The 72,089-nt window shown below is 35.7% G+C and overlaps 2 protein-coding genes across 4 annotated transcripts; one reads left to right on the top strand and one right to left on the bottom strand.

The window, feature by feature from the left end:
• Positions 1-47,845: 47,845 nt before the first annotated feature.
• Positions 47,846-57,178, top strand: LOC141676541 (auxin-responsive protein IAA14-like). Of its 3 annotated transcripts, XM_074482212.1 has the most exons (6): positions 47,857-48,417; positions 48,530-48,768; positions 48,850-48,912; positions 49,016-49,151; positions 56,721-56,782; positions 56,879-57,178. In XM_074482212.1, exons 1-6 carry the CDS (start codon positions 48,206-48,208, stop codon positions 56,914-56,916), a joined length of 750 nt encoding a protein of 249 aa, XP_074338313.1. In that variant the 5' UTR covers positions 47,857-48,205; the 3' UTR covers positions 56,917-57,178. The 3 variants fall into 3 exon arrangements, with proteins under 3 accessions (XP_074338315.1, XP_074338313.1, XP_074338314.1); XM_074482214.1 differs by lacking the exons at positions 56,721-56,782; positions 56,879-57,178 and adding an exon at positions 49,300-49,782 and having other exon boundaries at positions 47,846-48,417; XM_074482213.1 differs by lacking the exon at positions 48,850-48,912 and having other exon boundaries at positions 47,867-48,417; positions 56,879-57,176.
• Positions 53,879-54,684, bottom strand: LOC141676542 (uncharacterized). The gene is made up of 2 exons (XM_074482215.1): positions 54,198-54,684; positions 53,879-54,079 (listed from the first exon to the last, which is right to left on the bottom strand). Exons 1-2 carry the CDS (start codon positions 54,665-54,667, stop codon positions 54,067-54,069), a joined length of 483 nt encoding a protein of 160 aa, XP_074338316.1. The 5' UTR covers positions 54,668-54,684; the 3' UTR covers positions 53,879-54,066.
• Positions 57,179-72,089: the final 14,911 nt, after the last annotated feature.

Genomic DNA, 72,089 nt, shown 5'->3' with positions numbered 1-72,089 from the left:
TGATGTCATAAAATAATATAAAGTTTGATATTCATTACAAGATATATTATTATAATTAAAAGTGCCATATAATATTTAGCAAAAAAAAAGTGCTATATAATACAAGTGATCTAAAATTTAAGATTTAAGTGTTATTTCATAGACTACAACTCAATTAAGTAATTAAGTTGAGCTTAATCCTAAAAATGGTTTAGCTGTGAGGCTGAGAGACACTTAAGGAAAACGTTTTAACACTTCAGCAGAGTGGGTGTTTGCAGATTCCTTTTAGTGCAGCCGTTAAGGACCATTTACATACTTTAGGATTATAAAATCCAACACAAAGGTAATTTATAAATAAATATACACCGACTATTTATCAATAGATGATAATGAATATATTAGAGGCACTTTCATGCGGTGTGATTTAGGTTGTAGAAACTGCTATAAGTTTGAACTTTAGATAGCTAGTATAAGCGTGTGATTAATTATTGTGATAATAATAATATTTAAATCTGTATCTATGTAAAATATTGAAGAAAAAGAAGAAACTAACGGTCTATTTACATTAGAGAGATAAAGATTACATTATGTTGTCTGTGACAATGAAAGTAAAGTAATAATAATGTATCAACTATCACAGAATGAGGTATATATACATACAAACTCTCTAACTAACTAAATTGTAACAATATTCTACAGGAGTGCATAGTGTAACATCCCCTCAAGTTGGATGTTGGAAAGAAATTGCAAACATCTAACTTGAGAGAAACATCTAAGAAGACAACAATATGCAACCAGGAGACAGACTTCAGAGGCAGCAACAAAGCATTTGCTTGACACCAAGGATGAAAGCAAACAGAACATGTTCACGAGTATGACCATCCTTAAAATTACCGGCCTCAAAACCACCAATGATGGAGTCGATAATAAGAACAACACAATCAGACTGAGATGTTCCAATAATCATATTCTAATCCTGATAAAGTCACAATATCTGGGGGCATCAATGACAGTGTAGTAGTACTTGTTGGTTTCGAACTTCCACAAGGCAATATCAATGGTAATGCCACGTTCTCTCATTTGAAAAAGGTGGCAAACGTAAGGAACACTTCAGCACGAGGTAACATTTAAGTCAATACGGCGTGATAAAAACCCAACAAGGGGCACAAACTCGCTCAGGAGCAACCAACCCACAAAGGGGCACATGCCAAAAAAGGGGCATAAACTCACCAAAGGGTAACAAACCCACAAAGGGGCACAAGTCATAAAGGGCATAAACTCCGTAAGGAGTAACAAACCCACAAAAGGGCACAATCCATAAAGGGCATAAACTCACTCAGGAGTGACAAATCCACAAATGGGCAAATAGAGGATATTATTTAGCAAAACCCAGACTCTGTTGTCATGGTGCTACTAAATAGATACATTTCTTCAACTGCTGATAACTGCTGTAACCATGGTCATATTAATGTACCTCAGATTAAACAGATTAAACATGCTTTGTGACTAGCATTCCAACAAATATTACAATTACATGCAACCACACCTTGATTAATATCCACGTTAATGATTCTGGAAAGAACAAACTTGTTCACTAGTATCATACTACATGACGATAGAGAATACGCTAAATCACTTAACAGCTCCTGATTGTTTATCTGAACCACTTTGGTACTTCGTATCAACTTTTTCTCTTTCATTATCAAATTTTCCACTTTCTACATCAAACTCTTCACTACTAAGAGTCTTCCTCGCAAAAGAGAGGCTAAAGATGAAAGCACAAGCAAACCAATTATGGAGTGACTAACCCGAACAATAACTCCATTTGTACAAATAAACAAGACACACAATAAATCTTTAATAGAAAACACATCCAACAACCTTTGCCACCGTCTCTCTGAACAACACATATAGTGTTAGATATGAATACAACACGGGGGGGGGGGGGGGGTGAATGTATTTTGGCTTAAATGTTTACTTTTTGATCGACTTTGGGTTTAGCAGTTGGTTGTTATCAATGATTTTGTAGAATAGATGTTAAACATAAATAACAATACAAATATGTAAAACAAAGATCTTCAAAACTCACTTCATTTTATATTAAAAATCAAGCAGTGTTTTGCTACAAAATCTCTAAGTTATTGGTTTAGAACTTAGCTTCTTTCTTGAAAGAGAATACAATTTCTAATCTATTCAGTCCTATCTTAAAAAAAGGACCTCAGTTAACTTTATATGATAGTTAACTTTGGTTTACACAGTGAACAATAAGAAGTGCTAATCACTTTTCTAACCTGTCACTAATCACTTCTATTAAAGGGAAAGTGAGATTTCCATATCTAGATTAGCATATCTTCATCCAATATGTATTGGTTGATCCTCCTTTGTCAGTTAATCTTCACCATTAATCTTGCACATCTCTCAAGCTGCTTTTTGTAGACTTGTCAATCCAGCTGTGTGAATTGTTTGTTGATTTGCAACCTTTGATATTGAACTGTTCTGCAATTCTGTACTTAGAGAAATTTCTTCACTTCGAGATCTCCAATTAAACTGTAGAGAACTTGACATCTCGATAGGCATGTTGGCTTGTCGATATCTCTGAAACTTCATTGTTGACTTGACTTATCGACAACTCTGAGTTCTCTAGTGAATTTTGGTTTATCGATAACTCAGAGTTCTCTAATGGACTTTGACTTATCGATAACTCAGAGTTCTCTAATGAATGTATACTTGTCGATATATCTGAGTTCTCGAATGGGTATCTGACTTATCGATATCTCCAATAGTATTTCCTGAGTTCTCGATAGACAATTCCTGAGTTCTCGATAGGTCTTTCTGAGTTCGCGAATGACTTCTCTATAACACTAATTCTGTGACTTGTAGAGATCTTGACTTAGAATGTTTTTCACCAAACAAAATTATTCAACTCCAAGCTTCTTCATAATTCTTCTGAGGCATGACCTTCTTGATCTTCTTCTATATAGAATTCTTAGGCTTGACACTGTTTAGGGAAAAATGCTCCAGTCTGCTCCATTTACATTTTACAGACATTAAGTGTTACAAGTATAAATTACAGATTAAGGTTACAATATAACTAATCTAAGGGTTGTCAGTATGACTTAGTCTTGTTATGATACAGGCATGTTTTGCATAACAATCTCCCCTCAATTTGTGAGAAGATTGCTTATCACAAATTCATGCCTGTTAACAAGACTAACCCCAAGTTAAAGAATGAAAATAAAATAATACAAAAGCTGATACAATACTTGTACATTGAACATTTGACAGTTTACAATAATTAAGTAAAGACTGAGTTTTCTGATCCTTTCTCAATTATGTTCTTAATATGTACAAGTATTTCTAATTCTTCTAGGATGGGGGTGTCAGTTAGAGCCTCCATTAGTTTCAGCAAATCTGGCTTAGGATAACTAGCTAACATCCCTATCCTGTATCTTGACAAAGAGCCAGCCTTTACATTCAGAAATCTTCCATCCTTTGATATTCTACTCTTGTCTGTTGCCTTCAACTCTTCTGATCTTCTAATATACTCATCAATGTCATGCTCATACTTTCTCCTCTTTTCAGCTAGCAAAGCTCTATGCTCATCTCTCATCTCCTCTCTGTTAACCACAAACACTGCCAATACTGTTATCCATGCCTTAGTGGCTGAATCTTTACCATTCATCAAGCTTAGCACCCTTTTCAGTTCAACAATTGAGAGAGAATCCATTAGTCTATTTCCAAGCTGTTCAGAGGACCCATCACTGTAGTAGATTCTAACTTCTTTGATGTTAACAACCCAAACTCTGACCATTCTTTCAGCTAGCTGTTGGAAGTAGTCTTCATCTGAATCAACAATATTTAGAGGTTGGAAATCATCTTGATTATATCTGTTCCAGATGGCCTTTTCACCAAATCCATGATCATTGAGAAATTCAGCTATCAGTTGTCTTCTTCTTTGTCTTCTTTGTCTTCTGAATCTTCTCTTGACCTTGGCTTCTTTTGGACCTATTCCAACTGTTTTGAAGTGTGTTTTATGGGGTGGCTTGAATGAAGGTACAGTTTTGAGTCTTTTCAGAGAAGTATGACTGTGAGTGATTTGAGTTTTGAGGAGAGAGTTTGCAGTGAGCTTGTAGAAATATTTAGACTTAGAGGTTTGAGGTTGAGCAGTTTTTGATGAGGTTGAATGTGAAGGTTTAGCAATTGGTATTTGGATATTTAGGGTTTGGAGGGGTTGTGAGGTATCATTCTTTTGTCTTTGTCTCCTTCCACCCCTCCTTTGAGTCTCAGATCCACTTTTCTTCTCCTTCTCTTTCTCATTATCACTTTTTTCACCAATTGCCTTGCTAGATTGACTTGAGTTTGAGCCAGAAGGGTTTTGACCATCTTTCTTCTGCTCATCATCACCCAAGTCATCTTTGTTGATTTGAGTTTTAGGCAAATTGGCTTCAGGGTTATCAATGTATCTCCTCAGAATCTTGATCATAGCTTCATCTTCACTAGTCTTCAATTTCTTACTTTTCAACCCAGACTAAAGCACCATTATCAGTCTTCTATTGGCCATGACACAGTTTTTAGGTACTTGGAAATGTTTCAGTTGCTTGGTTGTAGAGCAGATATAGTGCACCCATTTGCTTGGATGTAGGTAGGCTTCTGGGAATGCAGCTTCATGAGCCTTCTTCAACTCTGCTAGTAGCATTTTCTCTTCATTGGTGATTATCTTGACCTTGTTAAACAAAATATCCACCTCAGATGCTCTTCTAGAAATTAGATAATTGATATTGACTTGCATACATCTGTCTACACCATAATCATTAAGATTGATCACTATCCTTTTCTCCAAAAACTGGTCCTTGATTGGGATCTGCAGCACCCTGATGTAATTGATAGTCTTTTCCAAGGTCTTTTTGTAAGTGAAGAAGTTGTTGTTGAGAGAGTTTCTTAGTCCAGTGAGCAAATTGTCAAACTCTTGTGTCATTCCTAGACCTTGGGTAGCCATAAGGAGCCTCTCTTGTTCTAGACCTTGTACTTGACTTTTGAGTTTTGATTGTGCTAGCCTTGCATCTATCTCCCCCTTAGTCTTGGTGACAGGCATGAGTAGAGGAGTAGGAATCTCAGGTCTTACAGCTTCAGGCATTGCTGGCAGTGGTATGTTGAGTTTTCCCATAATGGCTCCCAAAACAACTGTATTTTGCATTTGTAAATGCTTATGGGACTCCACTAGGGCCTGAATATCATGCTGTTGACTCTCAACCAATGTGGTTAGAGCTCTGACTTGTGAAGATAAATCTGAGTTGGAAGCTTGAAGTGAAGAAATTTGATCTTGAAGTTCTTTTATTTGAGGAGTAGAGGTAGTGGAGGCTGTTGTAGCTAAGAAGGACCCAAAGTGTTCATCAACAGCTTTTCTGACACCCTCCATGAGAAGAAATAAAGGCTCATACCTAGCAGTATGAATTTGATTTAGCTTGACCCTAGTATCATTTGAATTTGTGATATGAGCTTGAACTTGTTCACACAGGGCCTTGAAAGAACTCTTCATATTTGACACTTCCTTCTCCATGGAGGCCAGATTCATCCTTGACATTTGCTCAGTAAAATACTGGAATTTATTCTTGATGTCCTTTTGAGAAGGCACAATGTCATCCATCTTTTCCTTGATCAGCTTTCTGATTTTATCTTCATGTCCAGTCAATTTTACTGCAAGGGCCTTTCCAAAGAGATGAAAAACCTTGAGTTGAGCTTTATGCACATCCATGATGGCATCATAGACTTCAGGAGGAGTGAGAGATTTAGCATTGCTTCCCATGATAGTTATGTACTCCCTCCTGAATCTAGCCAAAACTTCATCCATTTCTGCCACATGCTCATCAGACAACCAGGCATCTACATTGCCATCCTCTTCAGCCTCATCTACTATCTTCTCCTTCTGTTGTTCAACCTCTTCATTGAAGCATAGCAGTATAGCTTGATAGTCCTGGTTCCCCATGTCTGAAACCTTTGTGCACCTTGCAGAGCACTGTCACATAAATGTGATGAACCTGCCTCTCCCATAACAGGGTCATTGGCAATTGTATTCCTAGCTTCAACTGCCAAGGAAGTTTCAGCTAGGGTTTTGAGGGGAGTTGTTCCTTCTAGAGGAACCTCCAATTGAATTGGAGAGGATTTAGATAGCTCTCCCTCAAGAGTACTACCCTCAAACCTATTCATCTGTGAAGATGATTGTGCACATGAAAGTGCAAGAGTGACCATGTGGTCTTCAGTAAAAACTGATGAAACCCCCATATTTTTTATGGTGTCATCAAGGTCTACCCCAGCTAGTAGCCTCTCACCATCTAGATGTTGGTTCTGGGTGGTGATCACAGTTTCATGAACCATGTCACTTGAGTGTTGGTGCACTTGAGAATCAGATTCAAGTGCTCTATATGATGAAGAAATTTGAGAGATTAGAGAAGTTTGCTCAGTTGTGAGTGTTGGCAGCTCCCCCTGAATGGATGAGGGAGCTTCAAATGATGTGACCTCAATGTGTGTGCCATCCTTATTTCTTCTACCATACACTCTATGTGCAGGTTGTGCTGACTCTGTACAGGATGCATTGGGCTGAATGCTCTTTTCAATAGATACACCCTGTTGAGAGGATGCATCTAGTAACTATTTACTCCCCATTTGTTCAACTGTGCCCTTTTGGGAGGACACAGAGGTGTTTTGAGTGGTCAACTCAGGTATCTTACTCTTCTTTGGTCTCTTGACCAAGGGCGACTCTGGTTCAGTTTGAACTGTTTCACTCTTATTTACAACAACAAGGGTTGGTTCCTTTCTTTTCTTTTTACTCACTCCAGTCTTTTGAGAGACTAAAGTGATTGGTTTGTTAACATCTAGTGGTTTAGAAGAAGGGGCTGCAGCTTTGGAAGGTCCCTGTTGGTGTGCCTGTGTTTGTACTTCCACAGGCTCAGGAACCATAGCTGAACTAGCAAATTGAGAAGCCCTCATGTCTGGCATAGGGTAAGGATAAGTCCTGAATCTTTCCAACATAAATGGAGTGATTCTAAGACTTACACTCACCTTATTCTTTGTAGTAAGTGAGCCAAATATTATTTTGGACACTTTCTTACAATTGCCAATTCTAATACTATCAATACCAGCTAACAAATATATGTCATTTACTTTATGAGCTTAAGTAGACATAATAAATCTTGGCAAAAAGATTTCTTTACCTCTATTCTTCAAAGGCATAGTAAGCCTGGTAGCCAGCTCCTCCAGAATTAGAGCCCCAACATTCAGATGCCTGTTGTGAGCTATTAAGAACACCAGCTTCTGCACCACACTTGAGATGTTGTCAAAGCCAGTTTTTCTACAGGTAAAAGCCCTCACTACAGAATCAAACACAAAGGACCATTCCTTCCTAAGGTTTGTCCTGTTCAGGCTTGCCAAGTTGATTGAGCCACTGTAGTTGATGAAGTCCATGAATTCACTCAGCTCATCTGCAGTTGGCATCTCTCCATAGTTCTCAGTTGGCAATCCCAGGGCTGTATTCACATCAACAGCTGAAAACTCAATTTCTTGGCCTCCAATTGTGCAGTTGACCACCATAGAAGTGACATTCTCTAGAACAACAGTCCTAGTTATAGCTAATGTCCAAAATTCATGAAGAACGTCTAAATACAGCACAGGACTTGCAGTTAAAGCACCTGCAATATAGGATTCAGAAAGAAACTTCACAAACCCCTTGAAACTATCAGGGGCTTGGTTAGCATCAAGAAAAGCAATACAGTTGGTTCCCTTCTCTGGAATGATAGCTCTAACAATGTTTTGTGCCATTTTAGTGTTTAGAAGTAGTGGGTAAGAAAAAGTTTTGAGAAAGGAGCAAAAACAAGAGAGAAATCGCCTTTTGTCTGAAAGCTAGGTCACTTGAGATCTCGAAAAAGTGTAAGTACAGTGTATGTATCGAGAAGTCTGGGTATTTATAGAAGAAGTAAAATACTTATCGAGAAGTCAAATAAACGTTTGATATTAAACTTATCGAGAAGTAATTTTGAATTTGAAAAAGGTACATTCGATAAGCATTTTATTAATTCTTTTCGAGAACTAAGAAATGATTTATCGAGAACTCTGATAAATGCCCAGTTTGTCCGAAAATGGACTAAAAATGATTCTAATTTATTTGAATTGAATCAAATTGAAATCATAATAAATTTTCCAAAAGTATTTGTCTAAAATAATTCATTGAATTAAATTATTTTAGTTCTGAGTTATTGATTAGTCTAAAAATATCCTTGTCGAGAACTCTGTGAATTAACACTATTAGAGAACTCCACATGGTCTTATCGATAAGTCATAATAGAGCTTATCGAGAAGTCATTCGAGAAGTCTGTAAATAGACTTATCGAGGACTCACTCGAGAACTCTAAAATGACTTGTCGATAAGTCATTTTGACTTATCGAGAACTCAGTTCTCTATACCTTTGAAAATTGTTATTCTGCCTTGTGTTAATTTTACACATTTAAGATGTAAATTAACAACTACGCAGTTTACTTAGAATTTGAAATATTCTAAGTTAATTTTTGAGTTTTTTTAAAAAATAAATATACATAGTTTTTGAAATATTTATAATTCATATTTCAGTTAATTTCCAATTAAATCAAACTAGGTTGATTTATTAGAAATTAATCTGCTACAACACATTAGCTGAGTTCTTGCCTTAGGATGAAGAATTGAGCATTCCAATTTCACTCACAAGTCTAGTGAAGGTTGCTTCATCCAAAGGTTTAGTAAAAATATCAGCTAATTGTTTATCTGTTGGAACAAAAATGAGCTCAATGGTACCATTTGTAGCATATTCCCTGATAAAATGGTACCTAACATCAATGTGCTTTGTTCTAGAATGTTTAACTGGATTAGCTACTATAGATATGACACTAGTATTGTCACACATAATAGGAATTTTGTGTAACACTAGACCATAGTCTATTAGCTAATTTCTAATCCAAAGCACCTGAGCACAACAACTTCCAGCAGCTATATATTCAACCTCAGCTGTGGAAGTTGACACAAATTATTATTTCTTACTATGCCAGGATACAAGTCTTTGACCAAGAAATTGTCAGCTTCCACTAGTACTTTTCCTATCAACCCTGCATCCAGCAAAATCTGCATCTATGTATCCAACAGCTTCAAAACCAGTTCCCTTAGGATACCATAATCCCAAGTTTGGAGTTCCCTTTAAGTATCTGAAAATCCTTTTCACAGCCATCAAATGTGATTCCTTTGGATTGGCTTGAAATCTAGCACATAGACAAGTAGCAAACATGATGTCTGGTCTACTAGCATTCAAATAAAGCAATGATCCAATCATCCCTCTATAGCTTGAAATATCCACACTCTTGCCTTTCTTGTCTTCATCCAACTTGGCTGCAGTAGACATTGGTGTAGATGCAGGTGAGCTATCCACCATACCAAATTTCTTCAATAAGTTATTCACATATTTGGTTTGGCTGATGAAAATACCATCACTTCTTCGACTAACTTGAAGGCCAAGGAAGTAACTCAATTCTCCCATCATGCTCATTTCATACTCACTCTGCATTAGCCTAGAGAATCTTTGACAAAGCTTTTTATTTGTAGATCCAAAGATGATATCATCCACATAGATTTGAACTAGGATCATATATTCACTATGCTTCTTGTAGAAGAGAGTCTTATCAATAGTTCATCTGGTAAAACCATGTTTGAGTAGAAATTCTGACAGTGTGTCATACCAGGCTCTAGGTGCCTGTTTCAATCCATATAGAGCCTTGAGTAATTTGTAAACAGAGTTAGGAAATTCTGGATCTTCAAAGCCAGGTGGCTGTTGCACATAAACTTCTTCTTCTAGTTCACCATTAAGAAAAGCACTCTTGACATCCATTTGATACACCTTGAAATTTGAGTGTGCAACAAATGCCAGAAAAATTCTTTATGCTTTTAGTCTTGCAACAGGAGCAAAATTCTCATCATAGTCAATTCCCTCTTCTTGTGAGTAGCCTTTAGCAACCAGCCTTGCTTTGTTTCTAGTAACAATTCCATTTTCATCCATTTTGTTCCTGTACACCCACTTAGTTCCAATTATTCTTCTGTTCTTTGGTGTAGGGACTAATTTCTAAACTTTGTTTCTCTCAAACTGATTCAGCTCCTCCTGCATAGCACATATCCAATCAGGATCCAATAGGGCTTCTTCAGTTTTCTTGGGCTCTACTTGAGATAGAAAACATGCATGTAGGCATTCATTAGCAGTTGCACTTCTAGTTCTCACACAAGCTGAGGGATCACCAATAATAGCTTCTACGTTATGACTCATATCCCACTTTCTAGTGTGTGTCTGTTGACTAGTGCCTTCATCATTTTCTTCAGTATTACCATGACTGTCATTTTCATTCTCTCCTTCTCCCCCTGAGTTTGTGCCATCAAATTCAGGTGTCTGAAGAGAGCTTTCATTCCCATGATTTTGTTCAGAGGTCTCTTCATTTGTCATTTGTTGTGCCACAACTTCATCTTCCTCATCAGAATCACTATCAATGGTTAGATTCTCAAATGCAAGGGCTTCAGCATCATTTACATCAAGGCATTCCAATCCTGGACACTTGTCATCATCAAAAGTCACATCTGTGCTTTTCATAATTTTCTTTTGATCAATCACATAAACTTTGTAGGCTGTTCTTTCCAATGAATATCCCAGAAAAATTGCTTCAAAAACTTTAGAGTCAAATTTTTCCACATATTCAGAGTTGTCTTTTAGAATATTACACTTGCTTCCAAACACATGTAGATACTTCAATGTAGGCTTCCTGTTAGACATGATTGAGTAAGGTGATTTGTCACGATCTTTGTTGATGAGATATCTGTTTTGAGTGTAGCATGCAGTATTAACAGCCTCTTCCCAAAAACTAGTTGGCAACTGAGCATCTTGTAGCAAGGTTCTAGCAGCTTCAACCAATGTTCTATTTTTCCTCTCAACTACCCCATTCTGTTGAGGTGTTCTAGCTGCTGAAAATTCTTGAACAATGCCTTTGCTTTTGCAGAATTCACTTAATGTTGAGTTTCTGTATTCTGTTCCATTATCACTCCTCAATCTTTTCACACTAACTTTTCCTTCAGCTTGCTTCTCAGTTTTCTTGATGTGCTCAATTATAATGTTTAGAGTTTCATCTTTAAAGTACATGAACTCAACCCAAGTGTATCTTGAAAAATCATCAACCATGACAAGGGCATATTTGTTCCTTGAAATGGACAAGACATTTACTGGCCCAAACAAGTCCATGTGAATAAGTTGCAGAGGTGCACTTATAGAATTCACAGATTTTGACTTGTGACTAGATCTTTTCATTTTTCCTTTCTGACAAGCTTCACAAACTTCCAGTTGAGCAAATTCCAGACTGGGCATCTCTCACAAGCTCCTTCTTGACTAAGGTGTTGATTGCTTTGAAATTCAAGCGAGATAGCTTCTTATGCCACAATTTGCTTTGCTCTTCTAATGCCTTGGTGTAGAAACAACACACTCCATCCTTATTTGTTGAGTCTAAGTTTGCAACAAATAAGCTTCCCTTTCTTACTCCTTTAAGAGCAATTTCACCAGTCTTTTTGCTAATAAAAGCACAATCTTCTTTGTTGAAAACAACTTGAAAACCTCTGTCTGCAAATTGACTAACACTTAGAAGATTTACTTCTAATCCAGCAACTAGTGCTACATCTTCAATGACAACATTTCCAGAAACAATCTTGCCATATCCCATTGTGAATCCTTTGCTGTTGTCTCCAAAGGTCACCAAAGGGCCATCCATCTCCTCAAATTGTTATAACAGGGCCTTATCACCTGTCATATGCCTGGAACATCCACTATCAATGATCCATATGACCTTCTTTCCTTTTCTCTGCACACAATGAGGATTAAGTGTGTTTAGCTACCCAAGCTGTGTTGGGCACTTTCTTCTTATTATTTGATTTTGCAGAAGTAGAATGAGAATTTTCAGATAAAATGGAATTCATAGACTGTTGAACATTTTTCCTTTCAGATATAGAACCAACTTTTGATTCTATGAGATCAATTCTCAATTTATGGTAACTCTTCATCACTTTCATGTTGCAGGGAATGCAGTCAAACTTGTCACAGAATGAATAGGGATCATTAGCCTTAGCTTCATTGTACTTGCAGACTCCTTCAGGTGGATTGCTAACAATCTTTTTACAAAGGTGAGTTAGGTGATTCATTGATCCACAATTCTCACAGCTCTTTCTAAGAGCATCTGCAACATAAGAAAAATTATTGCTTTTGTTTATTCCAATCTTTCCATTTCTATTCTTCTTTTTCTTTTTGACCTCTTCAGCTTTAATCTCCTTCACAGGCTCCTTATTTTCTTGATTGGCTTTTAGTGTTTCAACAGAGATGGAAGACTGAGTTGTCTCATCATTTTTCTTTTCCTTGTCCTCATCAGCTATCTCCTGTTTGATGATCAACTCTTCTTCACTGAAGTTCACCTCGCATGCCTTGAACAAAGGTGATTCAACTTTCTTCAAAATAATTGGAACATTCTCAATTTTAGTTGGTTTTCCTTTGTCACGGACAGACTTCCTTTTGTTGTTCAAACCCTCATAATCAAGACCAATGGCAATATTTACACATGGCTTGTTCTTTTCATGATATTGGCCAATCAACTCAGAAGCATTTTTGAAGGATTTCAGCTTCACTTCATTCTTCTCCAGCCTTTCTCTCAATACTGCTTCAATTTCACTTGCACACTGTTAGGTCACACACACTGTAGAAGGGGGTTGAATACAGTGTATAGCACAATCAAATCGAATTAAAGAACTCAAGTAACAGAAAACAAACTTTATTAAACTCTGTTAGAATGTAGAACTGTCCTCTCTCAGTGATGAACAAATATCACGAGAGCTGCTAGGGTTACAATGAATAATATTCTCGATAATGATAACACTTATAGTGTAAACCCAATGTCTGTGTTTATATATCACACAATTACAAGATAATCGCTAATTGATATGGAATATAATTCTGCTTCCTAAAATATATCTATCAGTTATCTTTTCTTCCAAGTATTTCATTCTTCATAGAATTCCTTCTTCATGCATATCTCTTCTTACGTTTATCTTGATCTTCTTTCCTTTCAATCAGCCACCTTCCTTATCTGAAAGTTTCCTTTAAGTCTTGATATTATCTCCTGATAAATATCTCCTGAATCTTAAGTACTGATAACTTAAGTTCTAACTTCAGTATAAGTGCTGATTTTAGTTAAGTACTGATTTGTCCTGTTTAAGTAAGATCTGAAAACTAAATATAAATCATATTAGACATGACATTATCAAATATATCTAACAATCTCCCCCAACTTGTAAATTAGCATAATATACAAGTTTAACATATATTTGATGATGTCAAAAACATTAAGTACAAATGCATGAGAATTTGACTAGATAACTACAACTTACAGTCCTTAAAGATTTACCAACTTTAACTTCTGATAACAACTTCAGTCTGTATACATATCAGAATTGAGCAGTTGTAGATCTTGACTTGGCTTCACTTTCTGATCTCTTTGATGTCAGGAGTTGTTCTGAGATAGTTCTTTAACAAACATCTCTCAGCATATCTAAGTTCATCAATCATCCTCCTTTTAGCATCTTTAAGTTCTCCAGTATCTTCACCAGTTTGGAAGATAGCATATCTGAGATCATTAATTTTTGCTTTTCTCAACTCCTGATCTAGTCTTATAACATAGGCTTTGTCAGACTTTCGATTGAATTCAAGTCCCTTAATACCAAGATATGTTCTGATCTGTGCAGTATTAGGCTTCATATCAACAATATCACCCTTGTGATCTCTGTACTTTGGACAGTATGTGCTGTCATACTTTACAGAATAAAGCCTTTTCTGTCTCTAAATTTGAGTCTTCAAATAACTTGCAGCACTTTCTGTTATTCTGTCATTCACTTGAAGTAAGAATAAAACATGTTCTAGTTCCTCAAAATACTTCAGTGGTATAGCATTTTCCCTTATATGGTAAACCCTTCCATTTGTCATGAAATATAACAAGATGTGTTCTTTCAAGAAGGTATGGTAGACCATCTGTACAGATTCTAGTTGATTCAATCTTTTAGGAGTTGCTCCAACACCTGGTTCACTTAAGGAAGTTGGATCATTGGTTGTGTTCTGCACTCTTCTTTCATCAGCACTACCCAATCCAGATTTATCTCTTGCTTCTTTTCCAGTAACCACTCTTGCTTCTAAACCACTTGCTACAGTCTTTAAAGGTTGAGTCTGTTTGGCTTTAGTGAATCCTGGTAGGAGTAACTTTGAGGATTTAACATGAGCAATGTCAGAGGTTTCCTTTGACTTATCTTCTGATATCAAGTTAACTTGAGCTATGTCAGAGGTTGCTTGCTTCATTGTTATATCAGAACTAACTATATCCTGACTTTGAACAACTTGAGCCATGTCAGAGGTTGTCTTAGAAATCTTCCTTGAAGTCAGAGTAAGATCAGCATCTTCAACAGAAATTTCTTCATCCATAGGAGGCACATAAACCTTTACAGGTTCACCAACTTTTTCTTTGCCCTTGGACCTTGGATCTATCTGCAATTGTGATTTGGCCTTGATTGCCACAGGATTTGTCTTTTCTTTTATCACAATGCCTTTAGCCGTAGGAAGTTTCTTTTTAATAACAGAAGCTTCAGATTTGGAGTTGACTTTTTCTGACTTAAGCCTAGCTTCTTCTTCCATTAGACTCTCAAAGTCCATTCCTGGATTTTTTTCAGAAATAACTGTCTTGAAATTTCTTCATCAAGATCCAAAAGTTCATCAGAACTTATCCTTTTACCAGTATCAGAAGTTATTCTTCTCCCAGTATCAGAACTTGTTATATGACTTGTAGTTCCAGCTCTTCTTGATGAGAGACCTCCATCTTGACCACGACCTCCACCCATTCCAGAGTTTCCCGGGTCATTACCATCATCCTTTTTCTTCAGTGTATTATCAGGTTTGCATTTGGACTTAATTATTTTCTCCCCCTTTTTGGCATCAGCAGGTAAAAGAAGAGAGAGAAGCAATTCCACTGAGGATTGAATCTCATTGAGTTGAGATTGCTGAGAAGCTTGATTTTTCAAAATTTTATCAATCTGAGACTGTTGCTTCTCTTGGGTTTTCTCAATGTTGGTAATTTGGTCAAAGGAAGGTTTGAAAAACCTTTTCTTGTCCAGCTTGACAAGTGTATCTTGCTGCATTAAGGTTTCTTGAATCTTGTCCACTTTGGCCTGAGTTACAGACTGTTGACCTTGAAGGTGCCTTGTAGTAAGTGCAGTAACTCTTAGCTGTGTCTTGAAATCTTCATTGACTAACAACTCATCAGCTTTTGCCAAATGATCAGCAAGAATCTTTTCAGAAGGAACAAAGGTAACTGAGTTCCACTCCTTAGTCCACTCCTGTCCTCTAGGAGTTTCACTCCAAGGTACTGGTGCTTCCCCTGTAACAAACTTTTTGACTATTTTAGCCTTTAAAGGAGCTTGCAGAGGTGCATGTCCAGAAGGACCAGCTGCATTAGCATCTTCATTTGTAGCAGCATCACCAGTATTATCAGCATTTGCAGCATCAGAACTTACGGAGTCAACATCCTCTGATAAAAGAACAGTATGAGAGGCTATTGAGGCTTCAACATCATCCTCTAAGTGCCGATCTGCTTCCAAGTTCTGATCAACAGTCATATTCTGATGCTCACCTATAGTCTGATCTTCAATGTCTAGATGCAGAGAAGGTGTTGTAGACAATTTTGGAGTATCATCAGCATCAGGAGTTGGTGTTGTTGATGGATTGATTTGAGCTGGTGGAGCTTCTAAGTAGAGAACCTCAGGCGCAATTAGGATGTGAATATCAATTTCAGCACTTGTGCATGGGTCTGCAGTAGATACTGGTTCATTTATAGGACACACAGGTGGTGTAGATACTTTATCTTGAGCAGTTTCCTGAGTTGGTGACAATGGAGGTGTAGATGCAGTAGCTTCAGCAAATTCTGGCTCTTGTGAGATCAAAGATTCCTGATCTCCTTCCTGAGCTGCTGCTTCCTCATCCTCTGAAACTGGCTTAGCCCTGTCACTGTGTGCTCTCTGTTTCTTGTATCTCTTTGAAGGTGGAGATACCTTGGGAGTTTTATCAGAATACATCCTTCTAAGCCTTTTGAGAAGCTTAGAACCCCCAATTCCAATATCCTTCTGAGATGAGACCTTATCAGCTTCTGTGATAACAGATTCTGACACAGGAATCTGTTCCTCACTGTCTGAGTCATCTCTCAGAACAATCCTCCTTCTCTTCTGTTGTGTCTGAGGTAGAGTCTTTGTTCTCTTGGGCTTTGAAGATGAAGGCCTCACAGTATGTGCTGATGATGAAGGTTGAGATATCTGTGAAGGTTTGAAATATGTTCTGATAGAGGGTTGAGTAGGTTGAGGTGTATATGTGTTATGTTCTGAGGGTTGTTGTGGTGTATGGGATGTGCTGGTGGGTTGAACATCAGGGTAAACAGATCTATAAGTGTGAGGATCAGCATTTACCATGATCTGTTTTACAGACTGAGGTATCTGTAAGGGTCTAACCACCTTCTTCTTAAGGTCAGCATTTACCAAGTCATTAAAAGCCCGTTTTGCAAGCTTAAAGGCTGGAATCAAGTCAGTGGTAGGTTGGGGTTCATCAACACAACAAAAGTTATATAGAAGCTGATAGAAACGAGAAAAGTACACTACATTCCTATCTTCTGTCATCCTATCCCCTATAAAACCTAGCACAACACTTGCAAAATCAAAATGAGTTTGGTGAATAATAGCATGCCCGATGTGCTGACTCATAATTGGAATGGCATCAAAGTTGGAACACTTATTGGTGAATGCCTTAGTGATGCAGTCGAAGAAAAAGTTCAATTCCTTCCTGATATGTGCCCTTTTCAACTGTCCAAGCTTGGCCAAAACTCTTCTCATAACCCAAATTGGCCATGAGCTGCTGTAGAACAGGTTCCTCCGTTGTTGAAAAAGTACAACCTTCTGGTAAGTGGAGAGCTTTATGAACTGCTCCAGGAGTTACCACATGCTCAACATCATTCACTTCAAAAATAATGCTTGGAGTACCAGTAGCACCACCATTATCAAAATGCCCAGTCCGCCAGAACGTCAGAAATTGTTGGCTTGAAATGACTTGAGATTGGGTTAACGCATACCCAATCTCAGTATGTGCTAGAAGATCTTGCACAAAATACAAATTAGATAGAGCTTCAGCCTTGTTCAAGATTGCAACATAGTTGTTGGGAGCAAACTTGGCTCCATCTATAATCAAATCCTTAGGTGCCATGAGAAATAATTGAGAAATTAGGTTGCCTGTAAGGTGTTTGATAAAATGTCTGTATGAAAAAGCGTCAGTAGATGAGGGAGAATAAAAGTAAAGAGAGAGAGATAAAATATGAAAGTAAATAAAAGAGTTTACAATCTTTTCTCTCTTTTACTTATACACGGTAGAAAAAGTAACCGTTGGTACACCTGTCAGACATGCAGTAGTAAAGGATAATTAATGGGCATGGGAATTCAGTAATCATTACTTATCACATACAGCTTTTCAAGGAAAACCGTTTCACTTACCAAGTAATCCCATTAATCAAGGTAGTTCAGTTTTATTTTAAAATTTAAAACTGTTCCCACTTAATAAAGTATTTTCACTGTGAGACCAATATTCTGTAAAAATATGACCAATGAGAGAATGACCATAAAGAAACCAAGTAAACAAATACTGCCACGTTAGAATCAGAACTTGATTTGTATCAGAGCTAAAAAGGTCATCAGAATATGGTTATTATCAGGATTTAAAAATTCATCAGAATATCAAACGACTCAGAGACAAAATCTTGTATAAATATAAAATTTCATTAATATATTGAGCAAATACATTTCATGAAATTTAAATTAAATGCTGAAAAGTACAAGATTGTCCTAAGCTACAAATCCTAACATCAACAGCTTTTGTCCTAAGCTAAGAAGCCAGACAAAGCTGACGGTGAAGAGAAATAGGTAGGAGAAATTATTTCTTCTTCCTACTCTCAACAAAAAGAACAACAAGACGAATAATACGCTCCTGTTGTCGAAGAGCTTCCAGCCCTTCCTCTTCCAGTCGCTCAAGATGGCGATGGTAATCCATATAGAAGAACAAGAGGTCTGTGAGGACCTCTTGGGGAACCGAGTCCCAAATTTCATCAGGAATGGTAGTAACATACCATTCCTACTACCAGTCTGTACACCTCATATTGACAGTGAAGGTGTTATTATTCAGAACTAAGTTGTAATGAACCATGGTTGTGATGAGTGAAAAAGAAATGAGTAGGAGGGTTTGAGAGAATATGAGAGATGTGATGGCTGGAAAGAGGTGTTGGTTTAAATAGGCAATAGAATGTCAAGAGATGCAAAGAAAAATTGAATGGTTATAGGTAAAAATAATGCTACCTCGTCTCCCTAGACTGATGAGAATAAAAACAGCCATTGGAAGTGTAAAACAGGATTTAATGCACACATGAAACAAGTAAAAATTACTGTGCATAGACGTGTACCATTAACCCAAATTATATTGACTGTTAATATCTCGCCCAAATATATTCTGATTTTAAATAAGACTGTTTCAGATTTTAAACACAAATAAGTCAAGTAAAAAATTAGAGTGTAATATCAGAACTTAGACTTATATCAGAACTTAATAGTCATCAGAACATGATTTCTTAACTCGAAAAATGAATGCCTATTTATGTAATTCTTCACACAAATTCTGATTTCGTTTCTTCAGAACTTAATCATCAGAACTTTCATTATAACTTGTCCTCAGAATTTATGTACCAGACACTTAAACGTTCATCTAAATCACCATTTATCACCACAGTAATTTTCATCATTCATATGGAGTGTATGTGTGTGCAAGAAGCTAAATATCAGATAAAGATTAAAGTCTGATTCACTTCAGTATACCTTAAAAATAAGGCATAACTAAGAACTTTACTTAAAATCTATCATAATTCTGAAGTCTACTTTAGAATGAGTTCATGCATGAGTCCACCTCAACTTTTTTGTGCTTATTTTATGCATCTTTTGAAATTCCATTTTACAGTGGCTTCTCAGTGTAAGTGAGTCACGACTGCTTATCAGAATTTATGCTATTATCAGAGTATTTCTCCAGTAATCATAGAGTGTGAAAAGTCACCAAGAAAAATATTTATTTTTGCTTTTCTGATGCATATTACTTAATACCAGCAATGCACTTGGGTCGTCCCTTCCACAATTTTACTCTAGATCTCAAAGGAGTACCTGATTTTTGTTTCTTTTTCTTTTCCTTTTCTTTTGATAAGTGAGGCTTATCAGCACTTAGTACATTCACAAGATTTACTAAAATCAGAACTTAACAGATGAGAAGCATTATTCTAGTTTTTGATTTAGTAATAAGATAGATAAAGTAAATTTAATTAACCTCAATATCAGAATTTGCTTGTGTTAAAAGATTTCTACATAAACAATTACTTCAAACATGGGATTTGTTAGTATAATAAAGACTACTAGGTCAGCATCTAGCATATTTATCCTCATTGGATTGAATAATCACAGAAACATTCATATCACTATCAGAGTTTAGAAATTCACATCAGACAACAATCAGTACTTAAGCAATTTTCAATTAAGTATAGAATACACAAAGATAGTAATATTTGTAAATACTGATCATAAAGTCTAATGCATCAGAACAAAAACTAAGCAGATTTAGAGAAAGAACCTGAAACCATTCCAAGTTCATTTAAAAATCTTGTAAAAGTAGCTTCACACAGTGGTTTTGTGAAGATATCTACTAGTTGTTGATCTGTTTGAACAAAGTGAAATTCCACTGTACCTTCATCCACATATTCCCTTATGAAGTGGTACCTTATGCTGATGTGCTTTGTCATTGAGTGTTGAACTGGATTACCTGTCATAGCAATAGCACTTTGATTATCACAGTAAATAGGGATTTTAAAATATGTTAACCCATAATCCAGTAACTGATTCTTCATCCAAAGAATCTGTGCACAACAGCTTCCTATAGCAATGTACTCTACTTCTGCAGTTGATGTGGAAATTGACTTTTGTTTCTTGCTAAACCAAGAAACCAATCTCCCTCCAAGAAATTGGCAGCTTCCACTTGTGTTTTTTCTTTCAATTTTGCAATCTGCAAAATCTGCATCTGAGTAATCTATTAGCTTAAAGTCTGATTCTCTAGGATACCACAATCCCAGATCAGCTGTTCCCTTAAGATACTTGAAAATTCTTTTCACAGCTGTTAAGTGAGGTTCTCTTGGATCTGCTTGAAATATTGCACAAAGACAGGCAACATACATGATATCAGGTCTACTAGCAGTTAGATAGAGTAGAGAGTCAATCATACCTCTGTAATCAGTAATATCTGCTGATTTACCAGTATTCTTATCCAATTTTGTTGCAGTGGCCATGGGAGAGGATGCACTTGAACAATATTGCATTCCAAATTTCTTCAGCAAATTTCTGGTGTACTTGGTTTGACAAATAAAAGTGCCTTCTTCATTCTGCTTGACTTGAAGACCCAGAAAATAGCTAAGTTCCCCCATCATACTCATTTGATATCTGGACTGCATCAGTTTGGCAAACTTCTTGCAAAGTTTGTCATTTGTAGAACCAAAGATGATATCATCAACATATATCTGAACCAAAAGTAAGTCATTTCCATGGTTGAGATAGAACAGTATTTTGTCAATAGTTCTTCTGTTAAATTCACTTTCCAGAAGAAACTGAGCTAAAGTCTCATACCATGCTCTTGGAGCTTGCTTAAGGCCATAAAGTGCTTCATCAAGCCTGTAGACATGATTTGGATATTTGGGATCTATAAAGCATGGAGGTTGTTCAACATATACTTCCTCTTCCAATTTTCCATTGAGAAAAGCACTTTTCACATCCATTTGAAAGACAGTAAACTTTTTGTGAGCAACATAAGCCAAAAATATCCTTATGGCTTCTAATCTAGCAACTGGTGCAAATGTTTCATCATAATCAATTCCCTCCTGTTGATAATATCCTTTTGTAACCAGCCTTGCTTTATTCCTTGTAATTATGCCATCACTATCAGTTTTGTTTCTAAACACCCACTTTGTACCAACAACAGATCTGTTCTTTGGTCTTGGCACTAGGGTTTAGACTTTATTTCTTTCAAATTTATTTAACTCTTCCTGCATCGCTTGCACCCAATCAGCATCTTGGAGAGCTTCTTCCACTTTCTTTGGTTCAGTCTGAGAAAGAAAAGAATTATAGAGACATTCACTTGATGTAGCTGTTCTAGTTCTGACACCTGCATCAGGATTTCCAATAATTAAGTCAGGTGCATGTGATTTAGTCCACTTCCTTGCAGATGGAAGGTTTTCTCTAGAACTGGATGCTCCCCCATGATTTATGCTATCTTCATCAACATTTTCTGATGCTCCCCCTGAAACTATGCTCTCTGAGTTGGATCCTTTCAGTATTTAAGTTTTCAGAACTATCAGAACTTGGCTTATCAGAACTTGAAGAGCCAGTTATATGTTCTGATGCTTCTTGAGATGTGGTTATATCTTCAGTATGATCCCCCTGCATAGGTGCATCTTCCTTTGGCGTAGTCACCACAGTTTCAATAATATCAGAGTTTAATCCATCAGAGTTTGCAGTATCAGGATTTAAGCTGTCAGGATTTTCAGTATCAGAATTTAAGTCTTCATTTTCAAATCTCAGCTGATCATGATCATTAAAATCTTCAAGTCCAGTAATCTTCTTATCATCAAAGGAGACATTGATAGATTCCATGATAACCCTTGTTCTTAAATTGTAGACTGTGAAGGCTTTTGTGGAAAGTGGATATCCAACAAAAATTCCTTCATCAGCTTTTAAATCAAATTTGGATAGCTGTTCAGGGTGAGTCTTAAGAACAAAACACTTACATCCAAATACATGAAAATACTTCAGATTTGGCTTCTTTTTCTTCACCATCTCATATGGTGTCTTTCCATGCTTGTTGATGAGTGTTGCATTCTGAGTAAAATAAGTAGTCTGCACAGCTTCAGCCCAAAAATAGGTTGGTAGCTTTGCTTCATCAAGCATTGTTCATGGAGTTTCAATGAGAGTTCTATTCTTTCTTTCAACAACTCTATTTTGCTGTGGAGTTCCAAGAGCAGAAAATTCCTGCTTAATTCCATGGTCTTTGCAGAACTCTTCCATTGTCAAATTCTTGAACTCAGTGCCATTATCACTTCTTATAATCTTCACAGAATCTTTGACCAATTTATCTAGTTGCTTGACATGATCAATCAAGATAGATGCAGTTTCACTTTTTGTGTGCAAGAAATACACCCATGTGTATCTGGTGAACTCATCCACTATGACCATAGCATATTTCTTCTTTGCAATAGACATGACATTTACTGGACCAAATAGATCAACATGTAGTAGGTGATAAGGCTCAAGAATTGATAATTCAGTCTTGCTCTTGAATGAAGATTTCCTTTGTTTTGCCTTCTGACATGAATCACAAAGGCCATCAGGAGCAAATTCTGATTTTGGCAGTCCTCTCACAAGATCTTTCTTGACTAGTTCATTTATATTGTTGAAATTTAAATGAGAGAGTTTCTTGTGCCAATTCCAGCTTTCTTCAATTGATGCTCTACTCAACAGACAAATTGCAGACCCATCAGTTCTTGTTGAAAGCTTGGCTTCATAAAAGTTACCATGCCTGTATCCTTTCAGAACAACTTTGCCTGTAGATTTGCTTACAACTTCACAGTGTTTTTCAAAAAAATCCACATGATAACCTCTGTCACAGATTTGACTAACACCCAGCAGATTGTGTTTAAGTCCTGAGACTAGAGGTACTTCTATAATGATAACATTCCCAAGATTGATATTTCCATATCCCAGTGTTTTTCCAATGTTGCCATCTCCATAAGAAACACTTGGGCCAACCTTCTCCACAAAGTCTGATAGCAGGGCTTTATTTCCAGTCATATGTCCTGAGCATCCACTGTCCAGAACTAGGATGTTTTTCCTGTTGCCCCGCAATCACAAAGACCACTAATGATTAGTTTTAAGGACTCAGACTTTCTTGGATCCTTTGGCCTTATTAAGTTTGTTAACATTTGCAGCGGATTTAGCATCAGAGTTTATGTTAACATTTTTCTTATCAGCATTTACACTATCAGACTTTGTATCAGAACTTACACTAGAAGGAACAATGCTAACTTTCTTTAAAGAAGGTTTTATTTGATAATAATCATAGTACAAACTATGATATTCCTTACAAGTATAAATGGAATGCCATAAACTACCACAATAAAAACAAGGATTTTGTGGCCTATATCTAACAGACCGACTCTTAACTCCTGACTTTGAAGGTAAGGAGTTTATGTTCTTATTCTTCTTGCAAAAAGAAGCCAGATGGTTAGAACTTCCACAGTTATGACATGTTTTTCTAGGAGCATTAGGAACAGGCTTATAATCATTGCTTTTATTCACACCTTCCTTTCCATTCCTGTTTTTCCTAGGTGACTTTACCTTGTTTACATTCTTAACATCTTTCAGTTTATGCTTAAGCTGCTTCTTCATCATTAAGCCTACGTTTACTTCAGTTGTCTTTTCCTGTTTTAGTTTGTCAGAAGTTAATTCCTCTTTAACTCCTGATTTTTCAGTATCAGACTTTACAGCTACAAACTTAACAGGTTTTAACTTTGGCTTTTGTTTAACAACTATAGGCTTAATTTCTACAGTTCCTTTATCATTCTTATCATCTCCATAACCTAAGCCCTCTTTCCAGTTTCCACTACTTAACAAATTCTGAGTTGTTCTGCCAGAGTTAGTCCAAGTCCTGATAATCTCTCTTTCCTTTTCTAACTCAGTTTTTAGAGATTCATTCATTTTAAATAATTCATCCCTAACATAGAAAACATCATCTCTATCTTTCTGAGTTTGATGGAACATGACTAACTCTTTTTCTAAATAATCATTCCTCTTTTTACAAGCAAAATTTTCAGAAGTTAATCTTTCACATGTTAAAGTTTGATCTCTATAACTAATGAACATGGTTTTAAGATATCTTCTCAACTCATTAATATCATCAGTATGAAAGGCATAAGTAGTTTGAGGTACCTTTAACTCAACAGCTTCAGAACTGCTATCAGCATTTGCCATATCAGCATTTGCCATCAAGGCATAGTTCTCCTCACTTTCAGAATCTGAAGTGTTTGTCCAACTTTTCTTCTTTGTGACAAGAGCCTTTCCTTTGTCACTCTTCACTTTCTTGCAATCAGGAGATATGTGGCCTTTCTCACCACAGTTGTAGCATTTGACATTTGTGTAATCTCCTCTGTCAGACTTCCCTCCTTTGCCTTCAGATTTTCTGAAATTCTTCTTATTAGAACTTGCACCTTTCCTAGAAAACTTCTTTCCCTTCCTGAACTTTCTGTATGCAATCCTTGTGATTCCTTTCACCATAAGAGCACACAACTTCATCATCTCTTCATCAGCATCCATCTCAGGCAAGCTTTCAGTTTTTGAGTCATCATCACTATCAAAATTTGATGACTCAGTATCAGACTTTGTGATGAGCGCTTTTCCCTTGCCTTTCCTTGAGGTAGCTGCCTTGGGGGATTCTTCTTCAGCCTTAAGAGCAACTGTCCTTGACTTTCCTCCTTTCCTCTTGCTTCTTTGTTCCATCTCAAGTTCATGAGTCTTGAGCATCCCATAAATTTCATCAAGAGTTATTTCATCAAGATTATAGTTGTCTCTTATAATTGTTGCCTTCAAATCCCAACTTTCAGGAAGAGCTAACAGGAATTTAAGGTTTGAATCTTCAATATCATACTCCTTATCAACTAGTGACAAATCATTCAAGAGTTTGACAAATCTGTCATATAAATCAGTCAATGACTCATTAGGCTTTGAGTCAAAGTGTTCATACTCTTGAGTTCGTATTGTCTTCCTGTTCTTCTTAATCGAATCAGTTCCCTGGCACCTTGTCTCCAAGGCATCCCATATCTCCTTTGCAGTCTTGCAGTTAATTACCCTGTTTGACATTACATTATCAATGACACTATGCAACAAGTTTCGTACCTTAGCATCCTTAGCAATTGATGCAATATCTTCAGCAGTGTAATCACTCTTCTCCTTTGGTACAGACTTTGCTGCTACACCTGTAACTACAACAGCGAGCTTTGTTGGCTTGTGAGGTCCTTCATTGATTCTGTCAAGATATTCTGGATCTGTAGCTTCCAGAAACATAGTCATCCTCACCTTCCATATGGGATATTCAGATGGTTTCAGTATGGGAACTCTAATAGCCTCATATCGACTATGGATTTGAGTCTTTGGGGGTTCTTCAGTTTTGGTGGGCTTGATTGGAGTTTCTGCTTCAGACATGATTGTTTTTGGATCTTAAACTGTTTGTGTGTTAACAAATAGGCTCTGATACCACTTGTTAGGTCACACACACTGTAGAAGGGGGTTGAATACAGTGTATAGCACAATCAAATCGAATTAAAGAACTCAAGTAACAGAAAACAAACTTTATTAAATTCTGTTACAATGTAGAACTGTCCTCTCTCAGTGATGAACAAATATCACGAGAGCTGCTAGGGTTACAATGAATAATATTCTCGATAATGATAACACTTATAGTGTAAACCCTATGTGTGTGTTTATATATCACAGAGTTACAAGATAATCGCTAATTAATATGGAATATAATTCTGCTTGCTAAAATATATCAATCAGTTATCTTTTCTTCCAAGTATTCCATTCTTCATAGAATTCCTTCTTCATGCATATCTCTTCTTACGTTTATCTTAATCTTCTTTCCTTTCAATCAGCCGCCTTCTTTATCTGAAAGTTTCCTTTAAGTCCTGATATTTTCTCTTGATAAATATCTCCTGAATCTTAAGTACTGATACCTTAAGTTCTGACTTCAGTATAAGTGCAGATTTCAGTTAAGTACTGATTTGTCCTGTTTAAGTAAGATCTGAAAACTAAACATAAATAATATTAGACATGACATTATCAAATATATCTACCACATACTTTAATTTGTTCTTTAAGTATGCATTTTCTTGCTTAGCAGCATCAAGCTCAACCAGCAGCAATTCAGTCTCTTGTTTTTCACTCTCAAGTTTTTTATTGATCTTTTTCAATCTGCTAACTTCCTCATTTACAGCAACCATGCTTGTATGAATGTGGAACATTTCTGTGCTCATCTTTTCAACAGTTTCCTTATATTGACTCATATTTATATCAATTGTGGTAAGAGTTGGTACCTGTGATTTAGATGATGAAGAATCTCCTTGCTACAAGGCCATGAGTGCATAATTTCCAACTTCTTCATCTTCATCATTATCTGAATCATCCCAGCTTTTGCCCTCAGCAATATAAGCTTTCCCTTGTTGCTTCTTTAAAAGAGCATCATACTTTGCTTCCAATTCAAGATAGGCTTTGCCTTTCTTTGCCTTCTTGGGTTTCCTACATTCTGTAGCAAAATGGCCCAACTCATCACAGTTAAAGCACCTTATGTTTGATCTATCAACAGATCCAGTTTTGTAGCCAGTTTTGCTATCAGGAGTGTACTTCCCTTTTCCTTTCCAGCTGCTGTCTTTGTTGAAAGACTGTCCTTTGCTCTTGAAAAATCTTGGTTTCTTCACTCTAATGTTAGAGAATTTTCTAGCCAAGTAAGCCATTGATTTTTCTAGCTCATCAAGCTCATCAAGAGTGTAGAACTCATCTTCTTCATCCAATTCCAGTATGACTTGCTCTTTAGTGTCATTGACTCTTTTCTCACTTGTAGAAATTACCGGAGTTTGGGATCTTTGCTCATCATTAGAGGTCTGGCCATCATTCACAATCAGTGCACTTGAGCCATCCATTATATATCCTTGACCAGCCCTTAATGATTTCTTTTGAATCATTTCAAGTTCATAAGTTTTCAGAACCCCATAGAGCACTTCCAGTGTGATTCTACTCAAATTCCTTCCTTCTCTGATTATAGAGATCTTTTGTTCCAAATGATAAGGGAGAGTAAGTAAGAACTTCAAATTCACTTCTTCAACATCATAAAATTTATCATGAAGCTGCAAGTCATTTATCAGCTTATTAAACCTTTCAAACACATCAGTAATACCTTCCTTTGGTTTAGCCATAAAACCCTAATACTGAAAAAACAATATCCTTCTTTGATTTGACCTAACCTCCTCAGTTCCTTCACAGGATATCTCAATCTTTTCCCAGATCTGTTTAGCAGTGTCACAGTTGACAATGTTATTATACATTACATTGTCAAGTGACTCAATTAGTATCAGTTGCAAAGCACTGTCTAGGGAAACTTTCTCTCTTTCAGTTTCAGTATACTCAGAGGCATCCTTGGGAGCATAATGAGCAGGAATAACCATGTCTCCATCTGTGGTTTCCTCAATTCTAACCATAGGAGTGAAGGGCCCATTCTTAAGGATCTGAATGTAAAGGTGATTGGCCATTCTTATAAACAACAACATTTTCTTTTTTCATAAAGTATAGTTGGCCTTATCAAAGGGAGGAATCTTGATACAACTGATTTTCTGTGTATTCATTTTTCCAAGATCTAATCTATTTACTTTTAGATTTTGCTCTGATACCACTTGTTAGATATGAATACAACACAGAGGGGGGGGGGTGAATGTGTTTTGGCTTAAATGTTTACTTTTTGATCGACTTTGGGTTTAGCAGTTGGTTGTTATCAATGATTTTGTAGAATAGATGTTAAACATAAATAACAATGCAAATATGTAAAATAAAGATCTTCAAAACTTACTTAATTTTATATTAAAAATCAAGCAGTGTTTTGCTACAAAATCTCCAAGTTCTTGGTTTAGAACTTAGCTTCTTTTTTGAGAGAGAACACAATTTCTAATCTATTCAGTCCTATCTTAAACAAAGGACCTCAGTTAACTTTATATGATAGTTAACTTTGGTTTACACAGTGAACAATAAGAAGTGCTAATCACTTTTCTAACCTGTCACTAATCACTTCTATTAAAGGGAAAAGTGAGATTTCCATATCTAGATTAGCATATCTTCATCCACTGTGTATTGGTTGATCCTCCTTTGTCAGTTAATCTTCACCATTAATCTAGCACATCTCTCAAGCTGCTTTTTGTAAACTTGTCAATCCAGCTGTGTGAATTGTTTGTTGATTTGCAACCTTGGATATTGAACTGTTCTGCAATTCTATACTTAGAGAAATTTCTTCACTTCGAGATCTCCAATTAAGCTGTAGAGAACTTGATATCTCGATAGGCATGTTGGCTTGTCGATATCTCTGAAACTTCATTGTTGACTTGACTTATCGATAACTCTGAGTTCTCTAGTGAATTTTAGTTTATCGATAACTCAGAGTTCTCTAATGGACTTTGGCTTATCGATAACTCAGAGTTCTCTAATGAATGTATACTTATCGATATCTCTAAGTTATCGAATGGGTATCTGACTTGTCGATATCTCCAATAGCATTTCCTGAGTTCTCGATAGACAATTCTTGAGTTCTCGATAGGTCTTTCTGAGTTCTCGAATGACTTCACTGTAACACTAATTCTGTGACTTGTAGAGATCTTGACTTAGAATGTTTTTCACTAAACAGAATTATTCAACTCCAAGCTTCTTCATAATTCTTCTGAGGCATGACCGTCTTGATCTTCTTCCAGATAGAATTCTTAGGCTTAACACTGTTTAGGGAAAAATGCTCCAGTGTGCTCCATTTACATTTTACAGACATTAAGTGTTACAAGTATAAATTACAGATTAAGGTTACAATACAACTAATCTTAGGGTTGTCAATATGACTTAGTCTTGTTATGATACATGCATGTTTTGCACAACATATAGCTTTACTGAATCAGCACATATGGCTTTACAGAATCAGCAGCTTGTAGTGCACAACTTTTCTGTATAATACTACAACAATATTTTACAAAATCCACCACAAAGTAAACTACACTTTTATGAACAAATGACTCTGAAACAAAAGAATTGCGATGAGTGTTTTGTAACGCCATCATAGATCAAGAAATGCAGAAGAATGGGTGAATTGAGTAGTAGAAATGATAAAATTTCGAAGAGAACAAGTATCAAACAGATTGTGCGCAATAAACAAGAACGAGATGAACAACATATAGAGTCACCAGAGTATGAGAATGAAAAGAATCAATATCACTACGCAAACAGAGATGAGAAATCGCAGTGAAGAACCATTTCAAAATTCAACGCAAGCAGTATTATAACATATGAGTGAAAATTATTAAAATAGACGAACATACTCAGATCAAAGAAAACATATCGAGATCAAAGCACATATTGAGTAAAAAAATGTGACAAATATTTGATGTGCACAAAGATTATTCTTTGGAAGAATAAAGAAGATGAAATCAGGTGAAAATTGGAGAAAGTCAAAAGAAGCTAGATTAAGCAATTAATCAAACAGTTGATATGCGAACTTAGTTGTAATATGTATGCAGTGAAACTTGATTCCGTTAACCAATAAGTTAAAGTAGAATCGAGAAATGAAAACTCGAAACCATTGGAGATCAATCGGTGATTGAAGATTGAGAAAATGATCCAAAATCACAACGTAAAGTTCATAATAGCAGTACTTGAACAACAACTTGATATATCGAAGCTCTAATAAGAACAATGAACAGGAAGAGTGAAATCAAGCGTAAATACGGAAGAATCGAGCTCCTGGCTCTGATACCATGTCAGAAAAACAATATGTAAATCTGTATCTATGTAAAATATTGAAGAAGAAGAAATTAACTGTGTATTTACATTAGAGAGATAGAGACTACATTGTGTTGTCTGTTACAATGAAAGTAAAGTAATAATAATGTCTCACAAAGTATCATAGAGTGGGGTATATATACATACAAAATCTTTAACTAACTAAATTGTAACAATCTTCCAGCTGTCATCCAGCTGGTATACTAACAAGTCAACTACATGAGGAGTGCATAGTGTAACAATTATCAAGAAAATATATATGAAATACTCTAATGAGATGCACCGGTTAGGTTACAGATGAACAATACATAATGGAGTCAAGTCATGAAATGAAAGAAGAAAAAGAACACAGAGAAAGCGGGTGATGAGAATGTTGAGGGGTTTTTGTTCTATACTTCTATTATAGTGCATGTTTGGGTGGAGTCCGTTCCAACTTACATCATGCGTAATGGTCGATATTTTTATTTCGTATATTGTTTGGAAAAAAATGAAGGAAAATGCTAAAGGACCCAAATATTGTTACAAAATTTTTTCCCAAATACTTTATAAATGGTAACTTTCCTCGTAATAATATGGGACCCCGCGTGCATCTATATGTACCCACGAATTATATTTCAACAGATGTCATGTCACGTAACTTTGTAACTATTTTGGTATAACTTTTGGGTTATCTAGCATTACTCAAAAATGAAATGACTAAGTTATCAAGTCAATTTGTTTAATAAGTTGAAAGTTGGCCACACCAACATTTATGTTTTCATTCCCATTTTTCTTATATTAAAATATTTCTTTACTCTTATTTTTTAATTTTTTATATTTGTTATAATTACTACAATGTAAATAATTTTATTATTAAAAGTTATTAAATTTTTTTTATTAGATTTCAAGCTGTTTAATTTCTTATTTTAAATTTTATCTTAAGTTTCATAATTCAGAGTTTTACGATTTTATAGCCCACATAGATATCACGAAATTATTTTAAATTTTTAGTAGTGGTCTCAAATGACGTGACATTGCTCACTTGACAATTTAGAAGTATACCATTGGTTAAATTTATGTGAATGCAGAATGTCCAATATTATTAATTAATTTATAACTAACCGGTGCATGACACACAACTTTTTGAATTTTCTATTCATGCATTCAATTATTATATCAAAACTAGCTTTATAGCCCGTGCGAGGCACGTGCATGATCTAATATTAATTATTATAAAATTTGTATTTTTATTTAGAAAAAAAATAATTAATTTAGCAAAAAAAAATTGTATTTGTATATATGCTTATGAAATAGAATATATTTCATGTTACGAGAAGTTATTTTATCCGTGTATAATTTTTGTTGTAAGGATGAGCTTTTTTGGCATGTGTATTTTATAGCTAAAATGAGACGCACACAAATTTCAAAACTCATATGTTAATGAAATGTGTACATGTTATATAATTGAAAAATATGGTATGATGTGAGATACAGTTTTTCATTTTTGTATAAAAGATGTACTTCAAAGTGTTTAAAATTTTGTTAAATTCCATAATTGTTATTGCATAACATTGAAATTTATTATTTGACAAGATCATAGTAATCGATTACGAAAAAATTGAGCCCAAAATTTATGTTAGTTAGCTTAACTTCTTATATCTTGTATGTAGGGGTGTAATCGAGCCGAGCCGAATACTGTCAGGCTCGGCTCGAGCTCGATTAAAATAGTTCGGGCTCGAGCTCGAGCTCGATCGAGCCTTTAATTTCAAGTTCGAAGCTCGGCTCGTACAAGGTTCAATAGGCTCGAGTTCGGCTCGAAAACTCAAATTAATTCACTAAATACTAACAAAAAACTTGAAATATGATCGATTCGACTCGATTTCGGCTCGAGTTCGACTCGATAAAAATAAATAATATATATTAAATATTAAATATTTATATAAACATATATTTATAAAAAAAATTAAAAATAATAGAGGCTTGATAAAATATTTAATATATATATTAAATATTTTTAATTTTAATTTTAGTAAATTAAAAATATATTTACTAAATACGATATTTGATTTTCTTTCGAATTTAAGTTTATTCTACTGTAAATGGAATAATTAAAATGTGATATACGATATTAAATGCGATAATAATAGATATATAAAATCATAATAATATTAGAATTTTAGTCTATACTTATAAAATATATATGTAATTATAAGTATAAGTTCTTATTATACAATAATCGAGTAGTAATAAATATATAATTATTAGTAACTAATGAGCTAGATGTAATTAATATATGTTATTAAATTTGATATTTATTAGTCATATTTATGAGGGGTAATTAAGTAATTTAAAATGAATAAATTGTCTTAATGAATCCCCTAGTTGCTTAATTATATATATAATAGATTTGTTTTATTTTTAAAATAATTAAAACTTACTCCCAAACACTAAGTTAAAATGTTCATATTACTTTAAATTATAAGTTAGTGTAAATCCCAAAAGGGCCCATAATGTTATCTATACACAACCATCAACCTACATTGCTAGTTACATGTATAATTCTACTGGACCACTAGATATACATATATATATATTTATATATATATAAGGAAAATTTTATGGAGACCACTTTTTCATCGGAGACCTTGCAGAACACATATGTTCTGCAATCAAAACACTTTAAAACATATATTTTATGAAGTATGTTTTACAAATATCACTAATTCATTAAAATTGTTGAAAATCATTTAAGTTTAATAAGTAAAATTTGTATGTTCTGCAAGTTAAACAAATGTTATGCAAACTTAACATGTTTTGCTGAATAAAATATTTTTATAATGTTTTTCATGCGGTACATATATGATATTCAAGATTTTGAATAAAATAAAGATCTTTGTAGATCATGATTCACAAAATAATATGTTTTGCAATGTTTTTGTGCAATATTTTGCTTGCAGAACATAAGTAGTCTCCAAGGTCTAAAAAAAAAGTGGTTTCCATAGAACTTAACTCTCTCTATATATATACTAGTTGGTAACCCGTGCGAAGCACGGGCCCGAAATTAAAAATAATAATATCACATTATTATTTGCATAAAACTGAAACTCATAATCTTTGCAAAATATATTGTTAGATATATTTGTGATGTCATGTCTAATAATGATTTGTGTTTAGTTTTCAGATCTTGACTAACAGGACAAATCAGGACTTAACTGGAAATCAGTACTTATACTGAAGTCAGAACTTAAGATATCAGAAGATATTCATCAGAAGATAATATCAGGACTTAAGAAGACTTTCAGATAAGGAAGGCGGCTGATTGAAGGAAAGAAGATCAAGACTAAAACAAGAAGAGATATGCATGGAGAAGAATTCTATGAAGAATAGAAGACTTGGAGGAAAAGATAACTAATTGATATATGTTAGGATACAGAATTATATTCGATATCAATTAGAGATTATCTTGTAACTGTGTGATATATATAAACACAGACATAGAGTTTACATAAAAAAGTGTTATCATTATCGAGAATATTATTCATTGTAACCCTAGCAGCTCTCGTGATATTTGTTCATCACTGAGAGAGAACGGTTGCATTGTAATACTGTTTTATTAATAAGATTATTCTTTATTACATACTTGTGTTCTTAATTCAATTTGATTATATTATACACTGTATTCAACCCCCTTCTGTAGTGTGTGTGACCTAACAAGTGGTATCAGAGCTTATATGTTAACATATATATAGTAAAGATCCAAAACAATCATGTCTGAAGAAGAACAAACTCCAACCAAGCCCACCAAAACTGAAGAAACTCCAAAGACTCAAATCCACAGTCGATATAAGACTATTAGGGTTCCCATGCTGAGACCTTCTGAGTATCCCATATGGAAAGTGAGGATGGCCATGTTTCTGGAAGCTACAGATCCAGAATGCCTTGACAGAATTAATGAAAGACCACATAAGCCAACCAAGCTCTCTGTTGTAGTTGTAAATCAGCCAGCAAAGACCGTACCAAAGGAGAAAAGTGAGTATACAGCTGAAGATATCTCATCTATTGCCAAGGATGCAAAGGTAAGGCATTTGCTGCATAGTGCCATTGATAATGTCATGTCAAACAGGGTAATTAACTGCAAGACTGCAAAGGAGATATGGGATGCCTTGCAGACAAGATGCCAGGGAACTGATGCAATTAAGAAGAACAAGAGGACTATACTCACTCAAGAGTATGAGCACTTTGACTCAAAACCTGATGAGTCATTAACTGGTTTATATGACAGATTTGTCAAACTCTTGAATGATCGGTCGCTGGTGGATAAGGAATATGATCTTAAAGATTCTAATCTTAAATTCTTTTTAGCTCTTCCTGAATGTTGGGATTTGAAGGCAACTACTATAAGAGACAACTATGCTCTTGATGAGACCATTCTTGATAAAATTTATGGTATGCTCAAAACTCATGAACTTGAGATGGATCAAAGAAGCAAGATACATGGGAGAAAGTCAAGGACAGTTGCTCTTAAGGCTGAGAAGGAATTCCCTAAAGTGGATGTCTCAAAGAAAGGCAAAGAAAAGGCTCTCATCACAAAGTCTGATTCAGATTCATCAAGTTCTGATGATGATGATGAGGATTCAGAAACTGAAAGTCTATCTGAGATGGATGCTGATGAAGAGATGATGAGATTGTGTGCTATAATGGTGAAGGGTATCACAAAGATAGCCTGCAGGAAATTCAGAAGGGAAAAGAAGTTTTCCAGGAAAAGTGGAAGTTATGATAAGAAGGGATTCAGAAAATCTGAAAGCAAAGTAGGAAAGTCTGACAGAGGAGATTACTCAAATGTTAAATGCTACAATTGTGGTGAGAAAGGCCACATATCTCCTGATTGCAAGAAAGGAAAAGGTCACAAAGGCAAGGCACTTGTCACAAAGAAGAAAAGCTGGACAGACACTTCAGATTCTGAAAATGAGGTGAACTATGCCTTGATGGCAAATGCTGATAACAGTTCTGATATTGCTGAGTTAAAGGTACCTCAAACAACTTATGCTTTTCATATTGATGATATTACTGAGTTGAGATCTTATCTTAAAACCATATTCATTAGCTATAGAGATCAGACCTTAACATGTGATAGGTTAACTTCTGAAAATCTGGATTTTAAGAAAAGAAATGACTATTTAAAAAAAGAGTTAGTTATGTTCCATCAAACTCAGAAGGAAAGAGATGATGCTTTTATGTTAGAGATGAAGTGTTAAAATTGAATCAATCTCTAAAAACTGAGTTAGAAAAGGAAAGAGAGATTATCAGGACTTGGACTAACTCCGGCAGAACAACTTAGAATTTGCTAAGTAGTGGAAACTGGAAAGAGGGCTTAGGTTATGGAGATGATAAAAGTGAAATGGGAACTGAACAAATTAAGCCAATTACTGTTAAATAGATTACTAAGCCAAAGGTAAATCCTTTTAAGTTTGTAGCTAAAATTGTAAAGTCTGATTCCGAAAAGATGAAAGATAATGAGATAGAAGTTAAGGCAGAGTCAACTTATGATAAATTAAAATAGGATAAACTAGCTGAAGTTAACACATGCTTAATGACAAAGAAGCAGCTTAAGTATAAGCTGAAAGAGATTAAGAATGTAAACAAGGTAAAGCCACCTAGGAAAAATAGGAATAGAAAGGAAGGTGTGAATAAAAGCAATAATTATAAGTCTGTTCTAATGCTCCTAAAAAGAAATGCAATAACTGTGGAAACACTAACCATCTTGCTTCTTTTTGCAGGAAAAATAAGGATATAAACTCTTTATCTCCTAAATCAGGAGTTAAGAGTCAGTCTGTTAGGTTTAAATCATAAAATCCTTGTTTTCATTGTGGTAGTTTATGGCATTCCATTTATACTTGTAAGGAATATCATAGTTTGTACTATGATTATTATCAAATAAAACCTTCATTGAAGAAAGTTGCTTTAATTCCTTCTAGTGTAAAGTCTGATATAAGTTCTGATAAACAACATGTTAGCAAAAACTCTGATATTAAAACCACTGCAAATGCTAACAAACTTAATAAGGCCAAAGGATCCAAGCAAGTATGGGTCCTTAAAACTAATCATTAGTGGTCTTTGTGATTGCAGGGCAACAGGAAAAATATCCTAGTTCTGGACAGTGGATGTTCAGGACATATGACTGGAAATAAAGCCCTTCTATCAGACTTTGTGGAGAAAGCCGGCCCAGGAGTGTCTTATGGAGATGTCAACATGGGAAAAACTCTGGGATATGGCAATATCAATCTTGGGAATGTCATCATTGAAAAATAGCTCTAGTTTCAGGACTTAAACATAATCCGCTGAGTGTTAGTCAAATCTGTGATAGAGGTTATCATGTGGATTTCTTTGAAGAACACTGTGAAGTTGTAAGCAAATTTACTGGCAAAGTTGTTCTGAAGGGATACATGCATGGTAACATTTATGAAGCCAAGCTTTCAACAAGTTCTGATGGTTCTACAATCTATCTGTTAAGCAGAGCATCAATTGAAGAAAGCTGGGATTGGCACAAGAAATCTCTCATTTAAATTTTAACAATATAAATGAACTAGTCAAGAAAGATCTTGTGAGAGGACTGCTAAAATCAGTATTTGCTCCTGATGGCCTTTGTGATTCATGTCAAAAGGCAAAATAAAGAAAATCTTCATTCAAGAGCAAGACTGAATCTTCAATTCTTGAGCCTTATCACCTACTACATGTTGATCTATTTGGTCCAGTGAATGTCATGTCTATTGCCAAGAAGAAATATGCTATGGTCATAGTAGATGAGTTTACCAGATACACATGGGTGTATTACTTGCACACAAAAAGTGAAACTGCATCTATCTTGCTTGATCATGTCAAACAACTGGATAAATTGGTCAAAGACTCTGTGAAAATCATAAGAAGTGATAATGGCACTGAGTTCAAGAATATGATTATGGAAGAGTTCTGCAAAGACCATGGAATAAAGAAGGAATTCTCTGCTCCTGGAACTCTACAACAAAATGGAGTTGTTGAAAGAAAGAATAGAACTCTTATTGAAGCTGCAAGAACTATGCTTGATGAAGCAAAGTTACCAACCAACTTTTGGGCTGAAGCTGTGCAGACTGCTTGTTTTACTCAGAATACAACACTTATCAACAAGCATGGAAAGACACCATATGAGATGGTGAAGAAAAAGAAGTCAAATCTGAAGTACTTTCATGTATTTGGATGCAAGTGTTTTATTCTTAAGACTCATCCTGAATAGCTATCCAAATTTGATCTAAAAGCTGATGAAGGAATTTTTGTTGGATATCCACTTTCCACAAAAGCCTTCAGATTCTACAATTTAAGAACAAGGGTTGTCATGGAATCTATCAATGTCTCTTTTGATGATAAGAAGATTACCGGACTTGAAAATTTCAATGATCATGATTAGCTGAGATTTGAGAATAAAGTTTTAAATTCTGATTCTGTAAATTCTGATAGTCTAAATCCTGATACTATACACTCTGATGAGTTAAACTCTGATGTTATTGAAACTGCGGTGACTACGCCAATGGAAAATGCACCTGTGCAGGGGGGCATATTGAAGATCCAACCACATCTCAAGTAGTATCAGAATCTAGAACAGGCTCTTCAAGTTCTGATTCATCAAGTTCTGATGGGCCCAGTTCTGATAATTCTGGAAACTCAAATTCTGAAGGATCCAATTCAGAGAGCATAATTTCAGGGGGAGTATTAGAAAATATTGATGGAAACAACATGGATCATGGGGGAGCATCCAGTTCTAGAGATCACCTTCCATCTGCAAGAAAGTGGACTAAAGCACATACACCTGCCTTGATTATTGGAAATCCTGAAGCAGGTGTTAGAACTAGAACAACAACATCAAATGAATGTCTCTATCATTCTTTTCTTTCTCAGACTGAACCAAAGAAAGTGGAAGAAGTTCTTTAAGATGCTGATTGGGTGCAAGCAATGCAGGAAGAGTTAAATGAATTTGAAAGAAATAAAGTCCGGACCCTAGTGCCAAGACCAATAAAATAGATCTGTTGCTGGTACAAAGTGGGTGTTCAGAAATAAAACTTATAGTGATGGCATAATTACAAGAAATAAAGCAAGGCTGGTTGCAAAAAGATATTCTCAACAGGAAGGAATTGATTATGATGAAACATTTGCACCAGTTGCTAGATTGGAAGCCATAAGGATATTTATGGCTTATGCTGCTCACAAAAAGTTTAAAGTCTTTCAAATGGATGTAAAAAGTACTTTTCTTAATGGAGAATTGGAAGAAGAAGTATATGTTGAACAACCTCCAGGTTTTGTAGATTCAAAATTTCCTAATCATGTCTACAGACTTGGTAAAGCACTTTATGGCCTTAAGCAAGCTCCAAGAGCATGGTATGAGACATTAGCTCAGTTTCTTCAGGAAAGTGGATTTAACAGAGGGACTATTGATAAAACCTTATTCTATCTCAACCATGGAAAGGACTTAATTTTGGTGCAGATATATGTTGATGATATAATTTTTGGTTCTATAAATGACAGGCTTTGTAAAAGGTTTGCCAAGCTAATGCAGTCAAGATATCAAATGAGTATGATGGGAGAACTTAGCTATTTTCTGGGCCTTCAAGTCAAGCAAAATGAAGAAGGAACTTTTATTTGTCAATCTAAGTACACCAGAAATTTGTTGAAGAAATTTGGAATGCAAGACTGTTCAAGTGCATCCACTCCTATGGCCACTACAACAAAATTGGATAAGGATACTGGTACATCAGTAGATATTACTGATTACAGAGGTATGATTGGCTCTCTACTCTATCTAACTGCAAGTAGACCTGATATTATGTATGCTACCTGTCTTTGTGCAAGATTTCAAGCAGATCCAAGAGAACCTCACTTAACAGCTGTGAAAAGAATTTTTAAGTACCTTAAGGGTACAGCTGATCTAGGATTGTGGTATCCTAGGGAATTAGACTTTAAGCTAATAGGTTACTCAGATGCAGATTTTGCAGGGTGCAAATTGACAGGAAAAGCACAAGTGGAAGCTGCCAATTTCTTGTAGGCAGATTAGTTTCTTGGTTTAGCAAGAAACAAAAGTCAATTTCCACATCAACTGCAGAGATAGAGTACATTGCTGCAGGAAGCTGTTGTGCACAAATTCTTTGAATGAAGAATCAGTTACTGGATTATGGGTTAACATATTCTAAAATACCCATTTACTGTGATAATCAAAGTGCTATTGCTATGACAAGTAATCCAGTTTAGCACTCAATGACAAAGCACATCAGCATAAGGTACCACTTCATAAGGGAACACGTGATGGAAGGTACAGTGGAATTGCATTTTATTCCAACAGATCAACAACTAGCAGATATCTTCACAAAACCACTATGTGAAGCTACTTTTACAAGATTGGTAAATGAACTTGGAATGGTTTCAGGTTCTTTCTCTAAATCTGTTTAGTTTATGTTCTGATACATCAGACCTTATAATCAGTATTTACAGATATTACTATCTCTATGTAATCTGTGTTTAAATTGAAATTTACCTAAGTGCTAATTGTTGTCTGATGTGAATTTCTAAACTCTGATAGTGATATGAATATTTCTGTGACTATTCAATCCAATGAGGATAACTGTGCTAGATGCTGACCTAGTAGTCTTTAATATACTAAAAATCCCTTGTTTGAAGTAATTGTTTATGTGGAAATCGTTTAACACAAGCAAATTATGATATTGAGCTTGGTTAGGTTTACTTTGTGTATCTTATTACTAAGTCAAAAACTAGAATAATGCTTCTTATCTGTTAAGTTCTGATGTTGGTAAATCTTATGGATGTACTAAGTGCTGATAAGCCTCACTTATCAAAAGAAAAAAGTAAAGAAAAGAAATAAATATCAGGTACTCCTTTGAGATCTAGAGAAAAATGTATGTGGAAGGGAAGACCCAAGTGCATTGCTGGTATTAAGTAATATGCAGTAGAAAAGCAAAATAAAATTTTTTTGGTGACTTTTCACATTCTCTGATTACTGGAGAAATACTCTGATAATAGTATAAATTCTGATAAGCAGTTGTGACTCACTTACACTGAGGAGCTCCTGTGAAAAATAATATCAAAAGATGCATAAAATGAGCACAAAATAGTTGAGGTGGACTCATGCATGAACTCATTCTATAGTAGACTTCAGACTCATGACAGATTTTGAGCAAAATTCTTAGTTATGCCTTATTTCTAAGATGTACTGAAGTGAATCAGGCTTTACTCTTTGTCTGATATTTAGCTTAAAGCACACACTTACACTCCATATGAATGATGAAAATTACTGTGGTGATCAATGTTGTTTTAGATGAACACTTTAAGTGTCAGTTGCATAAATTCTGAGGACAAGTTCTGATGGAAGTTCTGATGATTAAGTTCTGCGGAAACCATATCAGTATTTGTGTGAAGAATTACAGAAATAAACATTCACTTTTTGAGTACAGAAGCCATATTCTGATGACTTTTAAATTCTGATAATAATCAAGTTCTGATGCTTACGTGGCAGTATTTATTTACTTGATTTATTTTTTGGTCAATACTTGAACGGTTCTATTTTATCAGAATATTGGTTTAAGTGAGATAAAGACAGTCATAATTACTTGTTTAGTGGGAACAATTTTTTTTTTGAAAAACTGCATGTGCATAGTAATCATTACTTATTTCCCGTGCCCATTAACTATTGTCTTAACTACTGCATGGCTGACATGTGTAAAGACTGTTCCAATTCGTCTTAACTGCTGTCCAGTGGCGTGTATAAGTAAAAGAGAGAAAAGATTTTAAATCTTTTATCTACTTTTGTATTAAATACTCTCTCTCTTTTCTCTTATTCTCTCTATATTCACTGACGGTTTTTACACAGACATTTTACCAAACACCTTTCATGCATTCTTATTTCTTACTTCTTTTTTAATGGCACCCAAGGATATAATCTTTAATGGAGCAAAGTTTGTACCAAACAACTACGCTGCCATTCTCACTAAGAGTGAAGCTCCTTCGGAACTTCATTTTATTCAGGATTTCTTATCTCATAGTGAAATTGGGTTCGCTTTGACGCAGCCATCCAGTTTATCTGGAACTCAAGTTCTAACGTTCTGGCGTACGGGACTTTATGATGATGGTGGTAAGGATGGGACTCCAAGCATCGTGTTTAAAGCAAAGGAGGTTGAGTATGTTGTTACTCCGGCAACAGTTCGAAAAAGCTCTACACCTACCTGAAAACTGTCAATTTAGTTCTGCTGTGGAGGAGCCCTTGCTACAGCAAATGATGGCTGATCTAGGGTATGAAAAGAGTTTGGCTAAAATGGGTCAACTCAAACTCCCACATATTCGAAGGGAATGGAGCTTCTTCTTCAATTGCATCATGAAGACGTTTGCCAACAAGTGCTCAAATTTTGATGCCATTCCTATTCTGACACAACAAATTGGGTATGCACTCTTAAACCAGTCTCATTTTGATTATGCAAAGACTGTGTTATGTTTTATAGGAGATAGAATGCATGAGGACAGGAATGTAGTTTACTTTGCTAGGTTCTATCAGTTAATCTACAGTTACTGTACATCAGATGAATCGCAACTAGCACATGATCACATAGAACCGTTTAGATTAGCTAAGAGGGCTTTTACTGATCTCTTAACTACTGATAATAAGAAGGAAGTTTTGAGACCCCTTAGAATTCCTTTATCAGTAAAGCAAGCTCTGGTAAATGCTGATTATGATACCTATTCATTACTATATCCTGATGTCCAACCCACCAACACACAACAGCCATCAGAACCCACCACTAACCAAACACAGAAATCACAGCCATCAGCACATAATCAAGTGAAGCCTTCTTCTTCTAGAGCAAAGAGGACTACGACAGTCCCTCAGTCACAGCAGAAAAGAAGGAAGATGATTTTAAGAGATGAGTCTGATGATGAGGTACAGGTTCAACCATCAGAACCTGTTGCTGAAGTAGCTGAGAAGGTCTCTTCTCAGAAAGCTCAAAAAAATGGGAGTTCTAGGCCCCTAAAAAGGCTTAGAAAGCTAAACTCTGATGATCAAGCTCCCAGAGTCTCTCCGCCAGCTAAGAGACTTAAAAAGCAAAGAACAAGGAGGGCTGTAGAAGAATCAACCTCTGAAGAAGGAATGGAAGCAGCAGCTGTGGAAGGGGGTCAGGAATCTCTAAACCCACAAGACCCTACTGTAGTTGAATCTCTTCCAAGTGCTGAGCCAGAATTTCATGAAGCTCACAAATCTCCAATCCAAGAGCCAGAGAATACTCCAATGCCTACACGTCCTGTGTCTCCAATAAACTCTCCAGTACATGCTGAAAACCCAGGCATAAGTGCTGAAATTGATATCAATAATTTGGATGTGCCTTTGGTCTTGTATCTGGAAGCTCCATCCACTTCACATCTTTCTCAGCATACTCCACCAGCAACTCCATTGCAGGATGCTGATGACCATGAAGATAAATCTTCTATTGCTTCACATACAATCATTCTATCAAAAGATGCTGATACTGAAGATTCTGCAAGTTCTGTTTAAGGAAATACTGGTGAAGTTGCTACAAATATAAATGCTGATGCAGCTGGTCCTTCTGGACATGCACCTCCACAAACAGTTTGTAAAGCTGATTTGATTAAGAAATTTGTGAGAAAGGATGCACCAGTTCCTTGGAGTGAAACTCCAAGAGGAAGAGAGTGGATCAAGGAATGGAACAAAGTTGATTTTGTTCCTACTGCAGATGTTCTTGCTGAGCACCTGGCTAAAGCTGATGAAATGCTGATGAATGATGACTTCAAAGCACAGCTCAGAGTTACTGCATTGAGTATCAGGAACCTTCAAGGTCAACACTCAATAACTCAAGCCAAGGTGGATAAACTTCAAGATACAGTGACTAAGCAAACCATGAATGTCACATTGGACAAGAAAAGGTTTTTAAGCCAGCCTTTGACCGCATTGAGTATATAGAAATGACTGAAGAAAAGAAGCAAGCTTAACTATCTGATATTTTAAAGAATCAAGCTGCTCAACAAAACAAACTCAATGAAATCCAAAACTCTGTGGAATTGCTTGTCTCCCTGCTTCTACCAGATGACGCCAAAAAGGGGGAGAAAGTAATTAAGTCTAAATGCACAACTGATCAACCACTAAAGGGTAAAGATGATGATAATGAAGACCATGGAAATTCTGAAAGGAGTAGAGGTCTAAGTCAAGGCAGGGGTTCTTTATCAAGGAAAGCCAGAACTATAAGTCAAAGAACAAGTTCTGATACTGGTAAAATGATAAGTTCTGATGAATAAACTCTGAAACTTGATGAAGAGATCTCCAAAAGGCTGTTCCTAAAGGATAATCCAGGCATGGATTTTGAAAGCCTGAAGGAAGAAGAGATTAGACTGAAAGCTGAAAATGACAAATCTAAGTCAAAGTCTAAATCTCAAGTCATAGCAAAGAAACCACCTAAGCCTAAGGGCATTGTGATCAAAGAGAGGACAGATACTGAGGCATCTAAGGCCAAGTCCAAATCATAGGTGGAAGTTGATCCTAGATTCAAGGGTAAGGCAAAAATTGATGAATCTGTAAAGATATATATACCAACTATGGATCTGGAAGCAAAATCTGATGAAGATACAAGTCTGATTTTGAAGAAGAAAAGCAATATTCAAGCAACCTCTGACAGAGCTCAAGTTGTCTTAACATCAGAAGAAAAGGAAACCTCTGACATTGCTCATGTTAAACTTTCAACAGTTCTACTACCTGGGTTTACTAAAGCTCAACAATCTGCTCAACTTATGAAGACTTCAACAAATGTTTTTAAGGGTAGATTGCTCCAAGGGAAGGAAGCTAGAGATAAAACAGGAATGGGTAATGCTGATGAGAAAAGAGTAAACAACTCTACCTCAGATCCTACATCTCTTTCTGAACCAGGAGTAGGGACAACTCCAGAAAGACTAAATCAATTGGAATATGTACATATTGTTTACAATTCCAAGCTGAAAGAAGACATAATGCTTTATTTTATGACAGATGGGAGAGTATTCCAGATAAGAAAGGATGCAATCCGGTTGAAGTATTATGAAGAACTGCAACATATTTTATTTTTACTTCAAGTGAAGAACAGGTCAATATATGGTGTTTCCAGATACTTAATATCTGATATTCAGAGGCAGAAGAAACTTTACTTTTTAAAATCTGACAGGCCATACTATCCTTTGTACAGAGCTCACAATGGCGATTTAGTTGAGATGAAGCCTAATACTGCCAAGATCACTACTTTTCTGGGTATTAAGGGTGTTGAATTTAATCTGGAGTCTGACAAAGCTTATTTGATCAGATTGGATCAGGAAATAAGGAAAGAAAAGATTAATGATCTCAGGGCTGCTATCTTTCAGACAGGAGAAGATACAGCTGAACTTAAAGATGCTAAAAGGAAGATGATAAATGAACTTGAATATGCTGAGAGAACTCTTCTGAAGAACTATCTCAGAACAACTCCTGACATTCAAGAGATCAAACACTGAAGCCAAGTCAAGGACTACAACTGTTAAATTTTGAAGGATATACAGGCTAAAGCTGATATCAGACTTTAAGGATGGTAAAATCTACAAGGACTGTGAGTTGTAGTTATCTAGTCAAATACTCTCATGCATTTGTACTTAATATTTTTAACATCATCAAATATCTAATGAACTTGTATATTATGCTAATTTACAAGTTGGGGGAGATTGTTAGATATATCTGTGATGTCATGTCTAATAATGATTTGTGTTAATTTTCAGATCTTGACTAACAGAACAAATCAGGATATAACTGGAAATCAGTACTTATACTGAAGTCAGAAATTAAGATATCAGAAGATATTCATTATAAGATAATATCAGGACTTAAGAAGACTTTCAGATAAGGAAAACGGCTGATTAAAGGAAAGAAGATCAAGACTAAAATAAGAAGAGATATGCATGGAGAAGAATTCTATGAATAATAGAAACCTTGGAGGAAAAGATAACTAATTGATATATGTTAGGATACATAATTATATTCGATATCAGTTAGAGATTATCTTGTAACTGTGTGATATATATAAACACAGACATAGAGTTTACACAAAAAAGTGTTATCATTATCGAGAATATTATTAATTGTAACCCTAGCAGCTCTCGTGATATTTGTTCATCACTGAGAGAGAACGGTTCCATTGTAATATTGTTTTATTAATAAGAATATTTTTTATTACATACTTGTGTTCTTAATTCGATTTGATTGTATTATACACTGTATTTAACCCCCTTATATAATGTGTGTGACCTAATATATAGATCTAAATATAATAGATAAAATGTTGTTAAAATATGTAGTTAAAAAAATGGAAGTTAAGTGTAACTCTAAAATTTCACTGTATAATTCTAGTTATGCATGCAACTAATTATTTACTTATACAAATCTGACATTTTAACTTAATAATACGATTATTTTAAAGTAAACCGACGCTTGGATGTTTAGCAACGAATAAAAATTGAAGGAAAATAAAATTTACATAGAGTAGAAGTTATTTTTTGTCAGTTGAGATTTTATTACATAAAATTTTAAATTAGTTGTATAAATTTTTAGTGAGCACCAAGATTGTGGACCTAAATATGATTCCGCTTATTAGTATAGATAGTTGATACTCCCTCCGTCCCAACAAAACATCTCATATTTTGACTTTTTATACTATTCATGGTAAGTGATTGACTACTAATTTACGTCTAATTTATAAGATCAAATATAGTCATGAGTGATCTTGTTGTATTCGTATTTATAAGTACTTTAATACAATGAAGTTTTTATATTTAATACTGATACGAAACTTATTAACAATCAAAAGTGTGCATTGGTAAACGTGTTCAACACAAAAAGGAAAATTATTTAGGGACATAGGGAGTAGTTGATAACCCGTGCGAAACACGGGCCCGAAACTAAAAATATCGAATTAATAATTATAGAAAATTATTCATAATCTGTTCGAAACACGAATTAAAATTAATATATTAATATCAAATATTAAATTGGTACTTGCAAAATAGTTATGTGGTTAAAAAGAATCGAATAAGTTATGAAATTTCCGTTATAATTCTAGTTTTGCATTGTTTTACTTGATATAAAAATCTAACATATTAGTTTTATTTTTGTAAAACGAATTGTATCTCTATCTTACGAACCAAATATTTATTCTTTAGATAATTTAATATTAATTAATATTATTTGATAATTATCTTATAATTAGCCTTTTCAATATAGTTTATTTAATATTACCCAATTATCGATAAAATATAATTTAAAAATTAAAAGTAAATAGATGTTATTAAACTTAATTTAATATTACTTAATATAATCTAAATACGCACATAAATTTGTTATTGTTAAAATATGTTTTTTAATTTTAAGTAAATAAACGTTGTGATGGACAGTAACAAATACGATTGTTAAATCAACAATTTTCAGTTTAAAAGTTAATAAATGTTACTAAAGTCATTTGCTATTACTTAATTATTTTTAAAATAATATTATTCAATTTAAAAGTAAACTGACACGGATTGACACTAACTAATAGAAAATAAAGTTTATAGAGAATAGAAGTCAATTCGTGTTAATAATATAATTTGCCGTTAGTAGTTTTTCAAAGTAAAAGTAAATATATGTTATTTTACTTAATTTAACGTAACTTAATAAATTTTTAATATAATTTATAAATAAATAAAGTTTACAGAGAATATAAGTCAATTCGTGTTAGTAATTTACTTAGTAGTTTGCAAAGAAAATAAAATTTACAAAAAATGGAAGTCGATTTGTGTTAAATACAAAGTTTATAAAGAATAAAATTCAACTTATGTCAGGTAAATACCAAAATTTGATATTTTAATATTTTTGACACCAAATTATACATTGTTTCGCTTATTAATAAAGAGTATAGATATAATCAAATAATTTGATGTCGCAACACAAAAGGTCCATCCTCCTACTGATTACTCCTGCCCCATTCAATAGTTAATCTACTCATTCATGAGGTGAGGCCACCAATCCATTCACTCATTCGAAATTCCAAGCTATATCATCATAATCTTTTTGAGATATATCGTGACCCATTCTGCCGTTAATGATCATGCGTATCATGAAAATTTAGATATGCCTGTATTGATGAGTTTCTTCCCACGGGTGGAAAATGAGTAAATGTCGCTTTTCTTAAAGTGCATTTTATAATTTACTACATTTCAATGTAGTGTAGCAACCATGTTCATAATTAAAGAATCGGCTAAATATTTATTTTACTTTCACATTTAAAATTAGTGCAAAACGGCGTTAATTAATAGAGGGATCAATTTATTAAAAGAAAATTAATATTAGTGGTTAGACATTAAGTACCCTGGTTTGCTCCCCACAAAGGATCCATTGTCTCGACTTCAACCCACATACAGAATATTATTGTTGGTATCAAGATTCTGCGTTTATAAATAAATTCTAAGGACTCAGTTTTTCAAATTGTAGTTACCGTAACTTAAATTAACGATCGGCTTATCTAATTAATTTGAGTATTTAAATTTTTGTAACTTCCCCGCTCGAGTGGTCTAAACCTGGAGTCCTGGTGCCACAAAGATTACAGGATTCGTTGTATCATCTGATCATGTGATCAAGTGTTTATTTTAGCTGATGAGAGTCAGTTAGAAACTGAAAGAGGAGCTTCAGTTACAGCTTAAACTTTGCGCTTGTGGTACATGAAAGACAAACTGTTAAAGAAAAGTTTAAGAATGTAATCACTAGTAAGATTATGGAATACGATGCAATGAATCTGCAATGTTAAATTTATACTCGGATTTACAGTTGAGTACATTATACATCCACACTAGCATTCATAATATATGTTAAACTTAGCTGAGAGTCCTGCGCGAATGCAGCATCCTTTCCCGCTTAAATACATTTAATCCAGAGCTAGTATATGATAATCTAATAGGTACCTAGTTCATACATGAAGCACTTGTAATTCAAAATTACTATGGATGAAGGTGATCCCCTGAGATTATAACTAAATCAATCATTACTTTAATTAAATAATTACTTCTCGAATCCTTAATGAGCTCTTGATCTCATCAGATTAACAACGAAATAAATTCTATGCCCACGTGTCATACGTCAGAACTTGAATGAAAAATGCAGGCACCAATGTATATTATCAAACATATGCATTGCTCCCCATTTCTTCTATGATTGATTTGCCTTCCCCTCTCTTATCACCTCCTCCTAAGAAACACAAGAAGCAATATATAAACACGCATATTGTAGCCTAATTCTGATACAAACAATAAGAAATATATAATTAAAAAAAATATACGATGAACCTCAAAACTGAGTTATGCCTTGGCTTGCCCGGGGCAGCTGGTGGCGATGTGGAGGTTGATCAGTCAGTGAAGATGAAAGGAAAAAGAGGCTTCTCCGAGACGGTTGATCTAAAGCTCAACCTTCATCACAATGATCATCCGGCATTAGATCTCAGCCAAAATGTTAAGTCCTTGTCTAATAATTCAGTCATCAAGCCACCAGCCAAGTTAGTTCACCCTATATTGTTTATTTTTCCATTTTATTTTCATTGTATAAATACACACATGTGACATGTATCTTAATTTGTCAAGTTTAATGGTTGATTAATTTGTTTGCAGGACACAAGTGGTAGGTTGGCCACCAGTAAGATCATACCGGAAGAATGTAATGGCTGTACAAAAGAGCAACGCTGAAGAGAGCACAACCGCGGCAAAGACTTTACCGGGCGGTGGTGCTGCCTTTGTGAAGGTTTCGATGGATGGTGTGCCTTATCTTCGTAAAGTGGACTTGAAGATGTATACTAGTTACCAACAACTCTCTGATGCCTTGGCCGAAATGTTCAGCTCTTTTACGTTGGGTAATCTTTCCAAATCCTTTATACTTGTATAACTACACACATTGCATCAATCTTTTTAATTCTTCCTAATTAATCCTATAGGTATTAGCCTAATGGCCCAGACCAAGGTCTTGTGTATGATATGTCACAAGTTCAACCAATTCCGTAATTTGCCAGAGGCTCATTTTTCCATCCTATAATCTTAATTTTTTTTTTAAAACATTAATACTATACTAAACATCAATTTTTTTTATATAATTATGTATAGGTAATTATGGATCCCAAGGATTGACTGATTTCGTGAACGAGAGCAAGCTAATGGATCTCTTAAACAGTTCTGAGTATGTGCCTAGCTATGAAGATAAGGATGGTGATTGGATGCTCGTCGGGGACGTGCCCTGGGAGTAAGTTCATTTTAATTTAATCTAGCGTCACATTTAACCCTGAATTATGTTGAGAATCTCACTAACAAGTATAGTAACATAGAGGCAAGTGTATAAAGAATTTAACAAGTTTAGACCAAGACCACAGTTAACAAAACAAAACATGCAGGTAAACAAAATCAGTAACTGAAATAACGAAGAGAGAAAGAAAGATGTACCCGAAACCATAGCTTTCAACAATGACTGAAATAAAGGTTTACATATACAAAATGCCAAGAAAATAATCACAGCTGAGTCACCAGACCTTGCTCGAAGTCCTGGCTGCTCTTGAAGAGATTATTGCCCCCTACCTGCTGCGTTTGGGATGTACGCAATATCTCCACCAGGATAAAACAGCTCGGAGTTTATGTTAACAGCAACAACAAAACCTCCACTTCGACCAGCACCTCAGTCGCCGGAAAATATCAGCACTTCAGGACTTATGGGAGAGAAATGCAGAGAGGTTGAAGAGAAGAGATGAGAATGTAGTGTGTTACATTCATTCAGTTTAGCCTCTATTTATAGGAGAGGAAAAATGAAACTGTCCACATACTTAATGTCTGAATTAAACTGCTCCATTAATGAAAAAATCAAAACTGATCAGATTTTGAATTCATAAATGAAAAAATCAAAACTGAACAGCTTTTGAATTTAAATTATTTGTAACAGCTTTTCACAGTAACACCCACATGATTATCAGAACTTAAGTTAAGTTCTGATTCGACTCATCAGTACTTAAGTTCTGATTCTGATATCAGAACTTGTTAAGTTCTGATTTTATTCATCAGTTCTTAAGTTCTGATTCTAATATCAGAACTTGTTACAGATCAGATTATTTGCAGGTTCAATATATTTAGACTACTTAGCCTATTTCAGAACCCAGCCCAATAATCCAATCACCGATAAATAAATTCGAATTAAAATAATTCTCAAATAAATAAAATCCTCGCGCAGGTCGCCTCGCGTACGCGAGATGCTGAGACATTCGCCCAAATCGCCCTTCGACCCGACCCGGTCCGGTCCGGTCCGGTCCGGTGCGGTGCGTGGCGGGGCGGGGCGCGCGTGTGTGTGTGCGCGTGAAGCACACAACAACACAATGGACCATCACACACCTTAGTAGTTGTATACTACTCATGTGGGTAATACCATATAAAGCACACAACCCCCTTTATTTATTTCAATGTGGGACAAACATTCTCAAATTTTCCAAGCTTTTCCAAGCTACTTTCATCTCTCATTTCATATGGATTTCATTAAGAAAATTCTTAAAACCATACATGAAAATTTAAGTTCAAATATCATTGAACAATTTCCAATCATTAGATTTTAGGATTAACATCAAGAACATAATTAAATTAAGCTCTAAAATCCTAATTTTCTAACAATCCCCCACAAATCCATACAGAAATGTGATCAATTTCCCATCATGACTTGTTTTTCAGAGTCGGTACCCTTCCGGGTTTGAACCCTCCTAATTCCTCTACTTTAATGGCTATCGGACTCAGATGGAATGTTTCACCTTGAATCTTAATCCGTTTAGTATAACCATATTCCATAGACGACGACAAGTCAAAGGTTATGGTGCCAATCTACGACTTTGAGACATTAATGGTCATGTCTCGATCCTGTTCGTCGAATGCTTCAAGGATTAACCCTATCCTCTAATTGCGACCACACAATTACATTCGCTTAGCTGGGCATCTCCAGAGATATACTGCCTCTATCTCGTCAAATGACTTGATCCCATTCAGAGTTTTAACACTCTTGCTTTTCTGGCAGTGTCAGTACCTTCTAGGTTTACAGGGGATAGACTCAGATACTATAGTATCATCTATGTAGCAAAGGTACTACCAACTCATCCTTACAGCTTGTTATTACCCATTGAATACACTTTGAGGGATCTCCTCTCATGTGTATTGGGTTCCCACTGTTGATGAATTATGATGGGTTGACAATCCCATCCCCAACCTTGACTTAAGGACCACTGCAGGTTCCAGTCCTTTAGTAAGAGGATCAGCTATATTATTCTGAGTTCCTATGAACTCTATAGCTATGATCCTATCAGTCACTAAACCCCTTATAGACTTGAGTCTAACTTGGATGTGTCTCTTAGTTTTAGCATTATGTTTTTTACTGCTAATCTTGTCGATAGTTGTTCGACTATCACAGTGAATAGCAATAGCAGGGAGCGGTCTGCTTACTACAGGTATTGCAGACATAAGTCCGTGTAACCATTCAGCCTCCGTCCCTGTGGCATCAAGTGCACACAACTCAGCCTCAAAAGTAGACCGAGTAACAATAGTCTGTCTGCTTGACTTCCAGGATATTGCTCCACCAGCCAAGGTGAACACGTATCCAGTCACTCCATTGGAACCAGACTTCTTAGCTATCCAACTTGCATCACTGTACCCTTCAAGCACACCAGGAAATCTCCTGTAGTGTAAACTAAGGTACATTGTGCCTTTTAGATATCTAAGTACTCTATCAAGAGCATCCCAATGAGTTCTGTTTGGACAGCTTGTATATCTCGCCAATTTAGACACAGAATATGAAATATCTGGTCTAGTACAGTTAGCAAGATACTGCAAGCTCCCAATAATCTGAGAATACCTTAACTGAGACACAGGCACTCCTGAAGTATTCTTGACAAGGGCAACTTTCGAATCATAAGGTGTACTAGCGATTCTACACTGTGAATAACCATATTTCTCAAGTATAGATTTCTCTATATAATGAGATTGAGTCAAGGTTATTCCTTCAGTGGACTGAATCAATTTGATTCCAAGAATCACACTTGCCTCACCCATATCCTTCATTTCAAAATGCCTTTTCAAGAATTCTTTATTCTCGTTAATAATCTCAATATTGGTTCCAAACAATAAAATATCATCCACATATAGGCACAAGATAACACACTCATTACCTTTAACTTTAGTGTAGACACACTTATCACTTTCATTAATCTTATAACTGAAAGGCAATATAGTTTCATCAAACTTTTTATGCCAATCTCTGGGAGCTTGTTTCAAGCCATAGATGGACTTGATCAACTTACATACTTTCCTTTCATTGCCTGATGCAACAAATCCATCAGACTGATCCATATAAATCTCTTCCTCAAGTTCACCATGAAGAAAAGCCGTCTTTACATCCATCTGATGAATGATAAGACCATGGACTAAAGCCAATGCTATAAGCATTCGGATTGTTACCATTCTTGCAACCGGAGAGTATGTATCAAAATAATCAATTCCTTCATTTTGCTTAAAACCCTTAGCTACCAGTCTAGCTTTGTACTTATCTATTGAGCCGTCAGGGTTCAACTTCCTTTTAAAGACCCATTTGCACCCAATAGTAGAACACCCAGGAGGGAGATCAACCAACTCCCATGTTTCATTGGAAACAATAGAGTCAATTTCACTCTTGACAGCGCCCTTCCAGTGCCTTGACTCAGAAGAATCCATAGCTTGCCGGAAAGTTAAAGGTTCGTCCTCGATATTGTAAGTGATGAAATCACCTCCAAAATCCTTGACTATTTTTGCACGCTTACTTCTCTTTGGTTCCTCTAATTCCTTAGGAATAGAGCTACTACTAGGTTCCGCCCCCACATTTGTCATCTTTTCCACATGATCAGGAATAGAACTTGATGTGTGAGTAGGATCTTCCTCAGAAGTCGTTTCAGGTATTCCAGTCTTCATAGGGTAGACATCCTCAAAGAATGTCGCATCTCGAAATTCAACTATCGTGTTTGCCACTATACCATCTATGTCAGATTTTAACACTAAAAATCTCATAGCTGTAGTGGTTTCAAGATAGCCCAGAAAGATACAGTCAACAGTCTTTGGACCTAGTTTCTTTCTCTTGTGTTCAGGAACAAGCACCTTAGCAAGGCACCCCCACACACGAAGATACTTAAGACTAGTCATCCTGCCTTTCCATAACTCCAAGGGTGTTTTATCCATGTGTTTCAGAGGGACTCTATTTAAAATATGGCAAGCCATATTTAGAGCCTCTCCCCACATGTATTTAGGCAACCCAGAGTTAATAAGCATACTATTAATCATATCTTTAAATGTTCTGTTCTTTCGCTCAGCAACCCCATTAGACTCAGGTGTGTATGGTGGAGTAACTTCATGAACTATACCATTGTTTGCACAAAATTCATTAAAAGCATTACTCGTATACTCACCACCTCTATCAGATCTCAATCTTTTAAGTAACTTACTAGTTTGTTTTTCTACTTCAGTTTTATATATAATGAATTTACTAAGTGCTTCATCCTTATGTCTAAGTAAATAAACATAACAATATCTACTACTATCATCTATAAAAGTAATGAAGTATCTAAACTGGTCCTTGGTCAACACACCACCAAATTCACAAATATCAGTGTGTACTAAATCTAACAAGTCTGAATCCCTAACAACGTTATGAAAAGGTTTCCTTATCTGTTTAGCAGACACACATACTTGACATTTAGAATTCTTTTCTATGGTATATTTTGGAATCAACTCTAAGTTCATCATGTTCTTAAGAGCACCAAAGTTTAAATGACCTAGTCTAGCATGCCATATATTTGAGGATTCAATACAATTAACAGTAGGAATAACATTATTATTCAAACTTCCCAAAACGGGATCCGCATTAATAACAAATAAACCATTTGACAAGTAACCCTTGCCAAAGAATGTACCAGTGTGAATAAGAACTACTTTATTACACTTGAACGAAATTTCAAAACCACTAGAAACTAAACAGCTTCCACTTATTATATTTCTACGCATGTCGGGAACATGATGCACTCTCGTCAGAGATAGAATACGTCCTGAAGGGAACTTCAGATCCACGTTTCCAACTCCATGTACTTGAGCAACACTAGCATTCCCCATCTTCACAGTCAAGCTATGACTCTGTTGATAAGATACAAATAAACTAATATCAGCACAAATATGTACATTAGCTCCAGTATCTATCAACCATTCATTTGACAGATAGGTAGAAAATATCACAGGGTTGTAGGATACGTACCGGTCAACGTTGGTTTCAGAAGCCATAGCCTCACCAACAACCATGTTCACTACAGGCCCACTTGCGGTTCCAAGCACAACATTTGCTTGTGCTACCTCGGTTTTCTTCGCTTTCTTCGTAGGGCAGTCCTTACTCCAGTGCCCAACCTGCCCACAAGACCAGCATGGTTTGTTTGCCTTGGGTTTCTTGGCCTTGTCCTTGTCACTCTTAGGTTTATTACTATTAGCTTTCTTAGCAAAAGCCTTCCTCTTTTGTCCTACAGTTGCTATGTTTACCTTCGAGGTACCGTGTTCAGTTGGCATCACATGTCCCTGTTTGGACTTGTGTTGTTCTTGTACCGAGATATCCAGCATAAGGTTGGTCCAGGTGATCTCTCCTTTCTGTCTTTTCAGGGAGAGAGAGAACTCTTCCCAAGACTTTGGGAGTTTTTCAATCACACTCATCACCTTGAACTTCTCCGGGAGATTCATTCCAGACTCCTTCAAAGCATGCACCATCATCTCGAACTCATGCACCTGCTCAGTCATGGACTTACTGTCCACCAGCTTAAACTCGAGGAACCTTGCCACAGAATACTTTTCTAGACCTTGTGAGTCAGTATTATGTGTCTGGTCCAGCTTCTCCCATAAGAGTTTTGCAGAGTAGGCATCAGAAGAATAGACATCAAACAAAGTGTTTGTTAGTGCCGCCAGAATGGCCGCTCTAGCCACTCCATCCTTCTCAGCCCACTTCGCAAAAGCCTTAACTGTGTCAGCCTTCTCTTGATCCACTACTGGTTTCTCATATTCCACAACCGGCCACAGACCCTTTATAGTCAACCACAACTTCATCCTTTTCTGCCAGCGAGAAAAGCCAATGCCACCGTTGAATTTCTCCGGTAAACCGGTTAGTTCAACAGCTTGTGGGAAACTATAGGTGGTCCAATCAATGGCCCCAGCAGTTACACCCGAACTGCTACCACCACCAACGATAACCTCACTTTCGTTAACCATTATGCTAAATTCTATATAACCAATAATCTCTTCAAGAATGTTGAGAATCTCACTAACAAGTATAGCAACATAGAGGCAAGTGTATAAAGAATTTAACAAGTTTAGACCAAGACCACAGTTAACAAAACAAAACATGCAGGTAAACAAAATCAGTAACTGAAATAACGAAGAGAGAAAGAAAGATGTACCCGAAACCATAGCTTTCAACAGTGACTGAAATAAAGGTTTACAGATACAAAATGCCAAGAAAATAATCACAGCTGAGTCACCAGGCCTTGCTCGAAGTCCTGGCTGCTCTTGAAGAGATTATTGCCCCCTACCTGCTGCGTTTGGGATGTACGCAATATCTCCACCAGGATAAAACAGCTCGGAGTTTATGTTAACAGCAGCAACAAAACCTCCATTTCGACCAGCACCTCAGTCGCCGGAAAATATCAGCACTTCAGGACTTATGGGAGAGAAATGCAGAGAGGTTGAAGAGAAGAGATGAGAATGTAGTGTGTTATATTCATTCAGTTTAGCCTCTATTTATAGGAGAGGAAAAATGAAACTGTCCACATACTTAATGTCTGAATTAAACTGCTCCATTAATGAAAAAATCAAAACTGATCAGATTTTGAATTCATAAATGAAAAAAATCAAAACTGAACAGCTTTTGAATTTAAATTATTTGTAACAGCTTTTCACATTAACACCCACATTATTATCAGAACTTAAGTTAAGTTCTGATTCGACTCATCAGTACTTAAGTTCTGATTCGACTCATCAGTACTTAAGTTCTGATTCTGATATCAGAACTTGTTAAGTTCTGATTTTATTCATCAGTTCTTAAGTTCTGATTCTAATATCAGAACTTGTTACAGATCAGATTATTTGCAGGTTCAATATATTTAGACTACTTAGCCTATTTCAGAACCCAGCCCAATAATCCAATCACCGATAAATAAATTCGAATTAAAATAATTCTCAAATAAATAAAATCCTCGCCCAGGTCGCCTCGCGTACGCGAGACGCTGAGACATTCGCCCAAATCGCCCTTCGACCCGACCCGGTGCGGTGCGGTGCGTGGCGGGGCGCGCGTGTGTGTGCGCGCGCGTGAAGCACACAACAACACAATGGACCATCACACACCTTAGTAGTTGTATACTACTCATGTGGGTAATACCATATAAAGCACACAACCCCCTTTATTTATTTCAATGTGAGACAAACATTCTCAAATTTTCCAAGTTTTTCCAAGTTACTTTCATCTCTCATTTCATATGGATTTCATTAAGAAAATTCTTAAAACCATACATGAAAATTTAAGTTCAAATATCATTGAACAATTTCCAATCATTAGATTTTAGGATTAACATCAAGAACATAATTAAATTAAGCTCTAAAATCCTAATTTTCTAACAAATTTATGCATCGAATAAATATAATATAGTACAAAACAATGTCCTCTGCATAATCTATGTAGACCAGATTGCTGGCATTAGTTTGCTATATAGTTTAAATAATTATTTTGCTAAATTGACGCGTGTAGGATGTTTGTTGATTCGTGCAAGCGTCTGCGTATAATGAAAGGATTTGAAGCAATTGGGCTGGGTATGTTCAACCTGTAATCGAAGTATTTATTTACTCAATGAGAAGCTGTTTAAATTTTTGAAGAAATTAAATTTTAATATTTTGACGAATTTGCAGCCCCTAAAGCCCTGCAAAAATGCAAGAGTTGGTTCTAATCCTTGAAGCAGGGGAGTTGCTTAGGTATGTCTGCTATTTTGATGTAATGGTAAATAGATAGAACTAATATATATACATATGTAAAGATTTGGGGACATATATGTATTGTAATGGAGGCAATGAGCTTTCTTATTGTGGGGCTTTGTTTAGAAAAATGATAAATTTAGAGTTTTTTTAATCCCAAGAGCAAATATGTTGTGAAAAAATAATATTATACTCTCATTAAATTTTTTAAGGATGGTTGATTTACATTTTAATAGGATTGTTTAATTTTTTCATAACTTATTTGTTATAGATGTTAAAAATGAACTCTCAATTTAACATTTTCTCACGTTTATCTTACGAGTTTGCTTGCAATATAATCTTCCATCATTTTTATCGGCTGTCTTCGCTGTCCTAGTTGTTGACTTCTACGTGTATATTCTTTCGATTAAAATATTTGTTTGTTAGATATTTATGTTTGTTTATTAGTACATTTTTCCATTCAATTTTTGATGGCAAACCTGAGGGAGGGAGGAGAAGGCCATGTGACTGTTTTGATGGTTCTCTGTGTAATACTCGTGGACTCATGTTTTTTTTTTAATTTTGATTGTTTTATTTAGTTATTATATTTCAATTTTTGATGTTTAAACTGATCGAATTTTGACTGAAATTTAAATATATTATATAATTGAAATTATTTTTATAAATTATATCATTAAAAGTTACAAACAATTTATTTTATTATCTAATTTTCAATTATTTAAATTAATAAATGAATAAATTTTAATTGTTAATAAAAAATCAATCAATTTAATGATTAAAAAGTCAAATATAAACTAAAAAGGGACGGAGAGATTACTTTGCTGCCCCACCATTTGTTTCATTGTTTTCATTGTTTGTCTTTCCAGATATAAGGTAACAACGTCAATTTAAGTGTAGAAAAAAAATCACTTTTTTAGTAGGAGAAATTTAAGAGAAGTGCCAAGTTAAAATTGATTTTCTAAGGGTTTTAAAATACCACGTGATTGGTCCTTATATAATTAATAAAATAGACTCTTCATGTATTGACATCAATATTAACAATTAAAATAGTCAAAAATGATACATCACCTCGTAGGCAATAAAATAAATCCTGACTGTATTGATTGTACATGGTTTGGGCCATTAAGAAGATGTATGATATTCAGATCAATAGAATCAACACATTGATCAGGTCTGATGGACCAGATCAGGCTTAACGGAACAAAGAAAGCCCAAAAACCTGAATATTTATTAATTTCGTAATTAATTAAATAAGGGAGAAATCAGCTTCCAATATGAGTCCTAATGAAGATATAAATCCTTGTAAATAAGCTTCCAAGGGACCTAATTGAATAAGGAATCAACTTCCTACTTCCTAGGACTCCAAAGTCCATTCTAAATCTGAGACTTGTCCACCAAGTCTCCTAGATCTAGTCCAATTCAGGGACTCCCAACACCTATAAGGGGTCTCACCCCCATCAGAACTACGTTTTTTGACTTGATCCTTGACAATCAGCAAGGTATGTAGGCATCTTGTTAAGGCAGATCGAGTCACGAGACACAAGAGCAGTCAAATCGAGTCTCGAAGCTCACGAACCCTAGTAGTAGGTACAACAATTAATATACCTTAATTTTTAATCCATAACATTTGGCGCCGACTGTGGGGGCGCACAACAACAATCATGGCGAGAACACGGAGAGGAAACAACACCCCTGAAGAAGGAACACCAGCGGGGACGACCCAAACGATTTCGTCAACGGTGGAGATACCTCCGCATTGAACCTATGCCGCCACCGAAGGAGGAGCCCAGGTAGGGGCAACTGAACCTCAGCCTCAAGGGATGATTCCCCCGGCTCCTCAAGGGATGAATTCCCAACTCCAACAGCTACATCCACCTGTGAATTCTCGACCCGTTGGGTATGAGTATTCAACTATTGTGACCACTAACCCCCCTTATGGAATGCCCTTTACTCCGAGGTTGGAGGAAGTGGACATGCTAATAGGAGTGAAACATAAGGGCATACTCCCCGATATATACGTAATTTGGCTCCTATCCCTGAGGATCAAGAATTTTATGGTCCTTATACTGAGAGAGACTCTGAATCTTCGGATGATGATGTGGCCCCAAGAAGGAGGCGTGTTGGTAAGGAGCCGATGCCTGATGGTAACCAGCGTTCTGGGAGCACCCAAGAGACAAATCCCCAAAAAGTGCAGGAGAGGATCAGGGCTCACGAGGCTGAGATTCAAAGGCTGAAGTGCGACTTGGAGGCGCACCAGACCACCAGGCCCCCTCTACCTCCAAGGGGGAGAAATCCTCCTCCAATCATAGACCTGGATGGTCCAATACAGAGTAGGGCTGTTGTCCCAAAGGCTGATCCAAACAATCTTCTTCCCCTCGGAGATCCTGATGATCCTACTCCACCATTCACTGAAGAGATAATGAGTGCCCGTATCTCAAGGAAGTTCAAGATGCCCACTATCAAAGTTTATGATGGCACTGGAGATCCCGCTAATCATGTCAGGACATTCTCTAATACACTGTTGTTGCAGCCCGTGAATGACGCTATTAAGTGTCGGGCCTTTTCTCAAACCCTGTCGGGAATGGCTCAAAGATGGTATAGCCGTTTGCCCCCGAACTCTATTGGGTCCTTCAGAGAATTAAGTCAAGCTTTTATTAAGCAATTCATCAGCGGGAGAGTGTATGAGAAAAGTTCAGCATCCCTCATAAGCATTATGCAGGGAGCAAAAGAGTCCTTGATGGACTATCTGTATCATTTCATCAAGGAAGCCTTGAAAGTCCCAGACCTTGACGACAAGGTAGCTATGATAGCTGTAACACCCCAAAATCCGGGGTCGGGGATCCTTGTTGTCACGAGTTCCATTTTCCCTAATAACACTTAATCTTAATAAACAACCAACTTTGCGCACTGTGACCCCACAATATACACACACACCACAAGTTATAGTCTCAGGGATGAATACCAAAAATAACACAAGTCATTTTATTCCACAATTATAAACCATTACACCTTAAAAGAGTTTCTGAATAAATTTACATATTCTTTACCATTAGTACAATTTATAATCTACATAAGTCTGGTACATCAACAGTTGAAACCTAGCCTATTGGTAGTTCCTACCTCAGCTATAGCGGCATCAATGCCTACAGGAAATTGCGGAACGTTTACTATCCGCTTGCGAATTGGGAACTTGGTCATGTTCATCTTGTTTATCTGTTGTTATGTGATGAAAGAAGAAAGTAAGGGTGAGCAACAAGCCCACCGAAATAATATGTATAATAATTAACAATATATGAGCATTCTCATAGTACTAATGAAAGTCTTGGTCAAGAAGAAATGAACCAAGTTGATATCTTAACGCGACCAAGTCGCAAAATATTCTGTATATATATATATATATATTTCAAAATCTTGGAAATTCTCTTCCATGCATAATATACATAGAGTTCCAGTTTATAACTGTATAAAAATGTCGTTGCAAGGTGATCTCATATATCTAACCTTGTCTCAATGTTTTTCTAAAAATCTTTGTCATGCATAAGATAATCATTAACTAGATATAAGTTGAAAAGATGAAGTTACAAGATACTCCAATATACTTATATCTTTTCCAAATACTACTTGAACTACCACCGTTCAAGTTATAATCAGTTTCAAAAGTTCATCACACAGATGAGACTACAAGATAAGACTTAAATAGATTCAATCTTTGAAATATCATTTGAAAGAAATAAAGTTACGAGATACTTCATTAAGTCCTGATATATATATTCACCTATATATATATAATACACTCCTTGAAAACCTCTGTTATGAAAATTATAAATAGAGTTTTAATATCCAATAAATTTGGAAAGAAGAAAGCTTTGACATAAACTTGATATCTTGCTGATTAGGAAAAGATACCAATTAAGTAACCTTTTCTACTAGTAGATGGATGAATCCCCCACCGGTCATCACCCTGGCCGCATTAGGGCCTTGTGCTGGACCGCCACCCGGCCTCTTTTGCGTTGATGGACTGCTACCCAGCCACTTACACTTTGATAGACCGTACCCCGGCCTGTCGCTTATGCCGACTCAATTAGATGGACTTACTTTCCGAACGTTGGGCAAGTAATCAAATTATTTTATCAAAACCGCAACCTCGTTGCGAATATAAAATACACCACAGAGCCGGATCCCTTAGATTTTTAAGAGAGTATTTAAATCCCCTTTGAAAGGAATATCTTAAATTTGAAAACGAGTTTTGGGATCCGCTCTAATTTTTAAAATCATTTTGAAGACTCAAAAACATTTTAAGTTTAGAGTAATGATGATTTAATAAAATAAATCAGTCCCGATATATTAGAAAATATCTGAATATTATAATTTAAATAATATTCCCATGAAGGATAATCTTTATAAAATAATTGAAGTAGAAGTTTCAAAACTCATACTTGAAACGAATAATAAATAAAAAAAGATATACTTATACGAAAGTACGATCCTTATTTGAATAATCGAAAATAAGTTTGATTATTATTATTCAAAACCATCGAATATACCTTATTCGATTAATAGTTATAGAAAATTATATACATATATATATAAATATACATATATTATACTCGGGAACATCAACTCCCGGTTTAGAAAAATATTCACCTTGGGGTCCCCTATAATAAGGATATACGCAACTACTGCTTATCTCTAGCATAGGTATTATGCAATTTATAAGCATTTGAATTGATAATATAATATCAAGATTTCACAACATGCATATATACACCATATCAACATGCTCCAATATATCTCAAGATTTGCTAATAACAGTCATGCACTTATCTCAAGATAATGCATCAATATATTTACATCACAACAACAGTATAACAGGTAGAAAACTTGCCTGAGTGTTCCGGGGTAGACCTAAGCTTAGAGTGGGTCCGGTATCCTACGAATAACAACAGAAGTCGGAATTAGACTACGGTTGTTTAAGAAACTAGTCAAAACTCACTCATATCCTAACGGTCGCTTACGGTCACTTATACACTTAACGATTTGCGTTAATCGCTTGTGTACCCTCGGCTCCACCAATTTTAATAAATTAACCGTTACGAATTTTAAGGCGACTCTTTCGTGAGTACTTTACTAACTTCCTAATCCACCTTACATAATTGTTTCGTATTTCGATTAATCATTTAAGGGTCTCAATTATGGTCTCAAAGTTACTCGAGGTTTCGGGGTTCGCTCGCGAAACACCATTACTTAAAATGGTCATTTCTAATCGTTCGTAACTCGGATTTAGGCGAACAACATATCAAAACGAAGCTCGTAACATGAACTATCTAAACATGGCAAAGATCAGAAGATTACAGTGAGTTCAAGGGTCCAAAAGTTTCATGCAAAACAGTCTAAGGAAAATGAGCATTACGTCGACTATGTTTACGAGATTCCCAAAATAATTACCACTCTAAATCCTCATCAATTCATTCACAACCACCAACATAACAATATTCAACCATCATAATACAAACTCAGTCCCCAACTCCAAGTTTTACCAATTTATCCAACCAATCAAAGAACCAATATTCAAAACCAATACAAATCCACCAAAACTACTTATAATCAAAGATCAAGCCATAATATTAATAATGCTTCAATAAAACTTAATGGAATCATAAAATCAAAGCTAGGTTTTGAAGTTTATACCTTCCTTAGATCCTTAAACCACTTACAAGATATTGTAATCCTTAATAGAGCCTTGATCTATGTTTATCATGTTCAAACTTGCAAAGGAGTTCAAGAAATGAGTTATAACTTTTGGAGTTACAATTATTCCGATTAAAAGAACTGTATATATGAGGGTCTTACCATGATTATTTGGACGAGACTTGTGAACAAGAGTTGTAGGCCATCTCAATATCTTTCCAAGAGCTATAGAACACAATATTTGAGTGAGTATTAAAGGGGTTATGGCAGTTTGAAGTTGCTTGTATTATTTTGGCCGAGAGCAAGAAGCTTGGAAATGGGGGGAGAGAAATGAAATGTTGCTTGGTTGATTTTTTTTGAATGAAATGAAATGCTTGGTTGAAAATTAACCTTTCAAAATATCTTTGCTTTTGCTTTAATAAAGTGATGATCTCACCTTGATTATATAATCACAAGGACACTTGTTCAATCCTTATGGTTGGATGATGTCATCCTCCCCTAATCCCTTTGATTAATGCTTAATTACTTGGTTAATGACCGCTTATCTGTTATATGGTTCGCTTAACTTTCATTTTTGTTCGTCGTTTGAGGGATCATATCCGGGATCTTATTACTTGGGTTCCCCTAAATCTTTCTCAATACTTTATATTCTTTTTATGATCCTCTCTTATTATCCTTGAATTTAAATCCTTTTAATCATGTTACCTTATACTAAATTCTTTTGGTATCTGATGGATTTTCGGGAAAAATCAAAGTGTCCGGATTCGAATTCTAACGACCTTTACATACACTCATTTACTTTATGGAATACTAATACAATCTTAGAATTTCCATAACAGTACTCCTATATAGCATGGTCTGATAATTTTCCTTAATCAACATCATCAGCAAAAAGTTACTATTCATCAGTGTTTCAAAAATTCCAAAAATTGGGGTTATTACAGTCTTCCCTCATTAAAAGGATTCCGTCCCGGAATCAGATAGAAAATGAATAGGGATACTTTCTTAGCGGTGCACTTTCTAACTCTTAAGTCAATTTTCCACGTTGTGGTTCTACCACCAACTCTGACTAGTTTGATAACCCTTCTCCTAAGCACTTGTTCCTTTTCGATCTATAACCCTTCCTGGTTGCTCCATATAGGTTACGTCTGGTTGCATGTCTATGCGCTCATATGCCCCTATTTGTCTAGCATCCTGATTACATTTCCTTAACATTGATACGTGGAACACGTTATGAACTTGCTACAGGTTCGGGAGGTAGGGCTAGCTCATATGCTAACTTCCCAATACATCTCAATATCTCCAAGGGTCCAATAAATCATGGATTTAAACTTTCCTTTCTTTTCAACCCTCATCAATTCTTTTCAAGGGAATACTTTTAACAATACAAGGTTCCCTCCTTCATACTCTTTGTCCTTTCGGACCATACCGGCGTACTCCTCCAGTCGATTTTGGGCTTCTACTAGCCATCCTCTGATTAGATCTATTATGTCCTTGGTTAATTGGACTACTTTGGACCTGAGCATCTTGCGCTCTCCAACTTCATTCCGATACAAGGGAGATCGACATCTCTTTCTGTATAGGGCCTCGTAAGGCGGCATTCCGACACTGTCATATCATCCATCGTCGTAAGAAAACTCGATACGTGCTAAGTGATCATTCCAAATTCTTTCAAGTCTATCGCATAGACTCTCATCATAGCTTCTTGCGCTATAGGTTTTGCTTCTCAATACCCACTCTTTTCCCGTCCATAATCGTTACTATCTTCCGTTCCTAATACTGTACTGGTTACACTTTAGTTTGTTAGCGTTCTATAAACTTTTAACAATTGCGTCAACCTTAGTATCACGAACCCGTTAGATTTGGAACATCACCGCACTGATACTACTTCCTTTCTAGTTGCTTCCATCTTCGGAAGCTTGATCCATCGTATAGAAATAAAAGATTTTATTGAGAGATCAATATGATTATGAAAACTTGTTATATCGCATATTTAGTACAGAAGGTGGCCAGCCTTTAGTACTTGTAAAGCAATTAAACAATAGATGGTATCCTACTAGGCTTTTATCACATAGATAGATAGTCATTCGGCAATATCTCCCCTTCTGGAAGGGTTGTTCTTCTCAACTTATACAAAATGAAAAGGAGAGAAAAGAACGAATTTAAGAGCATTATATAAAAAAATATACTGCCACAAAATATCTGGCTTGGAATCTACCTCTGAACTATAGAGGTTTATCAAAGGAGAATGAAACATAAGTATCTATATCAATATCCAGTATTATGTAATTCACATGCCTGAATATTTTTGCTATTCCGTCCATCATTCTATGAACCCATGCTCTTGCTCGAGCTTATAAACAAACACCGTTGAAACTCCGTCGACAACAAAAATCGAATCTGGGATTTCATTCTAGACATCATCGTTACTAGAATTCTACGCTTTCCCCACAACCTTCCTCGTATAGTAATACGACTCTCTGTCGATAAGAAAGAATAAATATTCAATAGTTAGATAATCCACTAGTTAGTCTATCAATGATAACTTATACATCACCACGACCCGATTAGTGGTACTCAATCTCAAAATCCATTACAATACAACTCTCCCAGTTGTTATCATCTCATTATTCGCAGAATCATTGCTGCATTACTATAGTCCACCGTGGACCTACGGTAGTCATTCATTTTCCTTGGAATCTTAATAGCTAACCATAAGGAGTCCATACCTTTCGTATCAAATTCTTCTAAGGAGGTAACATAATCACCATTCATGATTCATGAAGAACACTCCTGATCCTGATGTACATACATGACATGAAGCAGATAAAATTGCAGAAGAGTTTCAATAAAAGCAACGATAGCAGGCTAATACCATTATTAACCATATGTCTTTATTAGAAGGCGTGAAGCTCAAAGATTTGTTTAGTCCTTTTATAATATGGTCATCGCTTATCTCAAGATAGTACCTTCTTAGATAGGTAGCCCGCTCACAGCGATAACATGAATTAAATCATTACCAGAGTACTATTACGGTTGAGTATCGCACAATCATCAGAAGGAATGTTAATCTTTCACACCATAATACCACCTTCACGGCTTTAACAATCATTACTGTATTCCTCTGGCACAAGCGCCTATATTTTCTCTTTTACAGTTAGAGTGTCGGCCACCTCATTGGCCTTTCCTGATAGTAATAGTTCCTTATAATCAATGTCTTTTGAACGATCTCCTACTAAATTTTCTACCTCATTTCCAATCACTGCTTGTGTGAAAATGCTCTTCCTTAAGCTTTGGTGAGAAAAAAAATATCACCATTTTTCCATAAGTTATTGCCTCGGTCTTTAGAGGTTAACATTATCACGACTAACTCTCGATCATACTCAGGACGTCTCTTATCTTGGAACCTTCTTGTTTTCACCAATCTCAACCTTCATTGGGTCGATCTATACTTTCTTATGGTTCAACACGTGCCCACCTGGCATTATTATAATTACGTAATATTTCCTTTATCAAAATTTCTATTCTTCAGAACTTTGAATATTACTTTTCTCCTTGTAAGACCTCTAAGGTTATCCTTGAATCGTTCCTCCTGTATTCCCTAGATACAAGGCATATCAAAATACCATATACTAATACTAGAACCATTGTCTATATACTTCTAAAAATTCCTCCACTGATCCTTAAAGGTTGTTGTTACCCTAATCCTTTCCAATTCATACTGTCGAAACTCATACTGTCCCTATTAAGGGTAAAATGCCAACCTTTATGAATTCCCCTAGGATTCATCTCAAGTTATCGAGGTTCTATCCTTAATTCCACCTTTAAAAAGGTACTTGCAGCCTTCCATGGATAAATCAAGTCATATATCCCTGATAAGGGTATCTTATTTAATCATTTCCACCTCGATAGTCTATACCTAATTTCACAATAACATCCTTATTCAAACTGAGGTCAATCCATATGGCCTCAAGAAGATAACAATGGTCATCCTCCTTTCTTTTCTGATTTGGTAATGATAACAGGGATGTTCTGGAAGATATTGGTTGTGTTCAAAGTGAAATTTTTAGTTCTAATTACTCATTTACCTCTGTTATTTATCTTAACAGTCATCTCAATGTCGGGATATCTTTTGTACCTGGTGTCTCCTTTTGGGTATCCAGTCACTGGTGTTACATACATCTCATATTCTTGAAGGTCACTTCCTTCATCCAATTTCCTAATTTCTTGCTTTCCTGTCTCCTCGGTCCATCCGTGTTTTCTTATTAGCCCATCGATCTATCTCGAAGTGTCTTCGAATACTCCCAACTTAAAGGGGATAATATATATATATATATATACATATCATTTATGCCTTCAACCATCAACTTTAACTCATGGTGAATCACCCTCATCCTGATGATCACACACTTTTCTATTTCTATTACTACGAGTCTTTAGGATTTCCTGATACCCAACTCCCTTATCATTCCTCAAACTCTATTGCCTTTATATTCCTTTCCACTTCAGTTTCTTTTTTTTTACAATCATTTCATGAACCCATTAATCATTGACTTCAAACATCACATCATTCTGGGATTCGTGTCCTCAAGACGAATCTTGCTAACTTTTACAACTTAGATTCATAATTTATCATACCCGTCCTCCTTTGTTCTGGCTCTAAAGCTTTTACACTATCTCTATAACCTTGGGAAGTACTTTCCCGAAAATAATTGACTGAACTTTAATCGGTTTATTATAATCTCTGGCCCCGTATCTTTCTTGGCCTTTCACCAGCGGGTGGCCTCTCTCTTAGGAAGGTAAGTGACAAAAATAGTCTTTTGCGCTTCGTCAATCATTTAGAATCTCAAATGATTCCTATATTTCCTTTAGCCATGCTCTTTCCTTGACTGGGTCAACCTATTCCTTGGAATTCTGAGAGCTTAGCGACTAAAAGGTCATGAAAGAATTTCCCACCGCATTGTTTCCTCAGGGTGGTGGTTTGGGGTAAAAGTATAAGTTTTGTTTAGGCAGGTCCATGAATTGCCCCATAGGAGTACCGTCCTGGTTCCCCCTATCTTGCTCGACTTCTGTATTTTCAGTATGAAATGTTTCATCCTTCTCCCATAATCAGGGTTATCTTATACATTTAAATCCTTGTTTTCCACTTCATTATGTTATGGGTTCCTTCTTTCTTGATGGCGACCTCCCTGACTATCATATTCAGAGTTTGCCCTAAATCTTATTCCTCGAACTATGGATTTCATCTAAGATTCAGTCCTTAAACTCTTAAACGTTTGGAACCTAAATTTTGTAGGAATACCTCATTACTCCCTTATCATCTCTCTCGGTATTAATATTTTCTCCAGTCATTGGCTTTTTGCCTTCATTCATCACTTTTTCTTGGCACAATATGATCTTTTCCTATAATTCGGGCTGCATTACAATCTCAAACTACCTTTCAGTACCGGCTCCGGTTACCTTCACTTATGTTTCCATTTTCTCAAAATCTTTTATCTACTCTTCCGAAGACTTTATCATCTTGAGTCTCTCCTTTCTACCAAGGGAGTTAGCCACCACATTGGCTTTACCTGGCTGGTAAATAATATCATAATCATAATCCTTGATTAGCTCTAACCACCTCCTCTGGCACATGTTGAGCTCTTTCTGCGTAAAAATATAATTGAGCTCTTGGGGTTTGCGTAAACCTCGCACTTCTCTCCATACAAGTAGTGCCTCCAATCTTTAGGGTAAAACTATTGTCGTGAGCTCAAGATCATGGGGGGATATCGAATTTTATATTCCCTTAATTATCTTGACGCGTACATGATTACCTTATTATGTTGGATAAGCACACACCCTAATCCCTCGTGCGAAGCATCACTATAAATCACAAAATCTCCTTTTTTTTTCCTACGGTAACGCCAATGCAGGGGCCGTCACCAATATTTTCTTCAGTTCTTGGAAGCTGTTCTTGCATTCCTCTGTCCATTCGAACTTCTCAGTCTTACAAGTAACCCGCGTTAAACGGGCTGTGATCTTTGTAAAATTTTGAACGAACCTATGGTAGTAACCGGCAATTCCTATCTCTCATAGTCGCCCTGACTACGGTCATCAATTCCTCAGCGATCAAATTTTTTACTCTTGTCAGGATCATCCTCAGCAAAAATCTCTTCTGGGACAACCTCCTCTAAGGCTACATCCTCAACATGAGCATTATCCGGTCCCTCGTTAAAACGCTCTATCGGATCCACAATCTGATCTCCAATAAGTAATAAAACATCATCGCGTTGTTGTTCCTCAACCTCAGGGTTCGGAGTCCCGCTACCATATACGATAACGAACTACGCTTCTATCACAATATTCATAAGGTTTTCCGTAAGGGTTTTTAACTGTTAGTACTATGCTAGGTAGTCCGACTATGAACTTGGCAAGAGTTCTTATTATCTTAGTGAACTTATTATTTTAACATCACATCATCTCTGAGGCTTATAACGCTTAGATCTGATACCATTTATGTAACACCCCCAATCCGGGGTCGGGGATCCGGGTTGTCACGAGTTCCATTTTCCTTAATAACATTTAATCTTAATAAACAACCAACTATTGCGCACTGTGACCCCACAATATACACACACACCATAAGTTATAGTCTCAGAGATGAATACCAAAAATAACACAAGTCATTTTATTCCACAATTATAAACCATTACACCTTAAACAGGTTTCTGAATAAATTTATATATTCTTTGCCATTAATACTATTCATAATCTACATAAGTCTGGTACATCAACAGTTGAAACCTACCATATTGGTAGTTCCTACCTCAGCTATAGCGGCATCAACGCCTATAGGAAACTGCAGAACATTTCCTATCCGCTTGCGAATTGGGAGCTTGGACCTGTTCATCTTGTCTATCTGTTGTTGTGTGATGAAAGAAGAAAGCAAGGGTGAGCAACAAGCCCACCGAAATAATTCGTATAATAATTAACAATATATGAGCATTCTCATAGTACTCATGAAAGTCTTGGTCAAGAAGAAATGCACCAAGTTGATGTCTTAACGCAACCAAGTCGCAAAATATTCAGTATATATGTATATATACTTTTCAATATCTTGGAAATCCTCTTCCATGCATAATATACATAGAGTTCCTGTTTATAACTGTATAAAAATATTGTTGCAAGGTGATCTCATATATCTAACCTTGTCTCAATGTTTTTCTGAAAATGTTAGTTGTTAGGTCCCGTATGAGGGCTATGTTAAGCTAGAAGTGGGGTTGAATAGCTTAATTACAAATTTAAAATTTATTATGACATTTTAAAATAATTTTATCTTTTTTTAAAACTTTACCGAGTGGTTATGCAGTTTATATGTGCGGAAAATAAAGTGCAAGTAAAGAAAATACCAAGCGGAGATTTTATCCTGGTTCACGATGGCGCAACCTCTAATAGATCCGTTCACCCCTACTCCAGTCCCCGAGCTCCTCTCCTGGACTCAGGATTTTCCCTTAATATAAACTCGCTCCTTTAGTAGGCGGAGAAGTCTTTACACCCTTACAAATATTTATTTTGGTACGTAACACAAGGGTCACCACCTCAAAATAAATGCAATTCCTACACATTTTATCTTAGAAAATAACTCCCCGCTATCTCTTTAAAGTTGATGTAGATTACTTGTGTGGACTTGGCTTCCTTAGATTTCACTGGTCTCGGATATTAGTATCCGGGCTTGGATCTTTCCTCTTCTTCACGGTGCAAATATGACTAACTCCCCGCTAGTGCGTATGAGACTTGGGTCTTAGAACGAAGATCACCTCACGTCACCTCACCTCACTGCAAAACTAATAAGATAATCCACAAAACATAAAGTATAGAGAAAATATGTGTTGAACTAGTATGTTACGGTACTAGCCCAAAAGATAGTATAATATTCAAATAAGAATATTAATACTCTATATGTATACTTGACTTGAGATATAAAATGTTATATCAAGTATACTTTTGATTACTCCGTCTCTATGGATTATATGTTAATCGGAGTAATATAAGAAGTCCTTTATATGTATAATCAATATGGATTATGACTTCTTTGATCTTCAAGCTCAATACGTATACTTAACTCAGAATATATATTTATATGTCAAGTATACTTATGATTACTCCGTCTTTGTAAAATATATGTTTATTGGAGTAATAAGAAGTCTTGTATATATGTATAAGCACTATGGCTTATGAATTCTTTTGTATTCTTCTTCTTTCGATTATGTATTTATGGATCGAAGAATACTTTGGTTATAATCTCGGAATTGTACCTATCCTTTTAAGCTCTTAGGCTTATGGATTTAGTATACTTATGATTTGACGATTATGTGGTCAAAGTATACTTTTAACTTCAAGCAACTTTATAGGTTCTATGATTCTTAGCCAAGGTCCAAATAATAGAAGTGCAAGTAATTGGATTTGAATTTGTGCTTTTGAAGTTTAGGTGGATGATTACGAAGTTTACTATTGATCGACTTATAATCCCCCAGAACACTGAAGATGCTAAAAGGGGTTATAAGTGATACCTTTTGTAATTATACTATATATACAAACTATGCATTGACCAAGATCGAGATAAATGAAATGCAAAGTAATTGGTCAACTCGTGTGATTAAATCTACCTTTGAAGCTTAGACGGATGATTACAAAGTTTATATATATCGAATAAAAACCCCACGGAACACTAAGGTGCTAGAAGGGGATTATACATTATCTTTCGTAATTGGACCATATACACGAACTATGCATTGGCCAAGATCCAAATAATAGAGGTGTGAGTAATTGGACAACTCGTGTGATTTAATCCGTCTCTTATATTTGACAAAATTATAAAGATCACTATTGATCGATTTATAATCTCTCGGAACACTAGAGATGTTAGCAAGATTATAAAACGATACCTTTCGTAATTATACTATATTCACGAAATATGTTGGTCAAGGTCGAGATAAATAAAATGCAAGTAATTGGCCAACTCGCAATGTCAAATATGAAATCTCACTCGTGAGGAGTTATTTAGAGATTGATGAAATCTCACTCGTGAGGAGTTATTTAGAGATTTAAGTACTTGTATATTATAGATCTTCTTCGTTTAGAGCTTCGGTTTGAAGATCAAGTACTTATTCGAATTCCGAGTTCGAATCTTCGTTCTCTTTTCTTAGAGAACCTTCTTTATAGGAGATCTTGTATTAGAGCTTGAGATGAAGTAGAGAAATTAAGTACAAAGCTCAAAATAAAGAAAACCAAAGAAGAAGCTAAAAACTCACCACTTTTGGAAAACGGTCGGAAAAAATTTGCCGGAGGTTCGACCGGATTTTGGCACTATGGACGAACTTGGGCAGCCCTTCGGGAGGCCAGAAATTGGTGGTGGATGAGCTCACTTGGTGGGAACAAGCTTGGTTGGGTGAAGCTAAGCTTGGATATCAAAAACCTTAAG

This window comes from Apium graveolens, chromosome 8 (assembly GCF_009905375.1).
Source record: "Apium graveolens cultivar Ventura chromosome 8, ASM990537v1, whole genome shotgun sequence".
Taxonomy (NCBI): domain Eukaryota; kingdom Viridiplantae; phylum Streptophyta; class Magnoliopsida; order Apiales; family Apiaceae; genus Apium; species Apium graveolens.
The sequence above is the reverse complement of the archived record's forward strand: the minus strand, read 5'-3'. Positions and strand labels throughout refer to the sequence as shown.

Coding starts and splice junctions, on each gene's coding strand:
- LOC141676541 (XM_074482212.1), top strand. CDS start 48,206: ATGAACCTCAAAACTGAGTTATGCCTTGGCTTGCCCGGGGCAGCTGGT. Junction 48,913..49,015: donor TCACAAGTTCAACCAATTCC/GTAATTTGCCAG, acceptor AATTATGTATAG/GTAATTATGGATCCCAAGGA. Junction 49,152..56,720: donor GTCGGGGACGTGCCCTGGGA/GTAAGTTCATTT, acceptor TGACGCGTGTAG/GATGTTTGTTGATTCGTGCA.
- LOC141676542 (XM_074482215.1), bottom strand. CDS start 54,667: ATGAATCTCCCGGAGAAGTTCAAGGTGATGAGTGTGATTGAAAAACTC.